At 42.3% G+C, this 72,089-nt stretch overlaps 3 protein-coding genes and 1 long non-coding RNA gene across 5 annotated transcripts in view; all 4 read right to left on the bottom strand.

Moving 5' to 3' along the window:
• LOC106573326 (uncharacterized) overlaps positions 1–507 on the bottom strand; it is a 9,719-nt gene extending 9,212 nt beyond the window's left edge. The window contains exon 1 of one of the 2 annotated variants that reach the window (XM_045697036.1): positions 1–507. This exon is cut by the window's left edge and continues 41 nt beyond it. In XM_045697036.1, the coding sequence (XP_045552992.1) occupies positions 1–11 (11 nt within the window). In that variant the 5' untranslated portion in view covers positions 12–507. The other variant, XM_014148281.2, reaches the window with a different exon arrangement.
• A 14,797-nt stretch (positions 508–15,304) lies between these two features.
• On the bottom strand, positions 15,305–17,952 carry LOC106573325 (uncharacterized). The gene is made up of 4 exons (XM_014148279.2): positions 17,587–17,952; positions 17,328–17,421; positions 16,922–17,009; positions 15,305–16,657 (listed from the first exon to the last, which is right to left on the bottom strand). The coding sequence occupies exons 1-4, from the start codon at positions 17,636–17,638 to the stop codon at positions 15,725–15,727; spliced, it is 1,167 nt and encodes a 388-aa protein (XP_014003754.1). The 5' UTR covers positions 17,639–17,952; the 3' UTR covers positions 15,305–15,724.
• Positions 17,953–24,474: 6,522 nt separating this feature from the next.
• Positions 24,475–28,241, bottom strand: LOC123727796 (uncharacterized). The gene is made up of 2 exons (XR_006759689.1): positions 26,007–28,241; positions 24,475–25,913 (listed from the first exon to the last, which is right to left on the bottom strand). It is a non-coding gene; the product is annotated as an uncharacterized lncRNA (long non-coding RNA).
• A 1,578-nt stretch (positions 28,242–29,819) lies between these two features.
• On the bottom strand, positions 29,820–48,806 carry LOC106573324 (guanine nucleotide-binding protein G(i) subunit alpha-1). Its single transcript, XM_014148277.2, has 9 exons — positions 48,380–48,806; positions 36,946–36,988; positions 36,621–36,762; positions 35,648–35,805; positions 35,403–35,531; positions 32,170–32,299; positions 31,648–31,801; positions 30,752–30,943; positions 29,820–30,503 (listed from the first exon to the last, which is right to left on the bottom strand). Exons 1-8 carry the CDS (start codon positions 48,495–48,497, stop codon positions 30,753–30,755), a joined length of 1,065 nt encoding a protein of 354 aa, XP_014003752.1. The 5' UTR covers positions 48,498–48,806; the 3' UTR covers positions 29,820–30,503; position 30,752.
• Positions 48,807–72,089: the final 23,283 nt, after the last annotated feature.

The raw sequence follows: 72,089 nt of genomic DNA, 5'->3' as shown, positions 1-72,089 counted from the left end.
GTTGACTCCATTTGCACCAGCTAGAGAATAAAACGTACAGGAAGGAAGCGTGCTCATGCACACAAGCTTGCCATCCAGGAGGATAAGAATAGCTTAGTAGGCAGTGGTAGTTAGCTATCCAGCATCCGCCAGCTCTTTAAGTTTGATAGTCGGTATTTTTCCTCTTCGGGAAATGGTTATTTCTCAAATGTACGGGGCAATTTGTCAACAAAGAATGTAGGATTTGCCAGCTCTTGATTAGTTGTTTAGCTAGCTAGCAGCTAACGTTTGGTATCAAGTAGCTAGTTACGACAACCCAACCCCCTAGCAGTATAATAGTCAAAACAATTTCCTATTTTCAACACCCAGTAAATTCGTCTCTTATAAATATTTCGAGTTGGTACCAAAGTGAAAGGGTTACACAAAAAAACTCAAATTTTTAACAAAAGTTGTTATGCAGTTTTTCTTCTGTATTCCTATCTAGTTAGGGTTGTGCATGATCCGAGAAGGGTGCACCCTATTACGATCAGGGGGAGGAGTGTCATGTATTTCAACGAATATGATTGGTTTTTTTCCTGTGGTGTAACCCTGTAGCATGGGGTACAAGAACAACGGCATCAGGAAATAAAATGTTTGTTCCCACTTCCACAACCGTGAGGTCAACACATCGCCTCGTCGTTGTTTGAGAACAAGCTAGCTTTTAAAACAACAACAACAAATCTAGCATATTCCGAGGATAATAAAATCTTTTCAACAGTTTGTGTTAACGGAAACATTTTCTGTACTAATTGTCAATGTGGTTTACAATACTTCTTTCAACTCAATCTTAAAATCTAGCTAACGACTAACAGTAGTTAGCCATCTGAAAGACGTTAAGGACCGTCCTTAACGTCTTAGGTACACGAAACATTTCGCCCTTGCTATCGGGTGTCGGTGAAAAAGCCAATGTGTAGCCTAGGCAGCCGGTCAGGAGTCTCAGTATCGTCTGAACTTGGTGTGCATTCGAGGTAATCCACTTGTGGACCGGCTCGTACATAAAGCATCCTCCGTCCAGGCTGCAAAGGCATAATTTGCCTCCTTACCTAGCTTTTATGGAGAGCAAACGGGAAAAATATCTACCGTTAAAAAATTAACTGATTTCTTACAGTTTAGGGTGTTTCACCGCGTTCGGCCCAGGGTGTGCAACTAACTACATCCCAGGGCTGATGGCTTTGAGTGAGATTTCCTGCTCGGGGGAAGATGATTTAATCCTCTGTGACAAGATAACATGCTGATTTCAAACCATTCAAATGTACTCTGTTGGGTATTTCAACACCTACGAAAACAGGTGGTTTTGGTTAAAGTGTTTATCTGTCAGGTAACTTTTAACTTCCACGACTAGGTCCTCAACATCAAATTTGGACACCTGCAAAAAAACTTGTAATCAAACAAATTTCATTCAATCATTCTATAATAAATGTTCTTGCATGGAATTAGATTGAATTTAAGTAATTCAAAGCATACATACATCTAATCTACTTAGTATGCTATACACCTCAGGAAAAACCCTGTCCAGCCTTTTTGGCAGTGTTGTGGATGATGTGATGGACATTGATGTTTGGACTTTCCTTTAACCTTGAGTGATGGAATTCATAGCACCTTTTAACAGGTGCATTATCAATGGACACACCATTATCCTGTGGTATGTTGTTCTCCTGCAAGCCCCATCTATCTTTGGTAGATAATTTCAGCTGTGCTGCACTTTGGCCCACTGGTGGTGGTGCACATATCAAGGAACCTGTGCACTCTCTTAGTGTCATATAAATGCACTGTGATTGGGTTAATCTTTTCTCTTCCTGCAATGACAACATATAGGCTTATCAGTTTGAAGACTCACTTCTTTTGAGTGCATGGCCTACTATATAAAACAAGAGGGGAAAATAAACAAAATGCCAAGATATCAAACTTTGGAAACAATCTCTATATACACTACCGTTCAAACTTTTGGGGTCACTTAAAAATGTCCTTGTTTTATAAAGAAAAGCACATTTTTTGGTCCATTAAAATAACATCAAATTGATCAGAAATGCAGTGCAGACATTGTTAATGTTGTAAATGACTATTGTAGCTGGAAACGGCTGATTTGTAATGGAATATCTATATAGGCGTACAGAGGCCCATTATTAGCAACCATCACTCCTGTATTCCAATGGCACGTGTATTAGCTAATACAAGTTTATAATTTTAGAAGGCTAATTGATCATTATGTGGTATCCCAGTAGGTCTACCCCGGGGGATGGTAGTAGAGGGGAGGTACGTGAGGCGACGTTGGCTCCCTATGCTGGGAATACGGGAGCTGGGCACCCCGACACGGACAGCTCCAAGTGGAGGTAATTAGGGGAAAGTGCCCACCAGCCGTGGAGGCCAAATAAAAGGAGCGCTGTGGCACACCGCGAAAAGGAACGGGGAGAGGCCGACACTGAGCAACAGTAGAGAAGAAGGACCGAGCCAAATTTAAGTGATTTTCTTTATGTTTATTTTATGTCCTAGTAAAGTTGTTGGACTAAAACCTCCCCATCTCTGTGTCAATCTCTGCACACTAAGAAATTATAGCTAGCTAAATGACTTACTGCAGAGTAGGGCTAGCAATGATCTAACTAGTAATTTAGGCTGGTAGTTGATTTTAAGGTACAGTTATGACAATTGGGATTTGTAATTAAGATTGAGATTGGACTAAAATGTGGGTCATTGGATGCTTAGATGTAACCATAGACTGTCTTATTATTGAATAGGGTCAATTAAACATGAAAAGAAAGATCAGACTTATTTTTAAAGAACCACAAACAGGCAGATCAAGTGCAAACAGACCCCAGCCCTTGCATCACCACCGGACCCCAGAGCAGCTCCCTACCTGAGGCTAGTCAGTGTGTTCAGACTTCACAAGGACCCAGTCTACCACCACCAGGTCAGAGCATCAATCAGGCAGCCAGTCACATGCCCAGTTCAGAATTTAAGTTTAGCTTCAATTTGTAATAGATGATTTTGTCAGATTAAGTCTCACTTTAAAATGTTGGTTGTTGATTCATGTGTGTTCTTGTTTTGATGGCTGTGGCATTTTTGTGATAATCGACTAATGGTTCTTGTGTTATTTTAATGTAATATATGTATCAAGGGATGACACAGAGACCTCTGGCTCTGAGCAAGATAGTGAGCCAGAGCTGCCAGGAGATATCATTGAGCCCCTCCCAACTGCATCAAGCACCAGACATGCTGTTCCAAAAGGACCCAATGGTAGGCCAGGCCTGTACTTGAAACTACACATTTTAGTTAGCAGCTGTTAGTATCTAATCTTGTGGATCCCTTAATTATATACTGCTCAAAAAAATTAAGGGAACACTTGAACAACACAATGTAACTCCAAGTCAATCACACTTCTGTGAAATCAAACTGTCCACTTAGGAAGCAACACTGATTGACAAATGTCACATGCTGTTGTGCAAATGGAATAGACAACAGGTGGAAATTATAGGCAATAAGCAAGACACCCCCAATAAAGGAGTGGTTCTGCAGGTGGAGACCACAGACCACTTCTCAGTTCCTATGCTCCCTGGCTGATGTTTTGGTCACTTTTGAATGCTGGCGGTGCTTTCACTCTAGTGGTAGCATGAGACGGATTCTACAACCCACACAAGTGGCTCAGGTAGTGCAGCTCATCCAGGATGGCACATCAATGCGAGCTGTGGCAAGAAGGTTTGCTGTGTCTGTCAGCGTAGTGTCCAGAGCATGGAGGCGCTACCAGGAGACAGGCCAGTACATCAGGAGACGTGGAGGAGGCCGTAGGAGGGCAACAACCCAGCAGCACGACTGCTACCTCTGCCTTTGTGCAAGGAGGAGCACTGCCAGAGCCCTGCAAAATGACCACCAGCAGGCCACAAATGTGCATGTGTCTGCTCAAACGGTCAGAAACAGACTCCATGAGGGTGGTATGAGGGCCCGACGTCCACAGGTGGGGGTTGAGTGTGACTCCAAATCCAGACCTCCGTGGGTTGATAAATTGGATTTCCATTGATTATTTTTGTGTGATTTTGTTGTCAGCACATTAAACTATGTAAAGAAAAAAGTATTTAATGAGATTATTTCATTCATTCAGATCTAGGATGTGTTATTTTAGTGTTCCCTTTATTTTTTTGAGCAGTATATATGAGAATAAATATGATACTGTAACATAATATTGATGGGCACCAAAATGATTTATATTTTTGAAGTCCATTTCTGCTTGGTACCTGGTATGTATGTTTTTTTGTTAATTACATTTTTTGTAAATAAACTATGCAATTTATGTAACACACAAATGCTACTGTATCTTATCTCCTTGGTGCTTGAGCTTTATTTTCTGAAAATATTTTGGATGTTCAACACTTATAGACCCAGATTATATATTCATGAAAACCGAGTGACTCAAGTCTCTCCAGTATGTGAGTACAGTGTGTGTGTGTGTGTGTGTGTGAGAAAGAAAGAAAGAAAGAAAGAAAGAAATTGAGCTGCAGTTCCGAGGTAGAGACACTGACTATTCATAGTATGTTAAAGAATTCTAGTTAAGTGTGGTCCAAAAGGGTTACTATCTGCCACATTGAAAAACTCCGGGTTAAGTGAATTATCACTTCTACCTCTAATCAGCAATCATAGGATTCATTCATGCTCCTTAGATTAGGGTTAGGGTTATACACAACTTTTCTGTCATGGTCTATGGACCCCCTGAAGTAGCCTTGGAAAGGTGGAGAGCTGAAGGAGAGGTGACGTACCCAGTGTATTCCTGGGTGATATTAGTTTGGGATTGGGACAGAGCTTGGACAGTGTTTTTACTCATGTTTTTCAAAAAAAAAAAAAAAAGTAATCTCTATATTTCTGTACATGCTGTTTTTTTTCATTGTGATTATTCTTCCCCCTTGACAATGTATAGAGGATTGATCCACTGATGTTATCTTCATGATCAGAGGACAGGCAGATAGGTCCTCATGCATGTTTACTGGCAGCAGGTGTTTTTATAGCATAAGTCTACTGCAGAACTATGTGTATATGGTACCACCCATTGTGGAATAGTTTCTGTACAGCAGATACTGTAGCTAATACCTCACGAGAGATAGACTTACATGCAAGGTAGGTCTCAGTTAACCCACAGAGCAGTGGCGACCCATCATTTCGACCCCACTTTTCTAGCAAAAATAAATACGTTTTGCATGTTATTTTGGCATTGTCACATATACATGTCACATATCAGTTTGCAAACAATGTAAAAAAAACGAACAAAAATGAGTTAATAAAGCCTCACACTTTTTTGCTTTCTCGAGTAAGGTAGCTCCAAAATGCTGGTGTTTCAGCCTAGCTCAGTGCTTTCTGTGGTGGTGGGTCTGCCAGTGGAAAATTTTTACATTTACATTTAAGTCATTTAGCAGACGCTCTTATCCAGAGCGACTTACAAGTTGGTGCATTCACCTTCTGATATCCAGTGGAACAACCACTTTACAATAGTGCATCTAAATATTTTAGGGGGGGGGTTAGAAGGATTACTTTATCCTATATCCTAGGTATTCCTTAAAGAGGTGGGGTTTCAGGTGTCTCCGGAAGGTGGTGATTGACTCCGCTGTCCTGGCGTCGTGAGGGAGCTTGTTCCACCATAGGGGTGCCAGAGCAGCGAACAGTTTTGACTGGGCTGAGCGGGAACTGTGCTTCCTCAGAGGTAGGGAGGCGAGCAGGCCAGAGGTGGATGAACGCAGTGCCCTTGTTTGGGTGTAGGGCCTGATCAGAGCCTGAAGGTACGGAGGTGCCGTTCCCTTCACTGCTCCGTAGGCAATCACCATGGTCTTGTAGCGGATGCGAGCTTCAACTGGAAGCCAGTGGAGAGAGCGGAGGAGCGGGGTGACGTGAGAGAACTTGGGAAGGTTGAACACCAGACGGGCTGCGGCGTTCTGGATGAGTTGTAGGGGTTTAATGGCACAGGCAGGGAGCCCAGCCAACAGCGAGTTGCTGTAATCCAGACGGGAGATGACAAGTGCCTGGATTAGGACCTGCGCCGCTTCCTGTGTGAGGCAGGGTCGTACTCTGCGAATGTTGTAGAGCATGAACCTACAGGATCGGGTCACCGCCTTGATGTTAGTGGAGAACGACAGGGTGTTGTCCAGGGTCACGCCAAGGTTCTTAGCACTCTGGGAGGAGGACACAAGGGAGTTGTCAACCGTGATGGCGAGATCATGGAACGGCCAGTCCTTCCCCGGGAGGAAGAGCAGCTCCGTCTTGCCGAGGTTCAGCTTGAGGTGGTGATCCGTCATCCACACTGATATATCATAAGGTGAATGCACCAATTTGTAAGTCGCTCTGGATAAGAGCGTCTGCTAAATGACTTAAATGTAAATGTAAATGTCTCTTTTCCAAGCTTAAAATGATAAACATTCAACATTGGCCATGCTGTCAATCCAGCATGATTTCTGCCACACTCAAAACAACTTAACTCAGAACTGGGAAATCGGACTTCAGTGAGTTCAAGATAACTGGGAACTCACGAAAAAATGAGCTTCAACTGGCAAAATACGCTTTGAACGGTCATCCAACTTGAAATTGTAAGCCGGGAACTCGGGTCTCTTTCTAGAGCTTCGACCTGAAGATCACTGACGTCATCATGATTCGACCCTGTTTTTTTCCAGAGTTCCCAGTTGTCTTAAACACCATAAATCCTGAGAATTCCAGACTTTGATGACGAAGTTTGATGACAACATTTGCCCATGAAAGACCCGCCGCGCCACCTTCCTGTTCAAGTGAGCACAGCACAACAAGGTGAGTCTGCTGCTGCATAAATTATGTAATATGCCAGAGAGAAATGTTTACTATATCCAAGAAAGTAATACTAAGTGTATGTTGTGTAGTAAGCTGTTAGTAGCCCGTTAGTAGCCCATGTGCCTCACCCTAATCATTTGGTCTATTTACACCTCTTAATTTCCCTACTGTTCTGACTTGGTGGTGCACATGTAGCCTATAACCTGTTTTAGAGAAATGTAATAATCAAATATTTTAAGAGCTTTCATTGTCTGCTTATATGCCCCCTTTATTTATCCTATGGTTCTGACTTGGTGTACAGGGAAAATACTGTAAGAACGGCCTGTGTTCTGAATTCTGTCGCTATACATTTCACGAGTGCTGAACAAATAGTTATATTGACTACATCCGTCGTAGCTCGCTCATTGTCTTAATTGAAATTGCGGATTGCCTCTTATCCGCTCGTTGTCCCCTTATGCCATAATTTGTACATCTCAATTGTCAGTAGAAATCACATTTGTTTAAGCAAGTCAGCCATATCAGCTATGTTTTTTTAAAAGTCAGTAAATGAGGCTGAATGAACTGTTTCGATGCCAGACAAGGCTCCCCCTGATATCCAGGAGTACCAATGGTAAGGTGTTGGGACTGCTATTGGGACAGCTTTATGTTGGCCCTAACAGTGTGTAGGCAGCGTTTGTCACAGTTATAGTGCAATTAATGTATGTTTTTGTGTTGTATAGTGGGTTTGCTGGCATGTATCTAAAAATATACGTTTTTTGTTTGCTCCACCAAGATTTACATGCTAAAATCGCCACTACCACAGAGGTCTCATTTAACCCACAGTTTTACTAATTGATGTTTAAACCACATTCTAACCTGACAGGGCAATATGATCCTGTTGATAGACTCTTTTGGGGGAGAGTTTCAGCATGGCTTTGAACTGGTCAAAACTTGATCCATTTAAGTCATTAAGACCATTGAAGATGTAATGAGCTCAGCCCTCTTGCTTAAGAGCAGGGAATGATGTGTCTGAATACAAAGCCAAATATGCATATGTTTTTCACCGTGTAACATTCCGTTTTGGATCTTTTCTTCATTCATATTTTCTTTCAGCACTTGAATTAAATAATGTAAATAATAATCCAAACGTCTTGTCTCACGTCATCATTACATCTCTCGCTCTTACCATAAGGTCATGTTAAATTGCTACTTTTCATAACCTATTGCACATACAAAAGTGGGATTTCATGTTATTCGCTCAAGACTACTGATTAAAAAAAATATTTGCACCACCCTATTTTTTTGTCCATCATTTTAATGTAAGTACGAGAAACAGCTTGACCTGCGAACATTTGGGGTCTAAGATGTTGAGATAAAGTGGCATTGAAAAGTCTGACATGGAATGCATACCCTAACCTGTGAAAAATGTATGTACTCCAACCTACCCCCAATTCAGTAGTGGTCTTCAGTGAGGTGCCCAGCTGCATGTTTCTGTCCTCCATTACATCCATCTCATTAGATCAGAACAGGATGGACCAACACTGATTTAATATCTCTGGTTTGGTTTACATCCTAAAATATAGTGTTCATTGTTTTCACAGCCCTTTATGTAATGAGAATAAGGACAGGTGTCACATGATGGTTAAACATGTTATGAGATATGACATAGTGGTTCACAACTTAACTTATGACACATGCTATACATCATGAGAAAAAGGCTGTTTAAAGCCATTCACCTTTGGAGAAAAGTGTCTCATGTCAGTCTAGAAGGTTTTCATTGTAATCCATTAGGGAGTCATGATGACTGTTGCCCTTTGAATAAACCTGCTATTCAACATATTTGGCTTGCAGTATGTTTGGCTTGGAGTCTTGCATCAGCAGTTATCTGGCTGCTGTGGTGATAGTAATACTGGAGGTCCTTGGTAAACGCCAGGATGTAGACCGCAGGCTATAGAGTAAGTATTTTGTCAGGCCTTATCTATTCAGATTTGCCAATGTTTCTCTTTCTGAGAATATGGAGACACCAACAAAAGGTTGGTTCAACCTCACAAAGCAATCGGTCTATGAAGGAACAATGTATTTTTCTCATGCTATTTTGACTTTCAGGGATTCAACAGTCTTAGTCAAGGTTTTCATAAAAGTGTTTTTATTTAATCAGGTAGTTTTTCATACAGTATATGAACTGTTTTCACACATGCACACTTGTTTATATGGTTTATGAGGTCAATCAGTTTATAACATGGTTTATGGAGACCTACCTTTCCCATGGTCCAATCAATTAAATTAAATGTTTTATGTAGAAGACACATCTGACTTAGATTTGTTCATATTGAAGTAACATACCTGTAAATACACACATTTGACTTGATATCATTCTCCTCACTCCTACTCTAGAGGAGGGCTGGATGGAGGGCAACTTCAACCTGAAAAACAAACATATTGTCCACATACACGCTCATAAGTTATTTGGCACAAAATATTTACACAGCCGTTGTGCCAAATGCTTTGAATATCAGTTGTACACCTTGCGTGTGTACAGACAGGTCCAATAATGGGAAAAAAAGTATTTAAGCTGTAATTTGAATAAACTTGACATTTGTAAAGTCATATACACTGAGTACACAACACATTATGAACTGCTCTTTCTCTGGCATATACTGCTGACCGGGTGAATCTAGGTGAAGCTATTATCACTTATTGAGGTCACTGGTTAAATCTACTTCAATCAGTGTAGATGAAGGGGAGGAGACAGGTTAAAGGAGGATTTTTAAGCCTTGAGACAATTGAGACATGGATTGTGTATGTGTGGCATTCAGAGGGTGAATTGGCAAGACAAAATATTGAAGTGCCTTTGAACAGGGTATGGTAGTAGATGCCAGGCACACCGGTTTGTGTCAAGAACTGCAACGCCACTTGGTTTTTCCACACTCAACAGTTTCCTGTGTGTATCAAGAATGATCCACCAGCCAAAGGACATCCAGCATCCCTGTGGAGCGCTTTTGACACCTAGTAGAGTCCATGCCCCAACGAATTTTAGCTCCTAGTGGAGCATAGAGCCTCAACAGCATTGAGGATTAAGCCTACAGGGTCATGGAGACATGTGACACATGCTGCCCTACCACAACAGACAACTGTCTCCATTATTACACCCTAAACCCTCATCCCAGCAATGATCATGCCTTCATTTGGAGTACTTGTAGAAATATGTGAACGCTATTCCTTTCTACTTTACCAAAAACTGTAAAAATGTTACTTCAAAAGACACTGTTTATCTTGAACAATGCCTGGATTAACGAAATAACGAACAGATCGAACATTGCAGTATGAACAACTGCAAAATAAAGTAATTTCAATTTACAATTTATTATAGCATTTATTTGGATAGAAAGTATATTATTTGTGCAAAATATTACTATGTTATGTTGACTTCACTTTCCATGTGAAATGTGTATGTAATGACTGTTAATAACATACCTGCATGGCTTCATGTGGGTTCAATCCCTTTTGTAGGGAAGTGAACCCAAGTGGCATTCACAAGAGGTGAATGGCCACACCTCTCCTAACTCTCCCTACACCGCCATGCAGTTATGGAGGTAACATAAATCACTCAGTAAACCAAAAGATATGCTGTCTTTTTATCGATGTGATCTAAATACACTTATAAAGTCACAAATATAGGCTATATTCTATTTAAAACATACTCTTAGATAAGGTCAAATGATGTTATCCTTAATTTATGATTCTTCTTTAAAGACCTGCATTGTCACTATATCTGTCAAATAACAAAATAATACTGTACTGCTACTGTGGAATTTTAATGGTCATAATGCCATTTAAAATTATTATTTTTAAATGAACTGCCAACGTGGGAATTGGAACATCCATTGTTTAGAGCTCTCATTTCTCGGTCGGAACTTGGGCGTCTTGGAGACAGAAGTAAATATAATTAAGAAACATCATGAACACAGTCTGAATGGGTCTACAGCCATTACATCTGTAGAACACTGGAACAAGTCTGGAATAATAGAGCTAAGGTGGCTGACAGTTTTGCCATCGACTGGATAATGGAGGACATCGGCCACAAGCTTGACCTAAGACAGTTGGATGCAAAAAGGGCAAGTCGACGACAGATGTCTTGGTCAGCCTCCTATAGATTATGTAAAATCCACTGATGCAAGTAAGACCATTATATATGCACTATAATAACAGCAAATTTTGCCAAAGCCTTCAACAAAATGTACAATACAGTGGTAACAAAGTGCCTGATTCAGCTAGGAGTCAGAGCCCCTTTTCCCCTGGGCTGTAGCTTCATCTCCAAAAGGAAGCAGAGGGTGAGGTACTAAGGCACCCTTTCACCATGGCAACATCTGACCCGTGGAGTGACTCAAGGTCCACTTCTTGGACCCCTTATCTTCCTGGCCCTCATCCACAGTACACTTCAGAAGTTCGCTCACAGGTGGAAATATATTGATGACATGAACATTGAGTCGGGCAGCTTTCCAGCCTTCAACATGGTCTAGAAAAATTGTACTCCTAGGTAGATGAGCACTCCACGCAGCTCAACCCAAACAAGTGCAAAGCAATGCATGTTTGCTTTACAAACAACCCACCCCCTTTGGAACCCTTGTAACTAAATGGGACACTCTGCAAACAACATCTGATATTAAACTGCTGGGATCCAGGATGACTTGAGCTGGACCAACGAGTGGAAAAGGGTAACCAGAAACTCTTTGTGGTTAGCTGTGGCTCAGTTGGTAGAACATGCCCATTGGGGATCATGGGTTCCTAATGTGAGCCTTTGCAGGGATCGGGACACCTTTGGAAGCCTCCAATCAACGGACCAATTGTTATTAGTATAGAGCGTTGTACTGACCAATAGAACATGTTGAAAGCATATATGTTCTCTTGGTCAGTTCAACATTTTATCACAATCTATTGGTCAGTCTTTGCTAATAACAATCAATTGGTTGATCTTGCTACAACTGTTTTAACCAACCATGTTTTTATTAGCATATTCTTTATTGGTCCCTGAGGTCATTTTAAAAGCCTCATGACTTATTACTGTAAAAACCCTGAAAGCCAAAAATGCGTTGGTTCTCCTTTTTGCAATAAAGCTTTATTTAACTCTCTCCCCAATTCATACACTTTGGTTTGAATGTGAGGTATTGGCAGTAATCCCTTCCCGTTGCAAGAGTCAAGCACACCCTTTAAAAGTAAATAATGAAATGACCAGAGCATTTTGACAAGGTGTCAGTGGGTGGTATTATTCCAAGGTGATATAGAGGAACATTACATTGTACCAGGTATGTAAATATAGGCTGTTGCCTAGTGCTTACTGTAAAGGACTATATTTACTAGCTTGGTACAGGGTAATTACATGGGTAGTAATAGCAGTATATGACAACTAGAGGAACGTCTAAAAAATGTGTAGGCTTTATTATCAGTATAGCATTACACGGGCACTCTGGCAGGTCGAACAGAACATACAAATAATTGCCAAATGCACTTTAACAAATGCACCTAGGGATCAGAGACTGTCATTTCTGCTAGTGTAAACATATTTAAATAGTATTGTATAGAGGAGCCTATCAAGTGGTGTGGATGAGGTGTGTGTGTGTGTATATATATATACACACACACATACACTGCATTCGGAAAGTATTCATACCCCTTGACTTTATCCACATTTTGTTACGTTACAGCCTTATTCTAAAATTCATTAAATTGTTTTTCTCCCTCATCAATCTACACACAATACCCCATCATGGACAAAGCAAAAACAGGTTTATAGATTTTTTTGCAAATGTATAAAAAACAAAACAATATATGAAATATCACATTTACATAAGACCCTTTACTCAGTACTTTGTTGAAGCACCATTGGCAGCGATTACAGCCATGCGTCTTCTTGGGTATGATGCTACAAGTTTGGCACCTGTACTTGAGGAGTTTCTCCCATTCTTCTCGGCAGATCACCTCAAGCTCTCCAGAAATGTTTGATCAGGTTCAAGTCCGGGCTCTGGCTGGGCCACTCAAGGACATTAAGAGACTTGTCCTGTAGCCAATCCCGCGTTGTCTTGGCTTTGTGCTTAGGGTCGTTGTCCTGTTAGAAGGTGAACCTTCACCCCAGTCTGAGCGATCTGGAGCAGGTTTTCATCAAGAATCTTTCTGTACTTTGCTCTGTTAATATTTTCCTCTATCCTGACTAGTCTCCCTGTCCCTGCCGCTGAAAAACATCCCCACAGCATGATGCTGCCACCACCATGGTTCACCGTAGGGATTGTGCCAGGTTTCCTCCAGACGTGACGCTTGGCATTCAGGCCAAAGAGTTCAATCTTGGTTTCATCAGATCAGAGAATCATGTTTCTCATGGTCAGAGTCCTTTAGGTGGCTTTTGACAAAATCCAAGCAGGCTGTCATGTGCCTTTTACTGAGGAGTGGCTTCCGTCTGCCACTCTACCATAAAGGCCTGATTGGTGGAGTGCTGCAGATGGTTGTCCTCCCATCTCTGTCGGAGTTACCATCATGTTCTTGGTCACCTCCCTGACCAAGGCCCTTCTCCCCCGATATCAGTTTGGTGGTTCCAAACTTCTTCCATTTAAGAATGATTGAGGCCACTGTGTTCTTGGGGACCTTCAATGCTGCAGAAATTTGTTGGCACACTTCCCCAGATCTGTGCCTCGACACAATCCTGCCTTGGAGCTCTAAGGACAATTATTTTGACCTCATGGCTTGGTTTTTGCTCTGACGTGCATTGTCAACTGTGGGACCTTATATAGACAGGTCTGTGCCTTTTCAATTGATTGGACATGATTTGTATTTACCACAGGTGGACTCCAAGTTGTAGAAACATCTCAAGGATGATCAATGTAAACAGGATGCACCTGAGCTCAACTGTGAGTCTCATAGCAAAGGGTCTGAATACTTATGTAAATAAGGTCTGTTTTGTATGTTTAATCAATTACCAAAAATTTCTAAAAACCTGTTTTCGCTTTGTCATTCGGGGGTATTGTGTGTAGATTGATGAGGATTTTTATTTTCCATTTAATCCATTTCATAATAAGGCTGTAAAGTAACAAAATGTGGAAAAAGCGAAGGTGTCTGAATACTTTCCGAATGCACTGTATATACAGCACCAGTCAAAGGTTTGGACTCCAACTCATTCCAGGGTTTTTTATTTTCACTATTTCCTACATTGTAGAATAATAGTGAAGACATCAAAACTATGAAATAACACATATGGAATCATGTAACCAAAAAAAGTGTTCCACAAATAAAAATATATTTCATAAGAGATTCTTCAAAGTAGCCACCCATTGACTTGATGACAGCTTTACACACGCTTGGCATTCTCTCAACCGGCTTCTTGAGGTAGTCACCTAGAATGCATTTCAATTAAACAGGTGCGCCTTGTTAAAAGTTAATTTGTGGAATTTTTCCTTATTAATGCATTTGAGCCAATCAGGTGTGTTGTGACAAGGTACGGGTGGTATAGATAAGATAGCCATAGTTGGTAAAAGACCAAGTCCATATTATGGCAAGAACAGCTGAAATAAGCAAAGAGAAACGACAGTCCATCATTACTTTATGACATGGTCAGTCAATGTGGAAAACTTCAAGAACCTGGAATGTTTCTTCAAGTGCAGTCGCAAAAACCATCAAGCGCTATGATGAAACTGGCTCTCATGAGAACTGCCACAGGAAAGGAATACCCAGAGTTACCTCTGCTGCAGAGGATAAGTTCATTAGAGTTACCAGCCTCAGAAATCGGCAGTTGACTGCACAGCAGATTGCAGCCCAAAGAAATGCTTCAGAGTTCCAAGTAAAAGACATCTCAACATCAACTGTTCATAGGAGACTTCGTGAATCAGGCCTTCTTGGTTGAATTGCTGCAAAGAAGCCACTCCTAAAAGCACACCAATAAGAAGAAGAGACTTGCTTGGACCAAGAAACACGAGCAAAGGACATTCGACCAGTGGAAATTTGTCCTTTGGTCTGATGAGTCCAAATTTGAGATTTTCGGTTCCAACCGCTGTGTCTTTGTGAAACGTAGAGTAGGTGAACAGATGATCTCAACATGTGTGGTTCCCACTGTGAAGCATGGAGGTGTGATGGTGCTTTGCTGGTGACACTGTCGGTGATTTCTTTAGAATTCAAGGCACACGTAACCAGCATGGCTACCACAGCATTCTGCAGCGATACGCCATCCCATTTAGTTTGTGCTTAGTGGGACTATAATTTGTTTTTCCAACAGGACAATGAACCAAAACACACCTCCAGGCTGTGTAAGGGCTATTTGACCAAGAAGGCGAGTGACGGAGTGCTGCATCAGATGACCTGGCCTCCACAATCACCCAACCTCAACCCAATTGAGATGGTTTGGGATGAGTTGGACCACAGAGTGAAGAAAAAGCAGCCAGCAAGTGCTCAGCATGTGGGAACTCCTTCAAGACTATTGGAAAAACATTCCAGGTGAAGCTGGTTGAGAGAATGCCAAGAGTGTGCAAAGCTGTCATCAAGGCAAAGGGTGGCTACTTTGAAGAATCAAAAATATATTTTGATTTGTTTAGCACTTTTTTGGTTTCTACATGATTCCATGTGTTATTTCAGTGTTGATGTCTTCACTATATTCTTCAATGTAGAAAATAAAACATTAAGAAAAACCCTTGAATGAGTAGGTGTGTCCAAATTTGACTGATATTTATACATACACACTGCAAGCAAAAAGATGAAATGAGCGCAACAAACATTGTAGCAGCTTCTCTTTCAGGGTGCAACTTCACACAGATGCACTCAATGCTCATTACAGCCAGCACCAATTGAGTGACTTTGCACTCCCTGTGTGTGCAGGTTAACCTAAAATGATGGGACTGGTGACATAGGAACCTGTTTATGACTTGTGCACACCTCACCTACAGTACATCCTTCACCTATTCAACTTTTACTTATGGTTCATTTTTCACAGCTTATCAACAAGTCTCTCAAATATGGAAAGCAGTTTCTCTCTTTTTTCTATAGTGGATGAGTCCAGTTCCACATCAGTGGAGCCGTTGTTCCTGGAAATCTTGTTTTTCATTAGGGCTTCCTTTTCTTTCTGCAGCTCTGCCCTCTCTCTCTCGATTGACGCCCTATCCCTGTCTAGTATGGCTCGCTCCCGTTCCATTGCTGCTCGCTCCCTGTCCATCGCTGCTCTGTCCTTGTCTAGTGAAGCTCTGCCTCGCTCAACAGCCACCCTCTCTCTGTTCACCACATCCCTCTCTCTGTCCAGTATCAACCTCTCCCTGTCAAAGTCTGCCTGCTCCCTCTCTAACACTTCTCGCTCTTTCTCTAAATCTGCTATCTGCCTCTCTAGTTCAGCAGTCTCCCTCTCAATGTTCCTGCCAGGGTTTCTCACCAACATGGCTCTTCCGTCTTCAGCTATGGTCTCTACATCCTCAGCCATGGTCCTCCCGTACCCACCCACTGGCATCTTGTCAGGCGCGGCCCTCTCATTCTGAGCTGAACCCCTGCCCTCCTCTCGCAGGGCCCTCTCGCACTCCACCGCTGCCCTCCGGATCTCCTCTGTAGCTGCATCTGTGTATGCCACCTGTCCATCTGCTACCGTGCTCGCAGCACCAACACTCTCCCCCAGCTGTGCCTTGGCCCAGAACTCAAAAATGTTTGTTCCCTCACCTCCCTCCGGCCTCATACATAGTCTCTTGTTGGCTATGGGAGAGGTAGTGGGAGAGGATGCAAATGAAACGTCCCCAACTTCCCCAAAATCAAACAGTGAAGGGTTTAGGATACGGGCAGACCCAGCTAGGCGACCCTCGATGGCATCGTCCATGAGGTGAAACCAACGCCAGGACATTGGATTGACTTTCTCCATGCCAAGAGGAGGGTACTTAAAATCCTACACAGAAAAAGGGACAAGGGGTACAATCAGATTAATGCTCTATATTGGTCTTGGGTTTGCTGGAGTTTGTTCCAGGCAGGCCTTATGACACACTTGATTCAACACATCATTGAGCCCTTAATTAGTTGAAACAGGTTAGTACTTAACTGGAACAAAAGCCTGGAATTTGTGTTTAAGAGACTGAATTCAAAACAGAAGAGAATACATGTTGAACCAGGACCAAGGCTGTTGCCTGCTCTCACATGGAATCATAACCATTACCTTATATTTCTTTTTAAGGTTTTCCCACTTCTTTTTCAATTGCCCGGTCGTAAGCTTTCCTTCGAGACCCAACTCTACTAACATTGCTCTGCAGAATCAAAGTGAGACAAGTCAGATACTACAGATAGGGTTTCATCTTCATAACCAGCTCTTAATACAATGACCTTCGCTGACGGCTTTTTCAAATAACATTGTTAGTAAAAGCACATCAGTGAGTCAGTGAATCAACATTGATTCACCAATTAAATGGATCAAATGTTTTCCTTAGACCAATTACAGTCAACAAATGGCATGTGACAGTTCATTTTGAGGTACAGATAAAAGCCAAAACAAATTGTGCTGGGGATAATCAAACCAACAAACAGCACATTCACTAGTAGTGCATCATTGTATCACTCTCACTCACCTCCAGGCAGGCATGGCAGAGTTTCTCTTCCCAGTGAAGATGGCGTCATTCGTTGCACGCAATTTTATCAATCTGGATATGTCATTTTCCGACACTTATTGGGGAAAAATACAACAATGTTAATCCATCAGCACACGCATAACTTTGACAGACCCCAACTCAGCGACGTGGCAAAATAATATGGTTAACATTATGGCATTAACAATATTAACATTATATTTGAAAACGACATTCAATTTCAACAATACCAAACACTTACTTTTATAGTTATATTCTGCACCAAAAGGTCTTTTATCCATCGCATCCATCATGAACAAATACAAGGGTACTAAATTGAAGGGTACTCGAAACAAAGCCCGTATCTTGTAGTGCACTAGCTAGCAAGAGTAAATATGGCGGCGTCCCTCGATCCCTCGTCCTCCTTCGTGAAGAGCCCTATTTATATAATCCACATCTAAATGAAACAATATACGGGGTTTCTTACTATGAATGATTTACTGGTTTGTGATTACAGACCGATGTGTAATCAAATAAAAAGTCTGGATAGATTCGACTCAGAAACTAGCCTATTTGATAAGTGTGGAGGAGGGTTTTTCACAACGTTAGTAGAGAAGAAGGCTGCGTCGAGAAATAGACAAATTCAATTGGTTGTGCGCGAAACTTCCTTTTAGCATGCTCAGTAGTGCACGTCCCAAAGGGTAGGCTACTAAAAACAACAAGGCCACAAACAATTACTAAACCTACAGTACCCCAATCTTTGGTAATGCCATTCAACATGTTCTATTGCCAACTACCCTGAACTGTCATTTTAAGATTAAAGTGTGAAACCCCACAGAATCCCCCAATTGTGGCCTATGAACAACCCAATGATAACATTTTTAGATTTTACATTATATAATGCAGACTGTAAAGTAAGCAATGTGCAATAAAATTACAAAATTCAGTGTTAGATTTATACTATATTAAACAGAGCGTTCCAGTGTCTGATTGAGAATACACTGGCTGAACACTTTGGAGATAAATGTGTGAATTTATTAAGTCAGTAAACTGTTTGCTTACTGCATTAGATTCCAAGTGTCATCTCTCATTCTCACTTATAAGAGAAGTCGACTTATGGTCTTCACCAAAGACAGTAAAACTGTAAGTGGCCTGGCTCACAGGACTGGAGCAATCTCCTGTTTCTGAAGCGTGTGGCAGAAACAGGACATTTTGTAGTGTTATGTATATTATAGAATATGTATTATGTATTTTATTTGTTGTTTTGTTTCCTGTTTGGACCCCAGGAAGAGTAGCCGCTGCCAGGAGATCCTAATAAAAACCCATGAAATTACAAACATACTCAGTTTGCTATAGAATACTACAGTACTTACTATAGAATTATGTAGTATACAATACTACACACTGGAGTATCCCTTGATCATTTAGTAGACTACGCACTGTAGTATCCCTTGTGTAGTACTTACTATATAATGTTGTAGCATAGTAGAATACTATACTGAACAAAAATATAAACGTAACATGCAACAATTTCCTTGATTTTACTGAGTTACAGTACATATGAGGAAATCAGTCAATTGAAATAAATAAATTAGGCCCTAATCTATGGATTTCAAGAGTGGGAATAGATATATGTATCTGTTGGTCACAGAAACCTTTTTAAAAAATTGGCCTCACAATGGGCCTCAGGATCTTGTCACGGTATTTTTGTGCATTCAAATTGCCATCGATAAAATTAAATTGTGTTCTTTGTCCGTAGCTTATGCCTGCCCATACCATAACCCCACCGCCACCATGGGGCTCTCTGTTCACAACATTGACATCAGCAAACCGCTCGCCCACACAACGCCATGCACGTGGTCTGCGGTTGTGAGGCCGGTTGGACATACTACCAAATACTCTAAAATGATGTTGGAGGCGCTTATGGTAGAGAAATTAACATTACATTTTCTGGCAACAGCTCTGGTGGATATTCCTGCAGTCAGCATGCCAATTGCAGACTCCCTCAAAACTTGAGACATCTGTGGCATTGTGTTGTGTGACAAAACTGCACATTTTAGAGTAGCCTTTTACTGTCCCCAGCACAAGGTGCGCCTGTGTAATGATCATGCTGTTTAATCAGATTCTTGATACACCTGTCAGGTGAATGGATTATTTTGGCAAGGGAGAAATGCTTTTGTGCACAAAATAAGCTTTTTGTGCATATTGTTAAAGTTGCGTCAATTCGATTCTGGTATCAGAACAAAATAGTCAGCACATAGTAACTTCTGATTTATTTGTACTTTAATTAATGCAAACACGTGTATGGTAAATATGTTGTTTATATATATATATATACGGTCTCGCTGTGACACCACGCAGGGCAGACAGAGAAGAGAACGTCACATCCTATTGTTCTCTCTTATATACTCTCACAGAGATAGTTCCCGCTCAATGCTGGCCTGTCAGAGGGAGGAGGAGCGTGGTTTAAACTTGCTCATCCTATCGTCGGCGTGCAGGCTGGTCCCAGCCTCGTGACGCACTTCCTGTCGCCGGGTGTAGTTCTTGTCTTCAGCAGTTGACTTATCCGTAGTTTATATACTTAATATTGTAGCATAGCTTCCCCAGTATATTCTATAGGTTATGCTAACAAATAGCCAGTTCAACCCTAACAATATGTAACATTTCTGGAATCTTTTATTTCAGCTCATGAAACAACTTTACATGTTGTGTTTATATTTTTGTTCAGTGTATAATAAAAACTACTGTTATCCACAAAAAAAACCCTAGTAAATACTACAGTAATGTCTGCAAAAACACTTTTTTTTAACTATAGTAAATGGACCCCCATTGTTCTCAGGCCACCACTTTTTGTTCCAACTGAGCAAATTGATCAGTTTGGTGATTTCCGAAATTCAAACACCTGGTCTTCCAAGTCGGTTAAATCAAAAACATGAAGTGCCTGCGGCACTCCAGGACTAGTATCGGCAAAAATGACAAAAATACATTGATCTTTATGGTATTTTGAAATTGTACTTGTATTTTGTCATGTATTTAATTAAAATACATGTATTTTGTATTTTAAAATACATCTGCAACTAGCCGGCCCGAACAGTAACAATATTCACAGTAACGGTTACAGAAAAGTTTTACGTCATTGTAAATATGAATTTGTTCTTAACTGACTTGCCTAGTTAAATAAAGGTAAAATAAATAAATGACCAAAATGTAAATGTATATTAACATACCAAAATTAATTGCAAAGCATACTGGGTATTAGTATTGGCCTTGTTTTGGGGTGGAGCTCATTAGAATAATACTCAGCATGCTTTGCAATTGTTTATTTTGACATTATATTGAATTAATTTAGCAGACACGTATCACACCATAGGGCCATCAGACTTCTGATACCAATGCAGGGTGAAAGGGGATAATTGCTTGTCACATGATCAAGCAAGAAAACACATTATACTATGAATCACACTAGTAGAATAGAATGCATGATCTAGATTATATACAAAAGCGGACAGAGAAATATCATCAATTATTGCTTTAACATATACCATGTGAAAATTTCCTCAGAATAAATAACACAGGGTGGTAAGTAGGAAGTTAGAGAGATACCACTAGATGGAGGTAGCAAACACCAATAAGAGGCAATATGTCACTTACAGAAAACACTTCAATAACAATTCTTCATTCATGCCTGATGGGTGGAGTTTTTAAATAGAACATACACCTGCATTCTGTCTGGAGAAGACTGAGTTCAAGATTACCACCCCTACGTGAATGTTTTATCTGCTGTATAGCACAGAAGGACATGGAGGAGATGGGGGTGACCGGCCTTTGAGAAATGACGTCCAATAGGGGATTTGGGGTCATTTCTCCTTACAGCACTCGTGTTCTATAATACGTGTTCTTATCTGTCAACTGGTTTTGCCCCCGTATTGCTTATTGCATGGACAGGAGATAAGGTATATGACGGTAGAAGAGCTGCATGTGGGGGGAGCTGTTGGGTAGTGTATTGTTTGCCAATGGCAGAGCTGCTGAAGACACTCATTTCGCCTGAGACCGAAACGTTTGTGTTTTGTTTTCGCCTTTCATTTATGCAATGATTTTTTTGGGCACCATGATGTTATAATAAACATTTTATTTTGCATTCAAGCCTCAGTTTTGGACAGTGTGTGCAGGTCTCCATCTCTTTCAAATACTGCCCATCTCTGGCCCTGCAATAAGGTGTGACCCATCTTAGCGAACGTTGGTTTGATCTGATTGGATATATTGTTTGGTTTTTGGTCTGTGGTTGGTCAAATCTGGTTTGAAAAAGTATATGTTGGTATAAAAGAATGACAGATTTAATGTTCAACCCTCTTCTTACTTCCTGTCCATGGAGAAATGTTGTTTAACACACTATACACAATATTGAGCCTGATTATGGGTCAGGGTTCTCCGTCTTCATGCCAATACATTGAAAATATACGGGTCAAACATTACCATCTAAACACACCAATCTAAAGGACTGCAGATACTGAACTAAACAAAGGTCATGTAACAAAGAGTTAACAGAGTAAAACTAACTATTTACGCATACCGGTACACAATGTATGACACTTCAAGTTCTTGAAAGTAACAGTATTGAAGGGAGGGCACTTTGCTAAGGGAGCGGGGTCCCAATGTTCCAAAGAAAGGTCAAGAGTTGGAGCAGGACTAAGCTGGAGATAATCAGCGTGTTTGAAGGGATCATTTTGAGCAAGGCAAGACACAGAATCACTAGTCTTGATCACATAATGAGGAGTTATTTGGAACGCAAAGTGATTTGTAGAAGTTATTCTGAGCAGATCAACCGCAATGCAGTCTATCTCAAACATGCCCAGACAGTACATGGAACTTGACAGGAAGAACTGCTCCAAATATAGCATTTATGTTTTTACTCTTTACTCCTCTTTCCTTAGCCATTCTGGGGCATCAGCATCGAGGGGAAGACTGTGCAGTCATAGAAAGAGTGAAACTCCTCCTGATCCTCTTCATCTGGGTGGGAGTCACCCGACTCAACTCCATCATCAGTACTGTCAAAGTCCCAGGAATCCTGCAGAAACCGGTTAGCCTGACACCTACTACCATACCTCGTTCAAAGGCACTTACATTGTATTATTATTTTTTATCATTTTACCCCTTTTTCTCCCCAATTTCGTGGTATCCAATTGGTAGCAGTTACTGTCTTATCTCATCGCTGCAACTCCCGTACGGACTCGGGAAAGGCGAAGGTCGAGAGCCATGCGTCCTCCGAAACACAACCCAACCCAACCCAACCAAGCCGCACTGCTTCCTGACACAACGAACATCCAACCCGGAAGCCAGCCGCACCAATGTGTCGGAGGAAACACCGTACACCTAGCGACCTGGTCAGCGTGCACTGCGCCCGGCGGCACTTACATTTTTTGTCTTGCCCATTCACCCTCAGAATGGCACACAATCCATGTCTCAATTTTCTCATGGCTTAAAAATCCTTTAACCTGTCTCCTCCCCTTCATCTAAACTGATTGAAGTGGATTTAACAAGTGACATCAATAAGATATCATTGCTTTCACCTGGATTCACCTGGTCAGTCAGGTGTTGCTAATGTTTTTTTACACTCAGTGTATGTTTGAAGTTTCAAACTTGTTTTCATTGAGGAGGCAGATAAAGTATTTATATCAAAAGCAATCACTTTTGCATGTGAAAACATAGAATCCTACTCATTACTCCACATTCTTAACTTACGTCACGTTCGTTTTGAGACGACTTCGCCGTCGGCTCATGGCCAGGAGACAGCCTGGTCCCAAAAAGAATGCAATCAACGCTAACCCGGTTCACTCGGGGAACGCCCAGGGCATTCATGGCATCCCCTCATTAGCTCATCAGGTGTGCAGACAGACAAACTTTAGGTGACACTTTCCTAGAGATGAGCTGTTGTAGGCCCTGCCCCCACCTGTGTCCTTTCAAATCAAATGTTGTCACTTGCTTCAGAAATAACAGGTGTAGATATCATTTAAATGCTTACTTATGGGTTCTTTTCCAACAAAGCAGAGTTAAAGATACATTTTTTATATATATAAATAGTAACATGATAAAAAAAATACACAGTCAATAACGAATAACTATAACGAGTAAAAATAACATGGCTATATACAGGGAGTACCAGTAGGGGTACGATGTGCAGGGGTACAAGGTAATTGAAGTAGCTATGTACACATAGTAGGGGTAAAGTGATTAGGCAACAGGATAGATAAGACAGTAGCAGTAGCGTATGTGGTGAGTGTGAGTGTGTCGCGTCAGTATGTATGTGTGCACGTGTTGTGTGTGTGTGGGCATATGTGGTGTGTGTGTGTGGGCATATGTAGTGTGTGTGTGTGTATGTGTGTGTTGGGGTTTCAGTGTAAGTGTGGGCAGAGTCCAGTGTGTATGCATTGTGTCAGTGCAGGAGAGTTGGTGCAAAAAAGTGTATGGTGGGGTGTATGTGTGTGTTGGGGTGTCGGTGTCAGTGTAAGTATGTGTGTGTTGGGGTGTCAGTGTAAGTATGTGTGTTGGGGTGTCAGTGTCAGTGTAAGTATGTGTGTGTTGGGGTGTCGGTGTCAGTGTAGGTATGTGTGTGTTGGGGTGTCAGTGTAAGTATGTGTGTGTTGGGGTGTCAGTAGAAGTATGTGTGAGTTGGAGTGTCGGTGTCAGTGTAAGTATGTGTGAGTTCGGGTGTCAGTGTAGGTATGTGTGTGTTGGGGTTTCGCTCCAACCCCAGTTGTTACTAACCTGGTTCAGCTTATCAACCAGCTATTTATTCAAATCAGGTGTGATAGATAAAGGCTGGAGTGAACGGTACCTCTCCAGGAACAGGGTTGGAGAGCACTGATCTAGCATCTCCAGAGACCACTCTGACACTTTCCTCTGACACTGACTGCATTCAATGCATTCTGTGGCCATGTAATACGACTCATCAATGTTCAGTGTCCAGAATCCAGCCCAGTCTGAGAGCAGCTGGCCTTGGCACTAGGACTGAGTGCATGCCAGCTTCAATTGCCACATTCATTGGGAAAAACGTTGCAAAGTAGGGGGCAGGTGAGGTTGGTGGCAGGTGTTGGGGTAGGTTCCTTGTCAATCATTGGCTTATTGGTGAAATCAACAATCAGACAATATCTTCTTTAAGTAAATCAATCAAACCTTTATTAATGCAATTGCAGACAGAAGTTGACAACGGAAACATAGCACACATGTTTCAGAATAAGTTCTGAAAAATAAAAAAGGTCAAAGTTGCCTTAATATGTTTGCAGTCAACCCCTAGTGATGTAACTGCCTACGTCAACACCTTCTACTCATGAGACCAAGCCCATGCATATACAGTTATACAAACTTGCAGGAGAAAACAATAGTCCAGTGTTTTCTAAGGGCTCAGCAGTAATTGTCCATTCCTGTGTGGTTTACAATGGTGTCTGACTTGTCTCTTATCTATTTACTCTCCTGCAGGGGTCTGTGTTTATGTATCTCTTTTAGCCTTGAGGCACTTTCTCACAGACACCCTGTTTTGACTGCAATAGCTCACACATCTCTCAGACCGTTCCTTATAAGAGGCAGAGACTAGAAAATAACTGTGGAACAGTATTAAACCTTATAATGCATATTATATAGTTAATCTGTAGTCCAGGATCATATAAATGTAGTGGGGAGGGTCTTTAAGCCCTTCCCCTTCTATTAATACAACATAAGCATAATCAATTATTATAATACATCAGGTGACCCCGATCACAGGTCATGGTTGGCGTACAAAAGAAGAACATACGCACATCCCCTCCCCTCTGTGACGTCTTGACCATTTCTATTCCAAATGAACACAGAGAACTAATAGGATATCCAGCTTATACAAGATCAACAAAACATCTGGTTGCTGTTCATTTTGTACAGCTGGACATCCTATTAGTTCTCTGAGATACATTGGAATAGAAATGATCAAGATGTCACGCAGGGGAGGGGACATTGAGAGGAAACTTCTTCAAAGGAAATCTGTTATCAAGGCAAAGGGTGGCTACTCTGAAGAATCTCTTTGAAGAATTTGTTTAACACTTTTTTGGTTACTACATGATTCCATGTGTTATTTCATAGTTTTCATGTCTTCACTATTATTCTACAATGTAGAAAAAGGTAAAAATAAAGAAAAACCCTGGAATGAGGAGTGTCCAAACTTTTGACTGGTACTGTATATATAACGGCACATATTGATCACCTTCCTTGTGTATATATTTTGATACATTGAATGTTTAATATTGTGAACCTGTTATATATTTTTTACCTCCTGTTTCAGGAATTGAAAGTACTGAGTACTGCCTCTATATATAGGACTTTCCACCCCCACTTGGGATGTGGATGCCTGATGAAGACCTAAGGGTTGAAACGTTGTTATAAATAAAATCACCTGGGAACATGAGCAGGAGTGTGCAGCGTTTTCCAGGTCATGGTTGGAAAAAAATGTAGCTCTGGTGGAATGTACTCAACATTCCCAGAACTGTCCGTCTGAAACAGGGCCTGGCTTACCCACTCCTACTGCTGAGGCAGGAGTGACGTCCACCAACCATCAGGCAGAAAAATCTGCAACAGACAGACAATGGAAACATTACTCTTTGTTGTTCTCACCATGACTTTAGTGCAATCTGTACCAAAGGGTAAGGATAGGCCGCTCACCTACTGGTCCTTTGTATCTCAGTTGATAAGAGCATGGCACTTGTAATGCCTGGGTAGTGGGTTCACTTCCTGGGATCACTCATATGTAAAATGGAATCTACACACAGATTTTTTTGCAGCTAGCGGTCTGTTCACTTCTCCAGTCTCATCACTTGGCACACCAACACAGGCAGACCCAATGAAAGTTATCTGAAATATGGTGAATACAGTAGTTAAGTGTTCTTACTTTAGCAAACAATAAAGCAAACTGAACTTAGTTAACATTAGAAAACAGAAAAATGTATTGCCATGCAACACATTGAGTTGTAAGCACGTGTTTACCAGGAAGTAGAGTAAGCATGGCATCTTGGGAGTTTTTATTGATTTGGTCTTGTTTTAGATGATAGCCCACAATGCCTGGAAAATAGTTTTAAACTCTCAGGAACCACATCAGTGTCATAGCAATCTACTGATATGTGTGCATGCAGAATTCTTTATCATAATGTGGTCCCTGAGAAGTTGAACTTACACAAGGGAAAGGTGTTGTTGAGACTTGAGTGGTCTAGGGACCAAAATCCAACCAACCATTGCCACAGACATGCATGTGGGTTAAAGTGTATGCTAGAGAGAACAAAGTGAGTAACAAGTCATAATGGCTGTTTGGCATATCTACAGATTTAGCTTTGGGTTTGTCTTGTAGATGTAGAAGAACTGATTGGATAACCTCCTCTGAATGTATCCGTGATGCCCATCAGTTTAGTCTTCTTGAGGATTCCTTGTGTGCTTGTTTTTTGTAGAAGAAAAATCCCTGATGTTAATGTGCTACTACCTACAGTATGTACTACTACAACAGACCAGCAGTATAGTATGCAGTATGCATTGATCACCTATAGAAGGTGCTGTGAACTAACTAATGTTATAAATTACCACATGTATTGTTCAATGCAAATTTGTGGAGTGCATTTCCCACTTCAAATCATTAAGAACACCTGCTCTTTCCATGACATACTGATCAGGTGAAAGCTATGGTCCTTTATTGATGTCACTTGTTAAATCCACTTCAAATCAGCGTAGATGTAGGGGAGGAGACAAGCTAAATAAGAATTTTTAAGTTGAGACAATTGAGAAATGGATTGTGTATGTGTGCCATTACAGGTGAATAGGCAAGACAAAAGATTTTGTTTCCTTTGACTGGGGTATGGTGGTAGGTGCCAGGCGCGCTTGTTTGAGTCTGTCAAGAACTGCAACGTTGCTGGTTTCCCCCCGTGTATATCAAGAATGGTCCACCACCCAAAGGACAACCAGCTAACTTGACAACTGTGGGAAACATTGTAGTCAACATAAGCCAGCATCCCTGTGGGACGCTTTCGACACCTTTTAGAGTCCATGCCCCGACGAATTGAGGCTGTTCTTAGGGAAAAAGGCGGGTCCTCAATAGGAACGTGTTCCTAATGTTTGGTATACTCATTGTATGTCAATGTTGCAAGCCAAAAGGTGGCTGTTGTTTTTCTTTTCTTTTTTTCCAGTCACCCAAAATTGACAAGAAACACAAGTCATCATTGTGAAGGATGCTGTGGTTTTACCACAGCAACTATTTATTAGCAAAATTATGGAAATTAGTCCACTAACGTCCCCATCCAATGGAAACCAAGGGGTGGGGGCAGATATGTAACCTGAAACCATTACGAATCATATCGTCGTCATCATCATAACAGTGCACTCCCACCCATCCACCTCCCTTTGTCTAGCTTTGCACTTTATATCTATGATCCTGTCTGCTACAATGCTGTAGTTGTCATCCTCTTTTCAAAGTTTCTTTAAAATGATTGTGTAGGAATGTTACCGCCTGCAACATCACCCCAACGACGTGATGTCAAATTACATTATGTTGCCTTTTTGGTCACTTTTCCAGAAACCAGACAGAGAGCATGACAAGTAAAAGTAAGAAAGTCCCTTTGTACTTACAGTACAAGTCAAAAGTTGATACCTACTCATTCAAGGGTTTATTTTTTACATTGTAGAATAATAGTGAAGACATCAAAACTATGAAATAACACATGGAATCATGTCGTAACCAAAACAACAAAAAAGTGTTAAAACAAATCAAAATATATTTTATATTTGAGATTCTTCAAAGCAGCCACCCTTTGCCTTGACAGCTTTGCACACTCTTGGCATTCTCTCAACCAGCTTCATGAGGTAGTCACCTAGAATGCATTTTAATTAACAGGTGTGCCTTGTTAGAAGTACATTTGTGGAATTTCTTTCCTATTCACCGGACGTGCTACCTGTCCCAGACCTGCTGTTTTCAACTCTCTAGAGACAGCAGGAGCGGTAGAGATACTCTCAAAGATCGGCTATGAAAAAGCCAACTGACACTTACTCTTGTGTTACTGACTTGTTGCACCCTCGACAACTACTATGATTATTATTATTTGACAATGCTGGTCATTTATGAACATCTAGGCCATGTGCTGTTATAATCTCCACCCGGCACAGCCAGAAGAGGACTGGCCACCCCTCATAGCCTGGTTCCTCTCTAGGTTTCTTCCTAGGTTTTGGCCTTTCTTGGGAGTTTTTCCTAACCGTGCTTCTACACCTGCATTGCTTGCTGTTTGGGGTTTTAGGCTGGGTTTTTGTACAGCACTTTGTGTTATCAGCTGACGTAAGAAGGGCTATATAAATACATTTTATTTTATTTAATGCGTTGGAGCCAATCAGTTGTGTTGTGACGAGGTAGGGTTGGTATACAGAAGATAGCCCGACCAAGTCCATATTATGGCAAGAACAGCTCAAATAAGCAAAGAGAAACGACAGTCTAATACTTTACAACATACATGGTCAGTCAATGCAGAAAATTAAGAACTTTGAACGTTTCTTCAAGTGCAGTTGCAAAAACCATCAAGCGCTGTGATGAAACTGGCTCTCATGAGGACCGCAACAGGAAAAGACCCAGAGTTACCTCTGCTGCAGAGGATACGTTCATTAGAGTTACCAGCCTCAGAAATTGCAGCCCAAATAAATGCTTCACAGAGTTCAAGTAACAGACATCAACATCAACTGTTCAGAGGAGACTGTGTGAATCTGGCCTTCATGGTCAAATTACTGCAATGAAACCACTACTACAAATGACACCAATAAGAAGAGACTTGCTTGGGCCAAAAACATAAGCAATGGACATTAAACCGGTGGAAATCTGTCCTTTGGTCTGGTGAGTCCAAATTTGAGATTTTTGTTTTCCAACCACTGTTTTTTTGTGAGACGTAGAGTTGGTGAACGGATGATCTCTGCATGTGTGGTTCCTACCGTGAAGCATGGAGGAGGATGTGTGATGGTGTGGGGGTGCTTTGCTGGTGACACTCATGATTTATCATTCAGGGCACACTTAACCAGCATGGCTACCACAGCGATACACCATCCCATCTGGTTTGCACTTAGTGGGACTATCATTTGTTTTTCAACAGGACAATGACCCAACACCTCCAGGCTGTGTAAGGGCTATTTGACCAAGGAGAGTGATGGAGTGCTGCATCAGATGACCTGGCCTCCACAATCACCTGACCTCAACCCAAATGAGATGGTTTGGGATGAGTTGGACCGCAGAGTGAATGAAAGCAGCCAACAATTGCCCAGCATGTGGGAACTCCTTCATGAGTGTTATTAAAGCATTCCAGGTGAACCTGGTTGAGAGAATGCCAAGAGTGTGAAAAGCTGTCAAGGCAAAGGGTGGCTACTTCAAAGAAACAAACATTTTAAATAGATTGATTCACATTTTTGCTTACTACATGATTCCATTTCTGTTATTTCATAGTGTTGATATCTTCACTATTATGCTACAATGTAGAATATAGTAAAAATAAAGAAAACACCTATTCATTCAAGGGTTTCCAACTTCTCACTGGTACTGTATGGCCACACACACACACACATTCATATACGCCAAGTCAAACAGCTGCACGCACTCACACAAGCAAACAGTGATGCAGCAAAGGCACTCACAGTCATGCACACAGACACACAGCGCTCATCAAGAGCAAGTTGGTCTTAAAATTGGTCTATTCCATTATTTCCATGGACACTAATTCTCAGCCATCAGTCACAGAAACCAAATATTGAGAATTTTTTTGTGTGGGGGGCGGGGGGAGATTAAATTATAACATCTACCATTTAGCCCAAAAAACAAAAAACACTGGAACTAAGGCATGCAAAGGCACAAGTACCTAAACACAAAAATGTGTCCATTCCTTTCCTAGAAGAAACAAATGCAAAGGCCCCCCTCCATCCCTTTTTAAATAACTTGACCGGTTAAAACAAAATCTTAAAAACAGTGAAAAACTCCAGCCATAGTGAGTTGTACAAATATTTTAAACGGTTTTCTACATGGCATTTTAAAAACTTTGAGTTTAAAGTTAAGAGGTTAAAAGTGAGGTTCTCTACAAAGTGTCCATGATCCAACCCCCTCCAGCCACAGACGTCCCAAAGAAAAGGTCACTGAGCACACGCTGGCCACCACACTGCCTGTACAGAAAGAGGGTAAAACAATGTTTAGAGAACGTCGCTGATGTACTAGGTACCATGCCATAATGCCTATGCAATTGTTTCAGACCTACACAATGGCATCAGGCTAGGGGGGCTGATTTGGAATTGAGCATCTGTCCAGGCTAGACTCTAGAAAGTCTTAATACAACCTTTATTACAACATGTAACATTGCCTTTCAAGAACATTGAGTCTAACATGTTATAAGATATATTAATGTTCTGACTACCCTAGAAGAGGCCACAGTCCTTCAGGTTGTTCTTGATGATGACGTCAGTGACTGCATCGAAGACAAACTGCACATTCTTGGTGTCGGTGGCGCAGGTGAAGTGGGTGTAGATCTCCTTGGTGTCCTTCCTCTTGTTCAGGTCTTCAAACTGACACTGGATGTAGGCCGCCGCCTCCTCGTACGTGTTGGAGCCTTGGAAAGCCGGGGCAAGGACGAAGAGAGACAGAGAGATACCCATAAATTAGTTTAGTCTTTTACCTTCACCATTGTGAGTTCCTGAGATGTTAAAGGCCCTATGCAGCCATTATATCCATTTCAAATAATTTCTGGGTAACAATGAACTACCTTACTGTAATAGATTTCCATAAAAATATGGGCAAAAATAGCTTGTTAGCTAAATATTTCTCAAGCAAGAATTTTGCTCAGACTGTCTAGGAGTGGCCTGACCACTCAGAGAACTGAAAACTAGCCGTTATTGGTCTATTAAACAATTAAGCACATGGTGATGTCACCATGGAAAGCTGTAACCTCCGCCCATGCAAACCTGCTGATTAGAAGATCCTGTGTAGATTGTATTTTCAACCAGCAACTATCAGGAAATAACAGTGAACAAATGTTTCTACACTTCTGAAGTGTTAGTTTCATCAGCTGTTTTACAGTATGATATAAAAACACAGGAAAAACAGAATTGACTGCAGGTGTGGTGAGATCTGATAATCTTCACAACGTGACTCCAATTAAGATGACCTGGAACTCTGTGCGTTCAACCTGAGCAAGGCTTAGCACAGTATCACTAAAATGTGGGATTGAAGATGATTTGTAGAGTAGCTGATATATATATATAGATATATATCACTATATCTCTGTGTGTGTGTGTGTGTGTGTGTGTCTCTTACCTGCGTACTCCGGGTAACAGATAGTGAGAGGACTCTTTTGGATCTTCTCCTCAAACAGATCCTTCTTGTTGAGGAAGAGGATGATGGAGGTGTCTGTGAACCACTTGTTGTTGCAGATGGAGTCAAATAGCTTCATGCTCTCATGCATCCGGTTCTGAGGGACAGAAAGACAACCACACAATGCTTTTAGTTACACGTGTTTGTGGGTATCGCACCATACAAGTTTGTTCTTTGAAATGTATATATTTTTTTAAAGGCATATAAAACAGATATTTCACAACTGTTGCTATGGTTCTGATGATGTAGTTCTCTTCCAGACGCAATAGGGGCAGAAAATGTGAAACTGGATCTGTGGATAAATTAACACTTGTTTCATATGAGAAAGAATGAAAGATGACTGAGGGATTGCAGTAAATGAGATGACAAAGACGACCGACGCTTGAGTGAGAGTGTATAAGGATTACAGAGGGAGTAATATCAATGACTGATGAGCAAGGGCTGAGAGCGAGGGATGAGTCTCACCATCTCCTCATCCTCGGCCAGCACCAGGTCGTAGTCACTGAGCGCCACACAGAAGATGATGGCGGTGACTCCCTCAAAGCAATGGATCCACTTCTTCCTCTCGGACCTCTGACCCCCCACGTCAAACATTCTGGGGAGAAAATACACAGTATGCATGAGCAAAACACGCACACAAAACTTTCAAAAATGATTTTTTAACAGCTCTACATTAAATGTTTTGCATTCTCTCCCAAACCATCACACTCCTCATGAACACTACAGCTGGTCAACTTTAGCCCTGAACTGAACCCTCTGTAGACTAGAGGGTGTCATCAGCTGGCTTAAGGCATGCTTCCCAGCCAAAGCAGTTCAGAAGAGTTTGTGAAAATACAACATTTTCTGACATTTCTGTTAGTTTTGGAAGTAGGTAAGGTTTTTGGGGGGGGCTGTTCGAGCACAGATTTTTTTTTTTTAGGCCAGTTGGAAGTCGGGAGCCTAATTCTACACCCCTTCGTCTGATTGGTCAAATGTAGGGATTCTTCAATAAGGTCTTAGTCGTCATTCAACGAGGCACGACTTGTTTTCATGGACATTTTTTCCGTTGAGAAATACTGCACCAAACATCTTAGATGTAAAATTGTACGACTAAGATCTCCTTGGGAAAAACTTAAATTAATGACAGATTTCATGAGTTATCTTAGATTCATTCTGACTTTGCGGAAGTGTATACTGGCTACAGTGTCTCAAAACGGACAAAGTACTATTGTTGTTTTGTTCTAGTTTTTCCAAGCAAAGGTCTTTTAAGGGAGTATGCGAGCACATGCGTTCGGTTCGCTTAGCCAGCCGAATTGAAGCATGCCGAATAAAGGTCGACCGATTCATCGGAATGGCCGATTAATTAGGGCCGATTTCAAGTTTTCATAACAAATCGGTATTTTTTTTTTACACCTTTATTTAACTAAGCAAGTCAGTTACGAACACATTCTTGTTTTCAATGACGGCCTAGGAACGGTGGGTTAAATGCCTTGTTCAGGGCAGAACGACACATTTTTACCTTGTCAGCTTGGGGATTCAATCTTGCAACCTTACGGTTTACTAGTCCAACGCTCTAACCACCTGCTTTACATTGCACTCCACGAGGAGCCTGTCTGTTACGCGAATGCAGTAAGAAGCCAAGGTAAGTTGCTAGCTAGCATTAAACTTATCTTATAAAAAACAATCAAAATCACTAGTTAACTACACATGGTTGAGGATATTACTAGTTTATCTAGCCTGTCCTGCGTTGCATATAATCGATGCGGTGAGCATTCGCGAAAAAGGACTGTCGTTGCTCCAACGTGTACCTAACCATAAACAATGTCTTTCTTATAATCAATACACAAGTATATATTTTTAAACCTGCATATTTAGTTAATATTGCCTGCTAACATGAATTTCTTTTAACTAGGGAAAATGTGTCACCTCTGCAACAGAGTCAGGGTATATGCAGCAGTTTGGGCCGCCTGGCTCGTTGCGAACACTATTTCTTCCTAACAAAGACAGCCAACTTCGCCAAACGGGGGATGATTTAACAAAAGCGCATTTGCGAAAAAAGCACAATTGTACCTAACCATAAACATCAATGCCTTTCTTAAAATCAATACACAGAAGCATATATTTTTAAACCTGCATATTTAGCTAAAAGAAATCCAGGTTAGCAGGCAATATTAACCAGGTGAAATTGTGTCACTTCTCTTGCGTTTATTGCACGCAGAGTCAGGGTATATGCAACAGTTTGGGCCGCCTGGCTCGTTGCGAACTAATTTGCCAGAATTTTATGTAATTATGACATATCATTGAAGGTTGTGCAATGTAACAGGAATATTTACACTTAGGGATGCCACCCGTTAGATAAAAAACAGAACGGTTCCGTATTTCACTGAAAGAATAAACATTTTGTTTGAGATGAGTTTCCGGATTCGACCATATTAAATGACCTAAGGCTCATATTTCTGTGTGTTTATTATATTATAATAAAGTCTATCATTTGATAGAGCAGTCTGACTGAGCGGTGGTAGGCACCAGCAGGCTCGTAAGCATTCATTCAAAGAGCACTTTCGTGCGTTTTGCCAGCAGCTCTTTGCAATGCTTCAAGCATTGCGCTGTTTATGACTTCAAGCCTATCAACTCCCGAGATTAGGCTGGTGTAACCGATGTGAAATGGCTAGCTAGTTAGCGGGGTGCGCGCTAATAGCATTTCAAACATCACTTGCTCTGAGACTTGGAGTAGTTGTTCCCCTTGCTCTGCATGGGTAACGCTGCTTCGAGGGTGGCTGTTGTCGATGTGTTCCTGGTTCGAGCACAGGTAGGAGCGAGGAGAGGGATGGAAGCTATACTGTTACATTGGCAATACTAAAGTGCCTATAAGAACATCCAATAGTCAAAGGTATATGAAATACAAATCGTAGAGAGAAAAATAGTCCTATAATAATTACAACCTAAAACTTCTTACCTGGGAATATTGAAGACTCATGTTAAAAGGAACCACCAGCTTTCATATGTTCTCATGTTCTGAGCAAGGAACTTAAACATTAGCTTTCTTACATGGCACATAATGCACTTTCACTTTCTTCTCCAACACCTTGTTTTTGCATTATTTAAACTAAATTGAAGGTTAAGCTAAATAGATTTTATTGATGTATTATGTTAAGGTAAAATTAGTGTTCATTCAGTATTGTTGTAATTGTCATTATTACAAATAAAATTGGCCGATTAATTGTATCGTTTTTTTTTGGTCCTCCAATAATCAGTATCGGCGTTGAAAAATCTGAATCGGTCGACCTCTAATGCCGACGTCTTTTGGGAGACCACCTTATGGCGCATCTCCATACAGGATTTACCTCAGTGTTTTACCCACAAGGCTCAAACTTCTCTGTTTCCATCTACGTGGGCCGGCACACGTGCCTCACTAGACCATGGCGCTGGCATACCTGTTCTCACATGGGGCCAAAGCCAGGCCACTGGTCTTTCACATAATGGCTAACTGAACTTTAACACCTTCTCACAAAGTAGCCGTTTTGATTATGCAGAGGTTGTTGATGCTGCTCTTCACAAGTCTTTACTGTCACAATTTTCCTTGTATAACACAAGGGTGTATACACTAGTGTAACGTTGGTTATGTCAAAAAGGAGCACTAGTGGGTACAACTGTTAAATGAGGTGGTTTCAGACACTATTGAGATGCACTCAGAGTGGGTACACTGGGGACTGTCTCACTTGAAGTGGAGGTCTTTGAAGGTGAAATGAGTCTCCACGATGCCGGTGGTCTTCACCCTGGTCCTCAGCACGTCTTGCTGGGTGGGCACGTACGCTCCGTGGGCTATCCTGTCCAGGTCATTCAGATAACTGGGAGAGAATGATGGATAGGGAGGTCAGTGTTAGCAGTTTGTTGAATGTTGCAGTTGTGTGGAGGAGGTTACTGTACTTTCTGAAGCAGGACTGTGTGTGTGTGTGTTACTCACTAGGCAGCCGAGTCATTGAGCTGGTACTCTCGTGAGCGGCCGAAGCAGGACTGGACCCCCCCGTCCTTCCAGAGGCGCTGGATGACCCCGGCCAGCTCACCGGTCATGAAGCCCTCCTCTGCCGATCCCGCCAGCACAAACAGCTGACGAGCATCATCCTGGTAGGGGACATGAAACAACTAACGGTTAGGAGGCAGAAGCGGTAAGGTAGGGTTTATTCAGAAATTCTCCCTATTGTTTTAAACCTAAGATTCCTCACAGACCTTCTGGTAACCTGGCTGGGTGAAGTTGCTCTATATTGCTTACTTCCACTATCTACGAAATAGCACCAATTTGTATCTTTTTGAGCTCAGGGCTAGAGGTTGAGCTGGGAATTACTTTTCTTCACCTCACCATTAAAACTACCATCATCCCTCCCCATGCCTCTTATAGCCAAAGCCTATCCCCTGCCATTTGACCCCATAGACTAACCACCACCACTAGTGAACTCCCAGGCACAGACCTAGGATCAGCTTGCCCTCACAAAACCTAATCTTAACTATATACACACACACACACACACACACACACACACACACACATACATACATACATACATACATACATACATACATACATACATACATACATACATACATACATACATACATACATACATACATACATACATACATACATACAAACATACATACATACATACATACATACATACATACATACATACATACATACATACATACATACATACATACATACATACATACATACATACATACATACATACATACATACATACATACATACATACATACATACATACATACATACATACATATATATATATACACACACACACACACACACACACACACACACATACATACATACATATATATATATATATATATATAAAAAAAGCACAAAACTGCTCTTGAATCAGTGTGTAGATCTCCCAGTGTCCTACTCCACTCACCGCTCTGGCTGCTTCAGCAAAGTCTATCTTGAGGCGCCCCATGGCTCTGATGATGGCGATGATGGACTGGATGGTGTTGCTGTACACCACCGCCTTGTACTGCTTACACTCCTCCTCTGAATAGCCCGCCTCATGGATGATCCTGGGAGGGGAGGGAGAGAGCGAGGGAAAGTAGCAAGACATGGCGGAGTAGGACAACAGGAGAGAAAGAAAGCATGAATAAACAACTAGGCCTAACTGCCTGTTATTCAAATGTGTTATGGAACGACATTGATACACCTAAAGTGAACATTTCCGTAAACTATTTAGACAACGAGAAACTTACTTCATCTGTTTGACAATGGTACTCTTCCCTGACTCCCCAGCACCTGAGAGAGAGAGAGGGAAAGAGAACAGAGGAGGCCAATTAATGAGTGATAGACTTAACATTCTCCATTCATTCATGGCTGTTTTGACTTGAGCTAGATCCTAATTTGAGATCCACACATGTAAGCCTAACTCACGTTTTGCACAAGGCCCTATGAGACTAACCTGTCCAAGGACTGAGTAGCTCATAGCTATTCAACGCTGGGAAACCAAATGTCTGATCTGCCCTAACAGGAGTTTACCAGGCTCTAGTTTAATAGGATTAATTAATTGGATCTTCCTACCAATGAGATTATAGCTCTGGCATGCGGAAGACTTAGCATCCCACATTATACTCTGACTAACTGGTTGTGTACACCATCCACAGCGTCACATCCACTTAGGCAAAGATAGATATGAGTAGGAATGTCACGATAATAAGAAGTGTTTTACAACAATACCAGGCCAAGTATCATGATACTGAGTAGTATCGCGATACCACAGTGAGGAGAGAAAAATTAAAGCACACTTCCACTCAATACTACACATTGAACTGAACTTCACACTGTATAATAGAATACTGCAGAGAACAGCTGAGTTGCTAATATTTGCAAAGGCCTACCTGTGATTTGGCTGGAGGAATGGGAAAAAGGAATATACATCAGTGGAGGCTGCTGAAGGGAGGACGGCTCATAATAAATGGCGGGAACGGCATCAAACACATAGAAACCATGTTTGATAGCATTCCATCCCAGCCATTACCATGAGCGTGTACTCCCCAATTAAGGTGCCACAAACCTCCTGTGATATACACGCATAAATGATCTGCACGTCATTGTGTCAGTGAGGAGAAGAGTGAAGGTTTCATGCAGTGTTAACAGACACACACCATCTCCCTCACTCTCATACACACCTGTCGCTCACAAACACACATTGCTCCCTTTTTAAACATTACGCACCGAAAATAATTTGAGCACCAGAAAGAAATTTATATATAGTTCAGGCCTATATGAACTACCTTTTGAAGGACTACTCATGGGTAGCACACATTTTCCTTTTTTCCTGTGCCAAATCAAATTTGCCTAAACCTATTGTCAAGTTAACAGGTTGTTAGCTAGCTAGGTAACATGACTGAACAACGTTTGTCACCAAAACAATAATCGGCGACCCGGGATTAATTTAAAAAACGACTCGCAACATGGTTTGTGAAATTCTATAAAATGTGCAGAAAGCAAGCAAGCACCGTTTAGGCTAGAAACAAGCAGTTGTCTTTGCTGTAAAGTTACAAGCATGTAGCTCCATTTTCCCTCTAACACTCAGAGGCTGCATGACAGTGAACTTGCAAAGTCTACTCAGACTGATCTGTGCTGAGGGAGGCAGTTTCATCCTGGGGATTGAAAGAGTAGCGCAAAGTATGTATGACTACCGACAGAACACCGTCAAAGCATTGGAGCTGAACAAATGGACAAGACTAGGGGTGTTTCAGACACAGGCTACACATTGCTATTGGTAAGTCTCAACGTCCAAAACACAGCTAGGTAGAAAAATTACTTCAAATACACAACTATTGTATTCCTTATCTCTGCTTAAGTTATAGCCGACTACCCTGCCGGGTCCTTCTTATACGTTAAGCCGAATATATACAGCCATGCAAATCTATAATTTGTAAGTGTGTGCAATATACAAACATTACATGGATGTCATTGCTTTTATTTATAATTGATACATTAGCCTATGGCTTCAATATATCCTCTTTCAATAATAAATAGCCTACTCAATAAATGTTTGTTTTCTAAACCAACATAGCTCTCACAATCACTACAGCTGTATGTAATTCTATAGATGGATTCAATTTGTAATCATGTCCAGTGTCCATGCTGTAAATTGTAATTACATCAGATGCAATGTTATTTCTATTGAATGATTGTGATTCATATGTAATTATTTCTCACGATTTTATTTTTCAGAGAGGAGCGGACAAAACGAACCTCGGGTTTCCCAGGACACAGAAGTGAGCAAGTGCTCAGCACATTTTCCGAGGTGGAAGAGGCAGAAGGCCCTGACAAGTGCACAGGATAAATGGAGCCTGCCCCTCCACAAGCTCATCACAGAATCCCGACTTCAGATGGAAAGAATCCTGGAGCAGGAAAAGGCCATCACACAAGTCCTGGCAGCAGCAGAAACAAAATAAAAAAAAACTAAAGAAACTGCACCTTGCACCCTCCTGGCAAGACATCGAGGTCTTTGAATCAATCACGGCAGCACTTAAGCCCCTCCAGCTTTTCACAGATGCCCTGTCAGAGACATGCGTGTGTCTCCTATCTGAAGCCGGTCCTCCATTTGTTCAAGACGAGGATCTGAAATCAAATGAGGGCGAAGCGAAACTGACCCGAGAGATTAAGATGAGGGTCCTCAATTACTTGAATGACAAATACACCGACCCTGAAACAGATGAGCTGCTCACCATGGCTACCTTTCTGGACCCAAGGTTCAAGACCACCTACATGACCACTGATAAGCTTATCAGTGGTCATGTAGGTGGTCTTGAACCTTGGGGTGAAGGTGAGCTGCCTCCGAGACAGAAGCGTTCCTGGTAGAGAACACAGCCGTGGGAAACTTCGCTCTTGAAGAGGACCAGAGAGAGAGAAAGAAGCTGCCACTGCTCCACAATCAGCAAATAAGTCAGAGTAGAGCCATGGGAGCTTCTTACATTAGGCATCCCTGCCACAAGTTCACCCTCAGAGAGCATTTAGCATTGGGGGCAGTGTGGTCACAAGCCACAGGGCAACTTTGAAGCCAGAAACTGGTGTTCCTGGCACAGAACTTGTGAAGAGGGAGGTAGTGAATCGTTACATGGTGAACTGAGAAACATACATGTCTGGTTAATGCTTGAAAAAGTTAGTTTGAAAAGGTTTACAACTTAAATTCATAATGATCGGTGTTGTGCTGAAAAAGACTGCATTTATATTTGTCAGGAAAAAGTTAACTCTTTACATACTGAGAACTTTTTTTTTTACTGCATATTTATTTAACTCGTATACTTTTGTTTCATGTTTGCACAGTTTTGCCACAGAAAAATATTAATAAAAGTGCATTGCCCACTGTTTCTGTAAGGTTAAAAGCAATATTTTGTCATTTATAAACTTTGAAGGGCTCATCCGTTTTTATTTATTTAAATTGGACAGTATATCGTTATTGTCCGGACAGTGGAAAATAGTGATTTGAATTTTACTTCATATCATCCACCCCTAAGCCAAATGCAGGCAAAAATGTCAACAACAAAAAAAATGGTCCAGTTTGTCATTATGGGGTACTGTGTGTAGATGAGAGAGACTATTTAATAGATTTTGAATTCAGGCTGTAACAACAAAAGTGTGGAATAAGCCACTATGAATACTTTCTGAAGGCACGCAGGCCTATGGCACATCAAGGGAACTGTAGCCTACTGTTCAGAGGGGTTAAATGGGAACTGAAATCTGGACCAGTTCTTGCAGTAAAATGATACACCAAAATGTAAGCTTAAATCGTTACTCAGGAACACGAGAGAAGAAATGTGATTTCTTTCAGCATCTTGAGTGAATGCACAGTTAGTATCAATCTTTATAAGCATTATGAGAGTTTATCGTATTTCAAACCACATAAAATATGCATCCAAGCCAAACTGAAATCTTATCAGAAATATGTTGGGTTGTTTTCACAACCTTCTATTAACTGACAAACTGATGTCATTTGGAAATTTTGCACCAAAAATAGTAGTTTTAAGTTCTTGCATTCTCTCCCCGGTCCCTAAACGCCTTTGTGCCGCAGAAGTGCATACAGCAGTGGTGCCATACTAAAATGTTTAAACAAAGAAGAATGATGAAAAAGATCAACATTTTGCTTAAAAATGGATAAACTATGAATAATTTACATTACAAGCGCAGCAATGTGTTCACGCAAATGGCTGAGACAAGGGAATGTTCCAAAATGCTATTATGGGAGAACACCATTCTAAAACACGCACCTGATGCGAGCGTTTTTTTTAATAAATGCAGTAGAGATGGATATACAGGCTAATGGTAGAAACTTAGAGGGAATATCTGAAAATGTAACAAGGATTGTGCCTTACTGCCATTGGACAGTAGAATAAATGCTGGTTTTAATGGCATATCAGGAAATCTTTGCTTTTTTCCTATGGTCAGATTTTGGCTGTAGGCTATTAAAATCAAATCGTATTTGTCACATGCGACGAATACTACAGGTGTAGACCTTAGTGAAATGCTTACTTACAAGCCCTACACCAACAATGCCTTTAAAAAAAAAAAAAAAAAAAGTAAGAACAACAAATAATTAAAGAGCAGCAGTAAAATAACAATGTGGCTATATACAGGGGGTACCAGTAGAGGCAATGTGTGGGGGCACCGGTGTCGAAGTAATATGTACATGTAGGTAGAGTTAGTGACTATGCTTCTATGCTTAGACAATAACAGAGTAGCAGCAGCGTGGGGGGGCGGGTGGCAATGCAAATAGCCTGGGTAGCCATTTGATTAGATCTTCAGGAGTCTTATGGCTTGGGGGGGGGGTAGAAGCTGTTTAGAAGACTCTTGAACCTAGACTTGGCGCTCCGGTACCGCTTGCCATGCGGTAGCAGAGAAAAAAAACAGTCTATGACTAGGGTGGCTAGAGTCATTGAACATTTTTAGGGCCTTCCTGACACCGCCTGGTAGAGGCGATGTACTGGGCCATACGAGCTACCCTCTGTAGTGCCTTGAGGTCAGAGGCCGAGCAGTTGCCAAACCAGGATGTGACGCAACCAGTCAGGATGTTCTCGATGGTGCAGCTGTTGAACTTAGAGGATCTGAGGACCCATGCCAAATATTTTCAGTCTTTTGAGGGAGAACAGGTTTAGTTGTGCCCTCTTCACGACTGTCTTGGTGTGCTTGGACCATGTTAGTTTGTTGGTGATGTGGACGCCAAGGAACATGAAGCGCTCAACCTACTACACTACTGCCCTGTCGATGAGAATGGGGGCGTGCTCGATCCTCCTTTTCCTGTAGTCAACAATCATCTCCTTTGTCTTGATCACATTGAGGGGTAGGTTTTTGTCCTTGCACCACAGTCAGGTCTCTGACCTCCTCCCTATAGGCTGTCTCATCGTTGTTGGTAATCAGGCCTACCACTGTTGCGTCATCAGCAAACTTGATGTTGGAGTCGTGCCTGGCCGTGCAGTCATTAGTGAGCATGTACCCTTAGCGTGCTAAGTCCCCTCCTGTACATTTATGAGTGCATGGCCAGACACGACGCCAAAACCATCATTAAGTGTTTCGATGACACAAGTGGTGTTGAGGATCAACGTGGAGGATGCATTGTTGCCTATCCTTACCACCTGGGGGCGGCCCGTCAGGAAGTCCAGGATTCAGTTGCAGAGGGAGGTGTTTAGTCCCAGGGTCCTTAGCTTAGTGATGAGCTTTGAGGGCACTGGTGTTGAATGCTGAGCTGTAGTCAATGAATAGCATTCTCACATAGGTGTTCCTTTTGTTCAGGTGGGAAAGGGCAGTGTGGAGTGCAATAGAGATTGCATCATCTGTAGATCTGTTGGGGCGGTATGCAAATTGGAGTGGGTCTAGGGTTTCTGGGATAATGGTGTTGATGTGAGCAATGACCAGCCTTTCAAAGCACTTCATGGCTACAGACGTGAGTGCTACGGGTCAGTAGTCATTTAGGCAGGTTACCTTCGTGTTCTTGGGCACAGGGACTGCTTGAAACATGTTGGTATTAGACTGACAGGGAGAGGTTGAAATTGTCAGCGTAGACACTTGCCAGTTCAGCACATGCTAGGAGTTAACGTCCTGGTAATCCATTAGGGCCTGCGGCCTAGTGAATGTTGACCTGTTTAAAGGTCTTACATCAGCTACGGAGAGCGTGATCACACAGTCGTCCAGAACAGCTGATGCTCTCATGCATGTGTCAGTGCTACTTGCCTCAAAGCGAGAATAGAAGTTATTTAGCTCGTCTGATAAGCTCGTGTCACTGGGCAGTTCTCGGCTGTGCTTCCCCTTGTAGTCTATAATAGTTTGGGAGTATATCCTTCCCGTCCGACTCATTAAAATAAAAAAGTATTTGTCCAAGTCGAGGTGAGTAATCGCTGTTTTGATGTCCAGAAGCTCTTTTCGGTCATAAGAGACAGTAGCAGCAACATTATATACACACAAAGTTACAAACAATGCGAAAAAAACTAACAAAATAGCACGGTTGGTTAAGCACCAATTAAAACAGCAGCCATCTTCTCTGGCGCCAAGTTAAGATAGGCTATGTAAAACGTCCAGGTTTCAAACGATAATACGGCTGGCTAGGCATCGCAAATGTAAATATTTTGGTTATGGAAATGTATAACATCATACCAATGTTGAGCAAATAGGCCTATTAGTATACACATTTCACTCTCCCAGCCTGTCTGCGGGCCTGCCGGCCCAGAGCTGAGGTTACGTGTGCATTTGCATAGTATGTAGGCTATGGCTAGCTACTATGATATTCTAGAGAATATGGTTCTATCTCCCTGACCTGAACCAAATGCACACTAAAATGTGCAAAGTATTTCTGCCTTGCGCTGCAACACTGCCTGGCTGGGGGCTGTGCATGCAGACATGAAGAGCAGAGAGTCAGATTCATTTTTAAAAGCGCACAGGCATAAAAGTTTAATTAACTTGAAATGTAAGTCTACTGAAGTGAGACGTTGTCCTTGTGTTCCTTGGCCATTTTCATTGAAAAACAACCTAGCTTGTGAACAAAACAATGTTAGACTTTCAAATGCTAGGGAAGAGAAGCAACATGGATACTAGTCAGACTCAATCGCTCAGGGCACAAACATGACTTGAGTTGCATTACCACGGTAACCTCCCACCCTTAAAAGGTGGAAGGTGAACAATTGTCTCATCTGATATTTTGGTTAAAAGGCTAGGATCACAAAAAAATGAAATATTTCACATTACTTCTTAATAATAAATGTATTGTTTTAGAAACCTAACAATACATGCTAATCAAATTTTTTGTGGAATTTCAGCAAAATATATTCTAGCTGCTAAACATTTTTTTTTTTTATTGTGGCTGCTAGATGTATTTTTCCATCTACCTGCCAGTGGTGGGGTACCAAAAAGTTCATTTTAGACCCTGGCTGCTAGCAAGTGGTGGCTCTCAACAAGGTCAAGGTGAGGGTGAAGCAGAGAAAGTGAAGGCTGGGGAACACACGCACACGTTCTTTATTGTATATTTTTGAGTTATGTTGTTTAAAAATGGGACTGGTGGTAGAATGTAACGTCTATAATTTAAGTTTATTCAGTAACCAGTTCACAATAACATTGTTCTCTGAGATATTGTATACATGTTCAATTAATCAATGATAATTATTAAATGTAATGGTTATTTTTCTGTTTTCATTAAGATGCAAAAAGGTTTAAACAAGTTTATGCAATATAGACTGTTTTAGAAATACACCAATTACTTTAAAAGCACTGCAAGTGACCTAGACCCATGTTGGCATATATATATAAAAAAACAAATATTAATAAATAAATATATATTCAAGTTCAGTTTGGGACAGTTGAAATTGCATTTTGGGACAGCGAGGAAAAATGTATTTGCGAGCCCTGCTCACAACCACGTGTAACCATGCCAGCCCAGGACCTCCACATCCGGACAGCTGATGAAACTGAGGAGTATTTGACTGTAATGAAGCCCTTTTGTGGGGAAAAACTCATTCTGAGTGGGTGGGCCTGGCTCCTAAGATTGTGGGCCTAAGCCATCACAGGCTATAGATTGGGGGCTAACTAATTCATTTCAATTGACTGATTTCCTTATATGAACTGTAACTCAGTAAAATTGTTGCATGTTGCGTTGATATTTTTGTTCAGTATAGTTGATCATCTTGGAAACACAGGGTGTGCCAATGGAAAAATACACGTTTTAAAATTTCAACCAATCAATTAGTCGAAAGAACAGACGACTTTCAGTTGACCAAGATAGCCCTACAGAACACACATTGTGTTGTGCCCCAGGTGTGAGATCTGATACTGCAACTAACACGACCTGTACTGGAACATGCCCGGGATGCAGAGCACCTAATGGTTGGGGAAAGCTGCTTTGTGCCAAAGACCCTACTGGCTCATAGGGGTAGGCAGGAAAGTTAGATTCATCCCATACTCTTAGAGCCATGTAAGTTAGGGTCATCATGCCTTGTCTTAGAGCCACTGCCCAGGTAACATTTGGTTCATCCCCAAGCCTTTGAGTCAGGTGAGTTTGGTTAACCGTGCTAGGTCTTCAAGAAGCAGTCAGGTGAGAGTGCTTCATTATGCCCCAGTTGCATTTGTTTAGCCCACAGTTTCCCTCACAGCTGGTAATGTGAACCAGCCTGTGCATGTTGCTAAGCAACCGCCAACCACCTGTTGTAGAGACTCAGGACAACCAACAGGGTGAGGAAAGTGACAAGCTACTCAGTTATCTTGGCCATCCAAGTTTAGGCTAAAATCACAAGATTAGGGAAGAAAGACTGGTAGCATAGACTTCCATGTTAGCATCCAAATGATCTATTATGAAGTTTCCTACAGTGGCTTTGGGTTGCACTTTTTGCAAATGTACTGTAGCTCGTTGATGAACACTAGTAATCATTGTATGTTACATTGACAAAATGTATCAACAACCATCCCAACAACAGAATCATAAACATGACAATATCCATCTTCCTTGGAATGTGCCTTAATCGTGCACAAGGGTACTCACTTCTTCTAGGCTGCCTGAGCTGCCAATGGACATTTTCTGGGAAGCCAGGTTGGAGATGCAGAGTATTTGCATGTAAACACATCACACAGACAGCATGCTAGGACTTCAGGTTTCACTTTCAAACACTCAGGGAAAAAAGACAACTAATGAAAAGGAGAAATTCAGAGCTTGACTTCTGTCCCTATGGACAAAACCAAAAGCGACAATTGCAAAATACAAAACATATCTAATATTTTAGTAGTAAACACAAAACACAAGTCTATTTGGGAAGCAAACGGAGAAACTATAAAGCCTGTGAACGTCACACAACAAACAACTTGGGTAGTTGACTGACAACAAAACGTATTCTTATGCTGTGGGAATCATTTAAAGCAAAAAGGAGAGTAGAAGAATCTGTGTCCATTTCTAGCGAGATTGTTATGGATTCATACATTTAGCTACTGTGATTTGTCATATGGCTGCTACTAAATTCTAACGTTCACTACTGTTTCACCAAATACAGTATATTGTTGCCCTTGCACTTTTGCTCTCAAATAAGTTTGGGGAGAATAAAAAAAATAAAAATAATAATAAATAAAAATAGTTCCGCAATTTATTGCGTTTTCAACTACGGTTGAATACTTTTGATGTTTTACAAATGTTCCATCCCAAGAACATATGAAATATTATCCCGGGATATAAATGTCTGGATTTGATTAGAGCTTCGATCGGGATGAAAATGAATGCCTGATGCTACCTGAGCCCTACGTTAAAGAAATGTTATGAGCCCTATATTAAAACCTCCTCAGGCCCCAGGACTAAGGCTGTGTGAACGTCTTGGAATTTGAGGTTAGGCCAGGTCAATGTACAGAGTCACTGACATACCACCCAACGCTACTGTATATGTTGCTCAAAGTGGCTAGAGGACGCAGAAATGAAAGAAATCATATACTACTGGAAAAATAATACGCTACTGAACATATTAGTTTATAGTTCTAAAAGTACATGCAACTTCATGTGTTCCACCGCAAACTGTCAACACAGGATAAATATATAGTTTCAGGTAATAATAAGACATGTTTTGTTTAGATACTTTTTCCTCAAACGTTATAGCAAGTCAAGCTAGCGTACACTACAGAGCAGCTAGTTAGCTAAAAGCTAGGCCGAAGATACCATTGTAGCCAGCGACCTCTACCTAATAACTATAACCAAAAACAAACAGCATTACCATAATAATAAACTTAAGATACAATGGTATCTTCAACCTAGAGTAGTTTTTAGCTAGCTGCTCTACAGTGCAAGCTAGCTTGACTTCCTATGGAGTTACAGAAAAAAGTTGAGGAAAAACATGTTATCGTCACCTGAAACAATACATTTATCCTGTCTTGAATGAAATAGCCAGGTTCGCCATCTTGCGTTACAAAACACGCCACTTGTATGTTCGGTAGTGAGGCAAGATGTACGGCGTAATGAAATACATCACGAGTCGACGTAAACTAGGCATTAGAACAGCCAATACGCATCCAAAACAACTTGGAGTTCGGAAATGGCCGACTTTAGACTTGTGTGTTCAAGACAACTGGGAACGGAAAAAAACTGGGGAAAATCGTTTAACGCCGGTCATCCGACTCGGAATTACAAGTTGGAAACTTCGGCCTCTAAGATCACGGACGAGTTGACCTCTCCCAGTTCTCTTGAAAGTACCATTAATGCGTCGTTGGTTGCTTTCCTGCCCTCTCGCGTCACTTTATACAAATATCTCCGCTAAACATGGTTTATCCGTCTCTCTGTGGCCGCCGAGTATTAGTTGACTACCAATACCAAATTGCCCATGTCTCCACCTGAGACAAACAAGCGACGTATAAAGAGACGCTTCAAATGAAAAGCGAGAACTACATTAAAGTATAAAATAGGCCTATTTCAAGCATGTTGAAATACATGTCATGTTCAATCGAGTTATTTGCTTCTTGTAGGCTACTGTCTAACTTGTCTCAATATATGCCCATTTCATGATGTGTAGCCTAACATGTGCACAACGTTCCAAATCGGTGACTTATCAAATTTATTGGGTTAACTCTCTAGGAGATGATCCGTCAGTGTGAAATATTTATAATATTACAGAAATAATTGAATTGAGAAAGATGATCCGAGAGCAGCGCTCCCTTTCGAACCAATCAGTAAAGACATGCTCCAACAAAGCACTTAACGACCGATTTCTCTGCGTGGTGTTTTGGGAAACGCAATTACAGTACATCTTCGGCCGTTGTAGGAAATATGCATAGTTAAAAACACTAAGACTAAATTCCATCACTATAGGGAAACGGGGCCCTGATTGAGACTACAGTTAGCTAGCCGTGACACCTGAGAGATTAGCTAGCCAGTTAATAGCTAACTAAGAATGGGGTTGTTGGCTAGCTGCATGGCCAGTGGTTTGCTATCCAACAGGGCTAGCTAAGTAGCTAGTTAGCGAGCTATTGACTAGGCTAACGTTAACTAGCTAGCAATTTGGATTTGTTCAATTTCATTTCATTCAGCAAAGTTGTCAATGTTAACACTATCAAACTATTGTACACAAACTGTATACAACTGTTAGATATATAGTTAAGCAATATAAGCTAGCTCAGGTTGGCCAGCAAGCTAACTTTTCATTCAAACATTCGTTCGACACTCCGTCTTGGTCTCACCGAGCAGGAGCAGCTTGACCTCCCGTGCTGCTTTTTCCCCGTCGTCCCGTAAATTCCTGTCGATTATTTTACTGCGCTCCTGCGCCGCCTTATCACCCGTACTCAGAGTACACCCCATCTTCAAGCAGATTCCCCAAAAGGTGTAAAAGTTAAAAAGAAAATGTTCAACATGCACAAGCTAAAACGAGGGCGCCTCCCCCGAGTCGGAGATTCAAACACAACCCTTGCCTCGCACCCAGGCTAGCCAAACAAATTGTTTCTAAGCAGCACTATTAAAATGACTTCTCTTGAAAACAACTTTTCGATGCTGTTTCTATCTCTGTTATCTGCCGATGTATAAGTATTCTGATGTTTCGGCAGCGTTCACAATTTTCACGTTTCGTTACGCTTTTGAGCTGTTGAAAGGTTTGTTTCCTGTTCTTCAAATACCCAATGAATGCGCATGCGTGATAGCGCGCAGCCCTTTTTAATACCCGCATCAAATTATATTTTCTGCCTGGCACCAAAGTGATAATATTGCTGCTCTCTTGAGGTGATGCCCTGAACCCATTGAGATGAAGGCAACATTTTGTACCTGTGAGTTTATAACATACATGACAGGTCCAAAAAGCAGTTGGGTGCATTATATACAATAGCATATCTATCTCTGTTTTATCTTTACAGAAATGCAGAAGTCAAGAAAGTAGCCTACCTACCTAATAGTGCAGTGCCAGGTTCCAGAGCCTGGCCCAGAGATATGAGTATATAGCCTACAAACAGTGTAGATATCTGGATGAAGGTCTATTTATTGAACCATACTAGTCATTGTATTCCATTAATGTTAAATCCTAATTTTGACGATGCGAATAATTCACAATATAGTTCAATTATTTGATGATATGCTTTATAACGCCAATGCTGGGGGTTGAATGTGTAGGGCCTATGGAGTGGATCCAGAGAGGCTAGCCAGTGCAATCTAAAATGGATTATGGAGAGTTAACGGAGACTAATGGAGATTAGGCATTGAGTTAATAAATGGATTTGCCTGGCTGATGTTTGTTTGTTGGCTGCAGTGCGTGGCTTGTGCTCAGTATAGATGCTCAGCCATTTAGATGATGACACTTTGTAATGTTTTTATGGATCCTAGGCACGACCGGCCCACTCATTAGGCAGGATTAGGTGGTCGCCTATGGAGGCATTTTCTGAGCTAAACTGACCAAGACGCATCTCCAACATCAACACATTCAGTGAGGGAAAAAAGTATTTGATCCCCTGCTGATTTTGTACGTTTGCCCACTGACAAAGAAATGATCAGTCTATAATTTTAATGGTAGGTTTATTTGAACAGTGAGAGACAGAATAACAACAAAAACATCCAGAAAAACGCATGTCAAAAATGTTATAAATTGATTTGCATTTTAATGAGGGAAATAAGTATTTGACCCCCTCTCAATCAGAAAAATTTCTGGTTCCCAGGTGTCTTTTATACAGGTATTGAGCTGAGATTAGGAGCACACTCTTAAAGGGAGTGCTCCTAATCTCAGTTTGTTACCTGTATAAAAGACACCTGTTCACAGAAGCAATCAATCAATCAGATTCCAAACTCTCCACCATGGCCAAGACCAAAGAGCTCTCCAAGGATGTCAGGGACAAGATTGTAGACCTACACAAGGCTGGAATGGGCTACAAGACCATCGCCAAGCAGCTTGGTGAGAAGGTGACAACATTTGGTGCGACTATTCGCAAATGGAAGAAACACAAAAGAACTGTCAATATCCCTCGGCCTGGGGCTCCATGCAAGATCTCACCTCGTGGAGTTGCAATGATCATGAGAACGGTGAGGAATCAGCCCAGAACTACACAGAAGGATCTTGTCAATGATCTCAAGGCAGCTGGGACCATAGTCACCAAGAAAACAATTGGTAACACACTACGCCGTGAAGGACTGAAATTCTGCAGCGCCCGCAAGGTCCCCCTGCTTAAGAAAGCACATATACATGCCCGTCTGAAGTTTGCCAATGAACATCTGAATGATTCAGAGGACAACTGGGGGAAAGTGTTGTGGTCAGATGAGACCAAAATGGAGCTCTTTGGCATCAATTCAACTCGCCGTGTTTGGAGGAGGAGGAATGCTGCCTATGACCCCAAGAACAGCATCCCCACGTCAAACATGGGGATGGAAACATTATGCTTTGGGGGTGTTTTTATGCTAAGGGGACAGGACAACTTCACCGCATCAAAGGGACGATGGACAAGACCATGTACCGTCAAATCTTGGGTGAAAACCTCCTTTCCTCAGCCAGGGCATTGAAAATAGGTCGTGGATGGGTATTCCAGCATGACAATGACCCAAAACACAGAGCCAAGGCAACAAAGGAGTGGCTCAAGAAGAAGCACATTAAGGTCCTGGAGTGGCCTAGCCAGTCTCCAGACCTTAATCCCATAGAAAATCTGTGTAGGGAGCTGAAGGTTTGAGTTGCCAAACGTCAGCCTCGAAACCTTAATGACTTGGAGAAGATCTGCAAAGAGGAGTGGGACAAAATCCCTCCTGAGATGTGTGCAAACCTGGTGGCCAACTACAAGAAACGTCTGACCTCTGTGATTGCCAACAAAGGTTTTGCCACCAAGTACTAAGTCATGTTTTGCAGAGGGGTCAAATACTTATTTCCCTCATTAAAATGGAAATCATTTTATAACATTTTTGACATGCGTTTTTCTGGATTTTTTTGTTGTTATTCTGTCTCTCACTGTTCAAATAAATACCATTAAAATTATAGACTGATCATTTCTTTGTCAGTGGGCAAATGTTAAAAATCAAATACTTTTTTCCCTCACTGTTAAACATCACATAGTTCTGCCCCAAAACAATGACAATTTCTCTCAACCAGTGCCATATGGGTTTTTTAGGTGAGCGCTGATGCCGCCCTTTGATAAGCAGTGCCCACTTTGTCAAAGGCAGGGGCGCTAAATATTTTGCTTGTCCATTCCCAGCGCGCCTCTCCATTGTGCTGTTGGAGAGACGCATCTCTGAAGCGCACCACTAACGTTCCGTCAAGAAAATGATCTAACATAAATCATGTAGCAGATACAGGATAGGGTCAGTTGCGATTTTAGCATGTAAATCTTGATGGAGCATGCATCCCCCCCAAAAAATGTGGGATGAATGCCAGCAAAGCTACTACACAACACAACACTAAACAATACATGAATTGCACTATAACGGTGACAAACAGTGCCCACAAACTGTTAGGGCCTACATAAAGCTGTCCCAACAGCAGAGTCCCGGCAGCATTCCCAACACCTTACCACTGCTACACCTGGCTATCAGTGGAACCTTGTCTGGCATCGAAACAGTTTATTCAGCCTCATTTACTGCCTTTAAAAAAACATAGCTGATATGTCTGACTTGCTTAAACAAATGCGTTTTCTACTTACAACTGAGATGTACAAACTATGGCATAAGGGGATGACAAGCGGATAAGAGGCAATCCGTAATTTCGATTAAGACATTAATGAGCAAGCTAGGACGGACGAAGTCAATATAACTATTAGTTCAGCACTTTTGAAATGTACAGTGACAGAATTCAGAACCTGGGCCGTTCTTACAGTGTTCTCCCTGTACACCAAGTCAGAACCGTAGGATAAATAAAGGGGGTATATAAGCAGACAATGAAAGCTCTTACACTATTCAATGATTACATTTCTCAAAAACAGGTTATAGGCTACATGTGCACCGCCAAGTCAGAACAGTAGGCAAAATTAAGAGGTGCAAATAGACCAAATTATTCGGGTGAGGAATATGGGCTACTAACAGCTTACTACACACCATACACTTAGTATTACTTCCTTAGCTACAGTATACATATCCCCCTGGCATGTTACATCATTTATGCAGCAGCATACAATACATTTTTGGACTAACCTTGTTGTGCTGTGCTCACTTGAACAGGAAGGTTGTGCGGCGGTCCTTCGTGGGCAAATTTTGTCATCAAACTTTATCATCAAAGTCTGACATTCTCTGGATTTATGGTGCTGTCAAGACAACTGGGAACTTAAAAAAAGGTTGAATCATGATGACGTCAGTGATCTTCAGTTTGTAGCTCTAGAAAGAGGCCTGAGTTCCCGATTTACAATTCCGAGTTGGATGAAAGTTCAAAACGTATTTTCAAGAGTTTCCAGTTGTCTTCAACTCACTGAAGTCAGATTTTGCAGTTCCAAGTCAACAGTTGTTCTGAGCACAGCACAAATCATGCTTCATTGACAGCATGGCCAATATTGAATGTTTATAATTTTAAACTAGGAAAACAGACCCTTAATCTTAGACTTGGGACCACACAGCCACTCCACTGAATAGCAGGATAATGACTGCTTGGCAATGCTTGCAGTTAGCCACTGATTCGTTTCAAACCACTCATTGTTGTATTTGCGATTTCCAACTTGTTGTGCAATGTTTATGCAGTGGTGTAAAGTACTTAAGTAAAAATACTTTAAAGTACTACTTAAGTAGTTTTTTTGGGGTATCTGTACTTTACTTTACTATTTATATTTTTGGAAACGTTTACATTTACTACATTCCTAAAGAAAATAATGTACTTTTTACTCCATACATATTCCCTGACACCCAAAAGTACTCTTTACATTTTGACAGAAAAATTGTCAGTTTCACACTAATCAAGAGAACGTCCCTGGTCATCCCTAATGCCTTTGATCTGGCGGACTCACTAAATACAAACACTTCATTTGTAAATTCTTTCTGAGTGTTGGAGTGTGCCCCTGGCTATCCGTCAATAAAAAAATAGAAAATAAAATTGTGCCATCTGGTTTGCTTAATATAAGGAAGTTGAAATGGTTTATACTTTTACTTTTGATACTTAAGTATATTTAAAACCAAATACTTTCAGACTTTTACTCAAGTAGTATTTTTCTGGTGACTTTCACTTTAACTTGAGTCATTTTCTATTAATTTATCTTTACTTTTTCCACCACTGTGTTTATGTCCAATGGCTGATGAGCACCGATATGTTTTATCTTTAATTTCTCTTAATTATTTCTCTTCATATGACAAAGATTAAAAAGGATTTGCCAGTAGATTGTCGACTTGATTCATGATGATGACTGCAAGCTAAGATTTTGAAAGAATGAATTTGACAGTCCAATCAAAGCTATTGTAGCTATTAAGTGATTTGACGTCATTTTATTTGTGGCCAATGACCTTGAGCCTTCTTGGATGGGCACTTTTAATGTAACTCTATGGCAGCTCCCAATGGGCTTGAATTTTCGAGCTCTACCCTAAGACTTGGTGGTGACGTAGTGTCCCCATGAGTGACAGAAGACCGAGCCAATCAAGGCACAACGCTCCGTATTTTCTGCTGGCTTGACCACCACCACAGAAAGCACTGAGCTAGGCTGAAACACCTGCAGTTTGGAGCTCCCTTACTCAAGAAAACCAAAAAGATGTTTGTATGTTTGCATGCGGCTTTATTAACTCATTTACATATATATATATATATATTTATATTTTTTTATTATTTTTTTTACATTGTTTGCAAACTGATATGTGACAGGTATTAATGCCAAAATAACAAGCAAAACAGGCAAGCCCCCCCAAAAAAGTTGAAAGTTGAAAATAAATTATTTATAGACGTCAATGTTTGGTTCCAGATTTGGTGCGGTCCAGACCGGCCTTGATTTCAATGTCCATGGACATAGATTTTTAGTCCTGTAAGGACCAAATCTGAACCAATCACAGATGTCTACGTACTGTAGAATAATGGCACCGGAAGGGATGGCTGATGTTTTACTAAACCAATTGTGCTATTTTGTGTGTTTTTTCACATTGTTTGTAACTTATTTTGTATATACAGTGGATTTGGAAAATATTCAGACCCATTGACTTGTTCCACATTTTGTCACGTTACAGCCTTATTCTAAAATGGATTAAATAAAATAATTTCCTCATCAATCTACACATAATACCCTAAAATAAAAAAGCAAAAACAGGTTTTTAGAAATGTTTGCAAATGTATTAAAAAAAACAGAAATACCTTATTTACGTAAGTATTCAGACTCTTTGCTATGAGACTCGAAATTGAGCTCAGGCGCATCCTGTTTCCATTGATCATGAGATCATTGAGATGTTTCTATAACTTGATTGGAGTCCACCTGTGGTAAATTCAATTGATTTGACATGACTTGGAAAGGAACACACCTGTCTATATAAGGTCCCACAGTTGACAATGCATGTCAGAGCAAAAACCAATCCATGAGGTCGAAGGAATTGTCCGTAGAGCTCCGAGGATCTTGGAAAGGGTATCAAACATTTCTGCAGCATTGAAGGTCCCAAAGAACACAGTGGCCTCCATCATTCTTAAATGGTAGAAGTTTGGAACCACCAAGACTCTCCCTAGAGCTGGCTGCCCGACCAAACTGAACAATCGGGGGAGAAGGGCCTTGGTCAGGGAGGTTACTCTGACAGAGCTCCAGAGGTCTTCTGTGGAGATGGGAGAACCTTCCAGAAGGACAACTCTCTGCAGCACTCCACCAATCAGGCCTTTATGGTAGAGTGGTCAGACGAAAACCACTCCTCAGTAAAAGGCACGACAGCCCGCTTGGAGTTTGCGAAAAGGCACCGATAGGACTCAGACCATGAGAAACAAGATTCTCTGGTCTAATGAAACCAAGATTGAACTCTTTGGCCTGAATACCAAGCGTCCCGCCTGGAGGAAACCTGGCACGATCCTGACGGTGAAGCATGGTGGTGGCAGCATGATGCTGTGGGGACGTTTTTCAGTGACTGGAACTGGGAGACTAGTCAGGATCGATGCAAAGATGAACGGAGCAAAGTACAGAGAGATCCTTAATGAAAACCTGCTCCAGAGTGCTTAGGACCTCAGACTGGGGCGAAGGACAATGACAGGACAATGACCCTAAGCACACAGCCAAGACAACGCAGAAGTGGCTTCAGGACAAGTCTCTGAATGTCCTTGAGCCAACCCATACAGAGTCCGGATTTGAATCCGATCGAACATCTCTGGATAGACCCAAAAATAGCTGTGTAGCGACGCTCCCCATCCAACCTGACAGAGCTTGAGAGGATCTGCAGAGAAGAATGGGAGAAACTCCCCAAATACAGGTGTGCCAAGCTTATAACGTCATACCCAAGAAAACTCGAGGCTGTAATCGCTGCCAAAGGTGCTTCAACAAAGTACTGAGTAAAGGGTCTGAATAAAAATGTGCAATAATTTCTACAAACCTGTTTTTGCTTTGTCATTATGTATGTATTGTGTGTAGATTGATGAGGGGAAAAAACAATTGAATACATTTTAGAGTAAGACAGTAACTCAAGGGGTCTGAATACTTTTCGATTGCACTGTAACGTTGATGCTACGATCTCTTATGACCAAAAAGAGCTTCTGGATATCAGAACAGCGATTACTCACCTTGAACTGGACAGAGATTTTTTCGTTAATGAGTCAAACGCCAAGGATATAATGTTGCTCCCAGACAAGGCCCAAATCCCCGTCATTCGCATGAAGAAAATAAGGAAATACATGGGGCGGAGATCAGGGTGCATTGTGAGAATATGTCGGTGAGTGGGTAACGCGCCTCTACCACCAGTTCTATTAGCCAATGTGCAATCACTGGAGAATAAACTGGATGAGATTCATTTGAGACTGTCCTATCAACGGGACATTAAAAACTGTAATATCTTATGTTTCATCGAGCCGTGGCTGAATGACGACACGGACAATAAGTTAGCAATTCACGATAAGGTCTACACCTGTTGTATTCTGCGCATGTGACAAATACAATTTTATTAGATTTGAATATCTTTTCACCTTTCATTCAGAACCGAAATTGAACCTAACTTCAACGTCTGGAAAATACGTATTTTAGATGTCTTTTCAACTAATTTTGCCTACTGGACTATTCTAGTTTTGTGGGGGGATGCTTTTTTTTGGCTCGCTTTTGGCAACAGAACGGCAAGGACCGGCCGAAAAACAATAACCATTACAGACCATTGCTGGTGGTCACTGTTAATACATAGGAATATGAATATATCTGAAGACAGTAGCCTATGTTTAACAGTCATACTTTGGTCCAAATTTTGAATCTTCATTCAATGTGTGCGTGTGTGTTCGTAGTACATGTTTGTTTGCAAGTGTCTGTGGAGGTTTGAATTAATATTTCATAGATCCTGTAATGGTAACTGACAGAGTTTATGAGCAGGAGCAGATTTGCATTGAAAGCTACAGCCACAATAATATGAAGTGTTAGACACAGCAGCCCTATAAATTGTCAGACAGAGATGCTATTCAGAGCCATTGGTTGACAGTGAAAATAAGCTTTCTTATTGGACAGGAATAGCTATGACATAAGGGTCATAACCCTTGGGTAGTTATTTCACTCCAACCACATCCAGAGGGATTAGACATTCAAATGACTGTATCCTGACAGATGCCTAATGACTCATAGAAGACATAGAGAGTGAACCTCAGTCATAGAAGTAGAATAAAAATGGACATTCCATTCAAAGCAATTCTCTGTGGTGTATGGACCACCATAGCCATATTGGGTCACAGTGGACCAGTTGGAATGTTTGATTAATTGCAGTTTATCTCATTGCTCAGAATACTGTGCCTCTTTCCTTGCTTCACACATGCAGCTATGGCATATACCAGTTCTATTAAGTATTGTGTAAATAGGAGGCTCTATTCTATTGATTCTATATCTTTGGCTTCAGTATCATGCCCTTGTCATGTACTGTAGGTGCACTGCTAATGCTGTGCTCATAACCAAGTGGGAAGGTGGTAATTACCAGTTGTGAAGTCGCAAATACCAGTTGGATGCATTCACATGCTTTGAATCCGTTGAGAAACGCAGATGGGCTAATGGCCAACAAGCTGCGTCAACCATAAACTAAAAGTACAGATATCATGTTTATAAACAAATTATAGTGTTAAAAAACCATACTACTATATTGCTTTTTATAAATCATGTTTTGTTATTACATTTAACTGCCAAAAATTCTGTTATCAAGGTAATTTCCTTAGTAGGTGACGTCAGAAGTCAGCATGTGGGAGAAGTCGGAGGTCAGGGACGATAGACGAGTTTCCCAATAGTAATTATGAGTTGGAGGGGCGTTCAAGTGCATTTTTTCCAGTTGTATATGGTACATTTCACCTTCCCACTTGGTTATGAACATTGCATTGGATACAGTATATAAAGGCAATGGAAGATATGGTCATAATCCACCTCCTTGCTTTACATGGCATTTCCATTTCAGGTTGGGGCTTTATGCAAACTAGTGGCATAATTTTTCCAATCCACTCACGGTGAAAGACTTTCCTAAGCAACCACACAGGGTAAGAGAGCACAGACAAAAACAAAGACTCAGTAGGGATCAACACAAGGGGCTTACAATCAAACACAAAGTCTAATTTCCTTTTAAACTGTTGTCTCACACCCCTGTGCCCTCATTAGTCTTACCACCGTATCGCCAACATCATACCAGTGTCTAATGTATTCTGAGTAAACAAACTTGTTATAAAGTATAAAGATTGTCTGTGATTTTGCATGAGACTTTTACACAGTGAGTTAAATTTGAGAATAGCAGCTGTACCATTTTCTGGATTGCCATGTGAACAACCCTATCACGAAGGTCCCAGCTATGCTGTGTTTTCTTTTAGCAGTAAGTGATAGCATTCCCAGTTTGTGTGTATGTGTGAGGTAAATGGAGAGTTTAAATTAGCGCCTTGTTAGTACTGTGGTACTCATTATGCTCCTAAGAGAACTTGGCCTCCATGTGGGACTGATTAGTGTGTGTGTGTGTGTGTGTGTGTGTGATGTGCACAGGGTCCCATAGGGTGGAGAGAGATGCGCAGTCAGCCCATATGCTTCTATTCAATTTCCTTTATGATTACTGGTCTTCCAGCCGGGGGAGGAGGTAGTGTATACTCTCTCTCCAGCCTCTCTCGATGCTCTGTCTATATCCATTTCTGATGTCTCTTTCTACTCTACCCCTTTGCTCCCTCACTCCAGAACCAGCAACTCATTGCTATACAGCAGAGGTGGATAAACCAGGTCCAGAGGAGAACCAGTGTGTGCAGAATGTTGTTCCAACCCAGCTTTAAAACATTGTATTAAATGATCAATCGACCATGATTAGTCAATTATTTCAATCAGGTGTGTTTGTAGTGCTGAGCGGGAACAAAAGCTGTCACCACCGCAGCCCTCTGAAACCAGGGTTGGCCACTTAAAAAACATTTATAACTGCAGATTTAAACAGTTTTGTTCAGACTATACCCGTATAATTATTAAAATACACTTACACATGATGAAAGGGGTGTTGGGGTTAACATGAAAACAAATCACTGTCTGAGAGAGTAACACAGATTGTCATGAGATTGAACTGCTATTGCGCCATCACGTTGTATTGTGAAACAGTGTCCCTGTGTGGTAGTAAGATTAACAACAACCTGTTAGTCTTTTGTAACTGAGAATGTCATCCTTTTTACTTACTAATTTTGACCATGTTTCTACTATGAATGGCCATGCTGGTCAAGAGTGTTGGTCTCTAAGTCTAAGTCTGGGTCTTGTCTGTCCACAATTAAAGTGGTCTTGGTCTTGATAAACAGGGTCTTGTTGGTCTCTCTGTCTCAAGAGGTTGTCTTGGTCTGGTCTTGGTCAGATCTGGTATTGGTCAAGTCTGATTCTGGTCTGGGTCTTGAAGGTTCTTCTAGTCTTGACTCCCATCACTGCTATCAGTCAATACTGGTGGTGTCCTGTCAGTACTAAAACATTAAAACACTGATCCACTAGATGGCAGTGGTGTCGTTAAAACACAACTGATCTAGCCAGCAGGTGAAATGTAGCCTATATGATCATGGGTCCCTGATTGTAAACGTATTCGTCCAACCAATTATTATATCATAAAAGAGTCCACATTTTTTCATTGGGTTGCTTTGGTTCCACCCATCTTAACAGTAAACCCCTTAATTTAATCTCCCTGTCGGTGTCTAATAAACTGACCAGTGAGTGTATATATATATATATATATATATATATATATATATATACACACACACACAGTGGGGAGAACAAGTATTTGATACTCTGCCGATTTTGCAGGTTTTCCTACTTACAAAGCATGTAGAGGTCTGTCATTTTTATCATAGGTACACTTCAACTGTGAGAGACGGAATCTAAAACAAAAATCCAGAAAATCACATTGTATCATTTTTAAGTAATTAATTTGCATTTTATTGCATGACATAAGTATTTGATCACCTACAAGCAGAACTTAAGAATTCGGGTACAGAAACCTGTTAGTTTTTGCGCACTTCTGCATACACCGGTGCTCTCCTCTCACGCCCCAAATAAGCCCAAAAAGACGGGGAGTTGGCTTAGGGCTCACCCTTGGCCCAGCCAAACTACCCGTGTGCCCCCAAAAAAAATTGGGGGTGCCCTTCAGGCTTCCTTGCCGCGTGTTGCGCCGGTCCTCTTCAGCCTTCCTCCATGGTCCTTCTCCCGCTAGTATCTGCTCCCAAGTCCAAAACTCCTTATAACTCTGTTGCTGCTCCTTCCTCCGCTGCTTGGTCCGTTGGTGGTGGGTAGTTCTGTCATGGGGTGTGTGTGAGGGATTGGACCAAAAGAGAGGGAAACGTAAACTCATCTTCTTATTTTATTAAAGAAGAAAAAAAAAAAGAACACGAATGAAACACTAAACAGTCCTTCCGGTGCACTAAACTGGAAACATCTACCTACAAAAACCCATGAAAAAACACCCCTACTAAATAGGACCTTCAATTAGAGGCAACGAGGAACAGCTGCCTCCAATTGAAGGTCAACCCAATAAACTACACATAGAAATAGAAAGACTAAAACGAACATAGAAATATACTAACATAGAACATTAACCACAAACCCCGAAACATATAAAACAAACGCCCCCTGCCACGTCCTGACCAAACTACAATAACAAATAACCCCTTTTACTGGTCAGGAAGTGACAGCCCCCCAAAGGTGCAGACCCCGGAAGCACCTCACACAAAAATAAACACCATTTAAAAAAAATAAATAAACCCCAAAACAAAAAATAATCCTAACTAAAGGGAGGGAAGGGAGAGTGGCCACCGTCACCGACGGGTACTTGTGCTACACCCACCCCCCCCAACCTCCTACTACGGAGGTGGCTCAGGCTCTGGCCTTACTCCCCAACCTAACCTGTCCACCCCCGCTAAATGATTATTCAATTTTACCCCTCCCGAAGTCTCTGGGCTATGGCGCATCGCTGGAGACCTCGGGCTGATGCGCGTCGCTGGAGACCTCGGGCTGGAGGGCGACTCTGGGAGCTCCGGACTGGAGGGCGACTCTGGGAGCTCCGGTTCCGGACTTTGGGCCGTCTCTGCTGGCTCCGGACTTTGGGCCGGCACTGTCGGCTCCGGACTGTGGGCCGTCGCTGCTTGCTCCTTACTGTGGGCCGTCTCTGCAGGCTCCGAACTGTGGGCCATCTCTAGACGGGGCACTGTCGCCGGAAGCTCTGGACGGGGCACTGTTGCCGGACGCTCTGGACGGGGCACTGTTGCCGGACACTCTGGACGGAGCACTGTTGCCGGACACTTTGGACGGGGCACTGTTGCCGGACACTCTGGACGGGGCACTGTTGCCGGAAGCTCTGAACAGGGCACTGTTGCCGGAAGCTCTGAACAGGGCACTGTTGCCGGAAGCTCTGAACAGGGCACTGTTGCCGGAAGCTCTGGACAGGGACTGCGCAATGAAGGCCTGATGCGTGGGGCTGGCTTAGGAGGCGCCAGACTAGGGACACGCACCACAGGGCTAGTGTGAGGAGCAGGAGCAGGACAAGCTGGACTGGGCTGACACACTGGAGGCCTGGTGCGTGAGGCTGGTACTGGAGGTATCAGACTGGAGACATGCACCCCAAGGCTAGCGTGAGGAGTGAGGAGCGGGAACAGGACGTACTGGACTGGGCTGACACACTGGAGGCCTGGTGCGTGGTGCTGGCTTTGGAGGCGCCAGACTAGAGACACGCACCTCAGGGCTAGTGCGAGGAGCCGGAACTGGATACACCGGGCCATGAGTAGGCACTGGAGGTCTGGAGCGCACCGCCTGCACAACCCGTCCTGGCTGGATGGTAACAGTAGCCCTGCACGAGTGGAGTGCTGGCACAGGGCGAACTGGGCTGTGCAGAGGCCTGATGGCTGCCGTGCATAGAGCAGGCGTAGGGTAGCCTGGGCCTAGGAGGCGCACTGGTGGCCAGATGTGCTGCGCAGGCATCCTCCTTCCAGGCTGGATGCCCACTCTAGCACTAGCACTTGCGAGGGGCTGGGATCGCTCGCACCGGACTGTGCATGCGCATGGGCAAGATCGTGCGCACTTCTGCATACACCGGTGCTCTCCTCTCACGCTCCCCATAATAAGCACGGGGAGTTGGCTTAGGGCTCACCCTTGGCCCAGCCAAACTACCCGTGTGCCCCCCCCAAAAAAAAATATTGGGGGTGCCTCTCAGGCTTCCTTGCCAGCCGTGTTCCCGCATAGCGTCCCCGGTCCTCTTCAGCCTTCCTCCATGGTCCTTCTCCCGCTAGTATCTGCTCCCAAGTCCAAAACTCCTTATAACTCTATTGCTGCTCCTTCCTCCGCTGCTTGGTCCGTTGGTGGTGGGTAGTTCTGTCATGGGTGTCGTAGGGATTGGACCAAAACGCAGCGGGAACGTGTAAACTCATCTTCTTATTTTATTAAAGAAGGAAAAAGAAAAGAAACATGTATACAAAAACAACTAATGACACTAAACAGTCCCGTCAGGTCCACGAACACAAAACAGGAAACATCTACCTACAAAAACCCATGAAAAAACACCCCTACTAAATAGGACCTTCAATTAGAGGCAACGAGGAACAGCTGCCTCCAATTGAAGGTCAACCCAATAAACTACACATAGAAATAGAAAGACTAAAACGAACATAGAAATATACTAACATAGAACATTAACCACAAACCCCGAAACATATAAAACAAACGCCCCCTGCCACGTCCTGACCAAACTACAATAACAAATAACCCCTTTTACTGGTCAGGACGTGACAATTATGGGGTATTGTGTGTAGATGGCTGAGAAAAAACAACAACAATTTAATTCATTTTGAATTCAGGCTGTAACACAACAAAAGGGAATAGTATATGAATAATTTCTGAAACACTGTATTATTATCCAAGGTATAAAAATATTACTGAAGGCTATATCCCTCTCGCACAGGTTAATTATGGAATGAGACTGCTCCAGTGCCTATTGCCCCAATGGCCAGTAGAACTAATACAGGAACAGATTTTCTCCAAAAGTAAAAGGTACTTTGTGGTATTTGCACACTCATAGTCACATAACATCGTAATCAAAGAGCACCCAACAGAAAGGCACTGTCCCATACACACAATAATGGAAAGAAAATTCCAGATAGAAATCCTAAAGATAATAACAAGGCAAGAAACCCAAGGCCTGTGTCGTGTCTTTGGCTATGCCGGATTAAGTGATATGACATGCTAACCTATACAATTCTTTCTCTGTAATTAATATTACCTGATTAAGCTATTCATGTAAATGTAATTAACTAGAAAGTCGGGACACCACGGAAGAGTGTTTATAGAGCCGTTATCTTCCGAATAAACTCTTAAAGACCTATTTATATTTTACATCGATAGCAGGCAATATTAACCCTTATCTTATTTTCAGTCTCATAATGAAAGTTGTAAATTCTTGGTTATCTTCACGAATCCTGGCTAACAAGTTGAATCAGCAATACAAAATTGGGTTTAATTATTTATTTACTAAATACCTAAACTAATCACACAGAATTACAAATACACAGAATACAAATGATGTCATACAGAAAACGTCCCTGGTGGACGGAAGCTGTATGATGGCTGGTTACACAAAGGAAAGGGGGTTGGGCTTGAATGAAAGAGCGGGAAGACTTAGGAACAAAGAAACAGCAGCTATGCTATCGTAAATACATTATCTTATGCATTACTAAATTACCGCCCATTTGGAAAAGGAAAACGCAATAAATATTTACTCTGAGCTGCGCTTCGGTAGATTGGTCGTAGATGCTGGCCGGGTTGGCCAACAGATCTTCCTGTCCTCGGAAGAATGTCTCTGGTGGTAAATTGGATACGTGGTGGTATCTTCGTCTGTTTGTTAGACTGGATCCGTCGTCCGTCCTTTCCTAGCCCACGTCTACAGCGGCCGCTGCTAACTCAACGGCTAGGAAGTATCACTTCTGTAGTGAATAAACTCAAAGTTCATACCATTCGCCACCAAAGCTCACGCCGAGGTTGGCTTAGTTCTGTACTTGACGTGTGTCCTTCTAACGTAGAGGCTGCAGACCTCACGTACTGGAACATGTGGTTATCTTTTCGTCAAAGGCTTATATAGTGGAGAGGGGGAAGGATGTGTTTCATCGTTTATAACTCCTGTCTCTTCACAGGGGTGGGCCACTGATCAAGCAGGGCACTTTCCTTATGAAATCCCAATTCTCTCGTTTGGAAGCTAAAATTACATTTAATCTCCTAACAAACAATTTCAATATCAAACCTTTCAATTGCATAACAATTCCATGTGACTCTGATAACTAGAGGGTGTATACTTTCCCAGGTACAGTTTATGTCGTCCTGTCATCAGTCATAATGTCTCAGACGACAACCGAACTGACATCCATACTCATTACGTTCTAAAGCATATTTCCAACTGGTTTTATTACCAAAATATGGTTCCTTTCCCCATTTGTTTGATGTTCCCAGACTCTCTATATTTAACAGGACAGCAGTCCTTCAGGACAGCAGTCCTTCAGTAGGGTCAGAAAGAGAGGGGAAGGGAGAAAGGTATTTATGGGGGGGTCATAAACCTTACCCACAGGCCAACGTCATGACAGTCCCCCCATGTTGGGTTCAATCTTGCGATTAACCTGCATGTTGTAAACCAACATAAAAATTAACGTGGGTTGTGCTGGTTGTGGATCATCGTTGTGGTCCCCATCTGGCGGTCGACCCGGGTAGGGTGTCTGCAAATTGCTTCCGGTTTGGAGCGAGCAGTCGCACCACGCTTCGCTCCACAGGTAATATTACACTTCTCTACATTACAACGGCTTGATTTGTTTGATCTGAGCAATTCTTCTTAGCTAGCTACATAGCCGTCTTTGTATCAAAGATAATTGTGTAGTTTAGAGTACTGAGTAATTATCGAGGCTAGCTATCTTCGTCCTCCTAACGTAGTCAACACTGCTAGCTGCTAGCTAGCTAGTCATCACTGTTAGCTAGCCAACTTCTACCAACTTCTACCGACTAGCAGCACCGCAGAAACTATTACATTACAACGCAACGACTTGATTAGTGTGGTGTTAGTGTTAGTTAGCCAGCTACATAGCTGTCTTTGCTGTCTCTGTATCTAAGATAATTGTGTAGTTTGAGTTTGAGTATTATCGAGGTGTGCTAGCCAGCCGCGACGCGGCGCCAGACTTACTCAACACACCTAGTCATCATTAACCCACTGCCAGCTAGCCAACCGTTACCGACTAGCAGCGCTGTAGTTACTAATACTTTACAACGGAACGATTTGACTAGTGCAGTGTTACCTAGCTAGCTACCTAGTTGTCTTTGTCATAGCTTGATAATTGTTAATTGATAATTGTTAGCTAGCCAGCCATCGAGGTTAGCTAGCCAGCTATTTCCGTCCCCCGCGACGCCATTTTTCCTAACCTAGCCAACTATTACCGACGAGCAGCATTGTTGAAACTAAATACACTACAAGGAACGTCTTGATTAGTGTTATGTTAGCTAGCTAGCTACAAAGTTGCTTTGTATCATGACAAGGTGTAGTACTGAAACTACCGAGGTTACCTAGCCAGCTACACGTTCAAAGTCAACAACGCAGCCACTGCTAGCTAGCCTACTCCACCAGCCAGCAATACTGTATCATTTTAGTCAATAACATTTTTGCAACGTAAGCTTAACTTCCTGAACATCCGAGACGTGTAGTCCACTTGTCACTCCAATCTCATTTGCATTAGCGTAGCCTCTTCTGTAGCTTGTCTACTATGTGTCTGCCTATCCCTGTTCTCTCTCCTCTGCACAGGCCATACAAACGCTCCACACCGCGTGGCCGCTGCCACTCTAACCTGGTGGTCCCAGCGCGCACGACCCACGTGGAGTTCCAGGTCTCCGGCAGCCTCTGGAACTGCCGGTCTGCGGCCAACAAGGCTGAGTTCATCTCAGCCTATGCTACCCTCCAGTCCCTAGACTTCCTGGCGCTGACGGAAACATGGATCACCACAGATAACACTGCTACTCCTACTGCTCTCTCCTCGTCTGACTACGTGTTCTCGCATACCCCTAGAGCATCGAGCCAGCGGGGTCGTGGCACTGGAATCCTCGTCTCTCCCAAGTGGACATTCTCTCTTTCTCCCCTGACCCATCTGTCTATCTCCTCATTTGAATTCCATGCTGTCACAGTTACCAGCCCTTTCAAGCTTAACATCCTTATCATTTATCGCCCTCCAGGTTCCCTTGGAGAGTTCATCAATGAGCTTGACGCCTTGATAAGTTCCTTTCCTGAGGATGGCTCACCTCTCACAGTTCTGGGTGACTTTAACCTCCCCACGTCTACCTTCGACTCATTCCTCTCTGCCTCCTTCTTTCCACTCCTCTCCTCTTTCGACCTCACCCTCTCACCTTCCCCCCCTACTCACAAGGCAGGCAATACGCTTGACCTCATCTTTACTAGATGCTGTTCTTCCACTAATCTCATTGCAACTCCCCTCCAAGTCTCCGACCACTACCTTGTATCCTTTTCCCTCTCGCTCTCATCCAACACTTCTCACTCTGCCCCTACTCGGATGGTATTGCGCCGTCCCAACCTTCGCTCTCTCTCTCCCGCTACTCTCTCCTCTTCCATCCTATCATCTCTTCCCTCTGCTCAAACCTTCTCCAACCTATCTCCTGATTCTGCCTCCTCAACCCTCCTCTCCTCCCTCTCTGCATCCTTTGATTTCCTCTGTCCCCTATCCTCCAGGCCGGCTCGGTCCTCCCCTCCTGCTCCGTGGCTCGACGACTCACTGCGAGCTCACAGAACAGGGCTCCGGGCAGCCGAGCGGAAATGGAGGAAAACTCGCCTCCCCTGCGGACCTGGCATCCTTTCACTCCCTCCTCTCTACATTTTCCTCTTCTGTCTCTGCTGCTAAAGCCACTTTCTACCACTCTAAACTCCAAGCATCTGCCTCTAACCCTAGGAAGCTCTTTGCTACCTTCTCCTCCCTCCTGAATCCTCCTCCCCCTCCCCCCCTCCTCCCTCTCTGCGGATGACTTCGTCAACCATTTTGAAAAGAAGGTTGACGACATCCGATCCTCGTTTGCTAAGTCAAACGACACTGCTGGTCCTGCTCTCACTGCCCTACCCTGTGCTTTGACCTCTTTCTCCCCTCTCTCTCCAGATGAAATCTCGCGTCTTGTGACGGCCGGCCGCCCAACAACCTGCCCACTTGACCCTATCCCCTCCTCTCTTCTCCAGACCATTTCCGGAGACCTTCTCCCCTACCTCACCTCGCTCATCAACGCATCCTTGACCGCTGGCTACGTCCCTTCCGTCTTCAAGAGAGCGAGAGTTGCACCCCTTCTGAAAAAACCTACACTCGATCCCTCCGATGTCAACAACTACAGACCAGTATCCCTTCTTTCCTTTCTCTCCAAAACTCTTGAACGCGCCGTCCTTGGCCAGCTCTCTTGCTATCTCTCTCAGAATGACCTTCTTGATCCTAATCAGTCAGGTTTCAAGACTGGGCATTCAACTGAGACTGCTCTTCTCTGTGTCACGGAGGCTCTCCGCACTGCTAAAGCTAACTCTCTCTCCTCTGCTCTCATCCTTCTAGACCTATCTGCTGCCTTTGATACCGTGAACCATCAGATCCTCCTCTCCACCCTCTCCGAGCTGGGCATCTCCGGCACCGCGCACGCTTGGATCGCGTCCTACCTGACAGGTCGCTCCTACCAGGTGGCGTGGCGACAATCTGTCTCCGCACCACGTGCTCTCACCACTGGTGTCCCCCAGGGCTCTGTTCTTGGCCCACTCCTATTCTCGCTATACACCATGTCACTTGGCTCTGTCATATCCTCACATGGTCTCTCATATCATTGCTATGCAGATGACACACAATTAATCTTCTCCTTTCCCCCTTCTGACAACCAGGTGGCGAATCGCATCTCTGCATGTCTGGCAGACATATCAGTGTGGATGACGGATCACCACCTCAAGCTGAACCTCGGCAAGACGGAGCTGCTCTTCCTCCCGGGGAAGGACTGCCCGTTCCATGATCTCGCCATCACGGTTGACAACTCCCTTGTGTCCTCCTCCCAGAGTGCTAAGAGCCTTGGCGTGACCCTGGACAACACCCTGTCGTTCTCCACCAACATCAAGGCGGTGACCCGATCCTGTAGGTTCATGCTCTACAACATTCGCAGAGTACGACCCCTACTCACACAGGAAGCGGCGCAGGTCCTAATCCAGGCACTTGTCATCTCCCGTCTGGATTATTGCAACTCGCTGTTGGCTGGGCTCCCTGCCTGTGCCATTAAACCCCTACAACTCATCCAGAACGCCGCAGCCCGTCTGGTGTTCAACCTTCCAAAGTTCTCTCACGTCACCCCGCTCCTCCGCTCTCTCCACTGGCTTCCAGTCGAAGCTCGCATCCGCTACAAGACCATGGTGCTTGCCTACGGAGCTGTGAGGGGAACGGCACCTCCGTACCTTCAGGCTCTGATCAGGCCCTACACCCAAACAAGGGCACTCCGTTCATCCACCTCTGGCCTGCTCGCCTCCCTACCTCTGAGGAAGCACAGTTCCCGCTCAGCCCAGTCAAAACTGTTCGCTGCTCTGGCACCCCAATGGTGGAACAAGCTCCCTCACGACGCCAGGACAGCGGAGTCAATCACCACCTTCCGTAGACACCTGAAACCCCACCTCTTCAAGGAATACCTGGGATAGGATAAAGTAATCCTTCTAACCCCCCCCTTAAAAGATTTAGATGCACTATTGTAAAGTGGTTGTTCCACTGGATATTATAGGTGAATGCACCAATTTGTAAGTCGCTCTGGATAAGAGCGTCTGCTAAATGACTAAAATGTAAAATGTAAAATGTAAGAAGTCCGCTCCAAGGCTGGGCAGCAGATGTCCAGTTGGTGGTTGCTATTGCAGTCCCCCCTCTGGTGGTCGACCCGGGTAGGGTCTCTGCAAATGAAGAAGTCCGTTCCATGGCTCGGCAGCGGATGTCCGGATTGGGATAGCCGTTCCGGACCCGTCGTCTGGTCGTCCAGACTGGAATATCTGGGCAGTAACTTAGGCAGATGTTAAGAACGCATACACACTCATGAAATATATCATTAAATTTCCTCCCAAATGAGCGGCGTTGTGGCACTAACTGATGGTTGTATGGGGGAGTTGTTTATGGCTTTATCACTTTCTATGTGCTGAAGAAAATGAAACAAAATGAATGAAAGCATAAACAAAACAAAATATAGTTATGCCACCTTAATCATCTAATTGGACTGTATTCTATCTACGTCCATGGTCTTGGCAAAATGACCCTATCATGGCATTGTCTAATGTCATATTTGGGGCTTTCCTAATTTGCGGGGTGGCGCTTAGGGTACTATCCTAAGTTGACAACTATATGATAAGTCTACAGCTGTAAGGCACTAGTTTTGGGCAATCTACAGGGATGACCTATGGACTTCTGGTTAGAAAACTGGTGAGTGCTGTAGAGTCAAAGGCCTAGAAGTTAATGTTCAACTTTACTAAGGCTGGTATTTTGCTTGGACCCTTAAGTGATCCTAGCATAAATCCTAATTGGATGTTCCGTTGTGCATGTGCGTTTATGCTTACACAATCGCGCATGTCAAGGGAAGAAAACCAAGTATCCTGGCAGATTACAACTTGTTCAGAATGAGTCTGACGTAGTCAGGTAATTTTCAGGTCAATGCCAGGAGGTCAGTCAGAATTGGTGTCAAGGGAGTCTGTAGTAGTTTTCTACAAGTCACGGTGTCTTCCACTATTGTAGTGGCGGTAGGTATGAAGTCTATTTCATAGCTATGTTATCCACGGAGGAGCTAACCTCACGACGGAAGTACTCTAAGTATTAGACCAGTCGTACGTGGTGTGATCATGGTTCATGACTTCTAATAACTTTTCTCCTGAACGGAGGGTTCTATTTATTAGTGGCATGTGTTAACCTCTATGGGCTAGGTGGGACGTTTGCGTCCCACCCTAGTCAACAGCCAGTGGAATCCCGTGGCGCGATATTCAAATACCTTAGAAATGCTATTACTTCAATTTCTCAAACATATGACTATTTTACACCATTTTAACTTGTTATGGATAGGGGGCAGTATTTTCACGGCCGGATAAAAAACATACCCGATTTAATCTGATTATTACTCCTGCCCAGAAACTAGAATATGCATATAATTATTAGCTTTGGATAGAAAACACTCCAAAGTTTCTAAAACTGTTTGAATCGTGTCTGTGAGTATAATATCACTCATTTGGCAGGCCAAAACCTGAGAAGATTCCAAACAGGAAGCGCCCTCTAGGACTATTTCTTGGCCTTCTTGATCATCTCTATCCAAAACAGGGGATCTCTGCTGTAACGTGACATTTTCTAACGCTCCCATAGGCTCTCAGAAGGCGCCAGAACGTGGAATGATGACTTTGTAGGCCATGGCTGAAAAACAGTAGCGCATTTGGATAGTGGTCGATCTGAGAACAATGAGACTGGGGGCGCGTGCACGAGACGACTCCATGTTTTTATTTTTTCGTCTTTGAACGAAAACAGGGTTTCCCAGTCGGAATATTATCGCTTTTTTACGAGAAAAATCGCATAAAAATTGATTTTAAACAGCGTTTGACATGCTTCGAAGTACGGTAATGGAATATTTTGAATTTTTTTGTCACGAAACGCGCCGGGCGCGTCACCCTTCTTTACCCTTCGGATAGTGTCTTGAACGCACGAACAAAATGCCGCTATTTGGATATAATTATGGATTATTTGGAACCAAACCAACATTTGTTATTGAAGTAGAAGTACTGGGAGTGCCTTCTGACGAAGAACAGCAAAGGTAATCCAAAGACAAGACTCTCGTTAATCTAACCACACTGTCCGATTTCAAAAAGGCTTTACAACGAAAGCAAAACATTAGATTATGTCAGCAGAGTACCCAGCCAGAAATAATCAGACACCCATTTTTCAAGCTAGCATTTAATGTCACAAAAACCAAAACCACAGCGAAATGCAGCACTAACCTTTGATGATCTTCATCAGATGACACTCCTAGGACATTATGTTATACAATACATGCATGTTTTGTTCAATCAAGTTCATATTTATATCAAAAACCAGCTTTTTACATTAGCATGTGACTAGCATGTGACTAGCATTCCCACCGAACACTTCCGGTGAATTTACTAAATTACTCACGATAAACGTTCACAAAAAACATAACAATTATTTTAAGAATTATAGATACAGAACTCCTTTATGCAATCGCGGTGTCCGATTTTAAAATAGCTTTTCGGTGAAAGCACATTTTGCAATATTCTGAGTAGATAGCCCGACCATCACAGGCTAGCTATTTTGACACCCACCAAGTTTGGTACTCACCAAACTCAGATTTACTATAACAAAAATTGGATTACCTTTGCTGTTCTTCGTCAGAATGCACTCCCAGGACTTCTACTTCAATAACAAATATTGGTTTGGTTCCAAATAATCCATAGTTATATCCAAATAGCGGCGTTTTGTTCGTGCGTTCAAGACACTATCCGAAGGGTAAAGAAGGGTGACGCGCCCGGCGCGTTTCGTGACAACAAGTTTCAAAATATTCCATTATCGTACTTCGAAGCATGTCAAACGCTGTTTAAAATCAATTTTTATGCAATTTGTCTCGTAAAAAAGCGATAATATTCCGACCGGGAGTTGTTGTTTTCGTTCAAAGACTGAAAATGTAAACATGGAGTCGTCTCGTGCACGCGCGCCTCAGTCTCATTGTTCTCAGATCGACCACTTACCAAATGCGCTACTGTTTTTCAGCCATGGCCTGCAAAGTCATCATTCAACGTTCTGGCGCCTTCTGAGAGCCTATGGGAGCGTTAGAAAATGTCACGTTACAGCAGAGATCATTTGTTTTGGATAGAGATGGCAAAGAAGGCCAAGAAATGGTCAGAGAGGGCGCTTCCTGTTTGGAATCTTCTCAGGTTTTGGCCTGCCAAATGAGTTCTGTTATACTCACAGACACCATTCAAACAGTTTTAGAAACTTTAGGGTGTTTTCTATCCAAATCAAACAATTATATGCATATTCTAGTTACTGGGCAGGAGTAGTAACCAGATTAAATCGGGTATGTTTTTTATCCGGCCGTGCAAATACTGCCCCCTATCCCCAACAGGTTAACCATTGGAAGAGTGCAATGGAGATTCCCTTCCCCGTGTTGCACTCTGAGTGACTCCTATGTCGCTATTATCAATAGCAATTTAACTTGTGAGGTTACTAATCCTCTTACTGAGTGTTGCTGGACTGACTGTGGTATTGGTACTGGTATTCAAGGGGTCCAGTTGTCCTAACGATTTATTATGAAATATTATCTACCGGAACACATGATTGGAGCATATTACTAGTTGTAT

The sequence above is a fragment of the Salmo salar genome, chromosome ssa16 (genome assembly GCF_905237065.1).
Source record: "Salmo salar chromosome ssa16, Ssal_v3.1, whole genome shotgun sequence".
In the NCBI taxonomy this organism is placed as follows: domain Eukaryota; kingdom Metazoa; phylum Chordata; class Actinopteri; order Salmoniformes; family Salmonidae; genus Salmo; species Salmo salar.
Note: the sequence above shows the minus strand (reverse complement) of the source record. Positions and strands in the feature narration are given on the sequence as shown.

What these genes read in the sequence shown, in the direction of transcription:
- LOC106573324 (XM_014148277.2), bottom strand. Translation starts at nt 48,497, where the DNA reads ATGGGGTGTACTCTGAGTACGGGTGATAAGGCGGCGCAGGAGCGCAGT. An exon ending in CTCAATGACTCGGCTGCCTA is followed by an intron (nt 35,532 to 35,647) that starts GTGAGTAACACA and finishes ATTCTCTCCCAG; the next exon opens with TTATCTGAATGACCTGGACA. An exon ending in CTGTTACCCGGAGTACGCAG is followed by an intron (nt 30,944 to 31,647) that starts GTAAGAGACACA and finishes CGGCTTTCCAAG; the next exon opens with GCTCCAACACGTACGAGGAG.
- LOC106573325 (XM_014148279.2), bottom strand. Translation starts at nt 17,638, where the DNA reads ATGATGGATGCGATGGATAAAAGACCTTTTGGTGCAGAATATAACTAT. An exon ending in TGCAGAATATAACTATAAAA is followed by an intron (nt 17,422 to 17,586) that starts GTAAGTGTTTGG and finishes TTCCCCAATAAG; the next exon opens with TGTCGGAAAATGACATATCC. An exon ending in TCTGCCATGCCTGCCTGGAG is followed by an intron (nt 17,010 to 17,327) that starts GTGAGTGAGAGT and finishes TTGATTCTGCAG; the next exon opens with AGCAATGTTAGTAGAGTTGG.